The sequence below is a fragment of the Hordeum vulgare genome, chromosome 5H, assembly GCF_904849725.1.
Source record: "Hordeum vulgare subsp. vulgare chromosome 5H, MorexV3_pseudomolecules_assembly, whole genome shotgun sequence".
Lineage (NCBI taxonomy): Eukaryota > Viridiplantae > Streptophyta > Magnoliopsida > Poales > Poaceae > Hordeum > Hordeum vulgare.
The window spans coordinates 397569459-397641547 of record NC_058522.1 but is presented as its reverse complement, the minus strand read 5'-3'; the positions used below and the strand labels follow the sequence as shown (position 1 = coordinate 397641547).

Sequence of the window (72089 nt, the reverse complement as noted above, 5' to 3'; positions counted from 1 at the left end):
TGTACGTGTGCTGAACGCGGAGGTGTCGTCCGTTCTGCACTAGATCGAAACGGATCGTGGGACAGATCGCGGGACGGTTCGTGGGTCGGTTCGAGGGACCTGAAGACTTTCCACTACATAAACCACGTTTCTTAACGCTTCCTGCTGTGCGATCTACAAGGGTACATAGATCTAATCTCTACTCTTAGATGGACATCACCATGATAGGTCTTCGTGTGCGTAGGACTTTTTTTGTTTCCCATGCAACGTTCCCCAACATCGATCCCTCCCCTGCTCCCCTCCCCTCGATCCCTCCCATGCTCCCCTCTTCTCGATCCCTCTTCCAACCCTAACCTACCCGCAGCCGCCGGCCCGCTCCCTCTCCGCTCTCCCTTTCCTCCAATCCAATCGGCCGCCTGGTGATACGTCCCAAACGTATCTATAATTTCTGCTTGTTTCATGATCTTTTGGGTGACATTGTTATATGTTTTGCTATACTTTTATATCAGTTTACACATATTTGGACTAAACTACTAACTCAGTGCACCCAGTGCTAGTTTCTGTGTGCTTATGTCTATTTTGCAGGGGCTTTTACCCAATTTTCTGAAGCCCGAAAAATCCCGAGAAAAATATAAAAAAAATCAGCGTAACGGAAGCTTCCAGAGGGGGGCTAGGGTGTAACTCCCAAGATGTGACCCTATCCTTATTTTTGCACGAGGGCCTCAACAGGGATAGAAGCGAATCTCGTCGTTTTGCAAGAATGGATATCGTTACAAGTACATGTACTGAAGAGAAGAGTAACAAGCTACATCAGAGTCACATTGGTACAATACATAAACATCACGAAGAAGAGCAGGGTGTGACTACGGATGAAAACAAACGAGAAAAGAACGACGTCCACCCTTGCTATCCAAGGTTGTCGGCCTGGAACCCATCCTAGATCGATGATGATGAAGAAGAAACTCCAAATGAACAATCATCGCGCTCACGTCTTAATATTACTTTACGTGTACCTGCAACTGGTGTTGTAGTAATCTGTGAGCCACAGGGGACTCAACAATCTCATTTACAAAGGTATCAAGACTAGCAAAGCTTAATGGGTGAGGTATGGTTAAGTGGTGAGGCTGCATCAAGCAACTAAGCATATATCTAAGTGGCTAACTTACGAGTACAAGAATAAGAGGGGGATGATCTACGCATAGCGGACGTGAACTACTGATGATCAATGAATGCTCCTGAACACCTATTTACGTCAGACATAACCCCACTGTGTCCTCGATCGGAGAAGGAGCTCACGAAAGAGATAGTCACGGTTATGCACTCAGTTGGTATATTTTAATTAAGCTTACTTAAAGTTATCTAGAACCGGATGTTAAACAAAGTTTCCACGTTGCCACATAACCACGGGCACGGCTTTCCGAAAGATTTAACCCTGCAGGGGTGCTCCAACTAGTCCATCACAAACTACCACACGCTGCGACGGAAGGACCTCGATCAGGGATAACCCATGGTATCCTCGGGTTCCTATTGGAAAACCTCAACCTCGAGTTAGCTCAAAGCATCCTCGGAATCCCTCGCACAAGACGCTCAATAAAGGTAAAACAAGTCCAGCAAGGCCGCCCGACGTGCCGACAATCCCGATAGGAGCCGCGTATCTCGTTCTCAGGGCACACCGGATGAGCGATGGTTACCACGCCAAACGCCGAGTTGCCCCGAGTAGCGTTAATAAGCTGCTCTGTTTGGGACCAACACCATCAGCACTGGCCCCCATGTATTATGTTGAACTACTCCTCGGGTAGCGCTAACTCCCTATGTTTTTTAGAATTAACATAACTAATATGTTGGGCAAATATAGAACCAATGTTGGGCCTTGCCAGACGAGCTTTATCCCAAAACGAGAATCTAGGGGGTCCCCATAACAACCCCAAGCATGTTAGGAGCGCTCATTTATGGAACATAACACCGGTATCCGAAACTAAGGCGGCAAAGGTGGAACAAAACACCAGGCTAGAAAGACCGAGCCTTCCACCTTTTACCAGGTATATAGGTGCATTAAATTAATTAACAATAAATATGGTGATATAACAAGGAACCCATGTTATCACATGGAAGCAACTGCACCTGCAACTAGCAACGCTAACACATGGTTAAGCAAGCGGTAACATAGCCAATCAGTGGTTTGCTAGGTTGTGAACAAGTTGAAGGTTTTCATGGCAATGTTGGGAGGCTGATATTTAACAGGTGGTAGGCAGCGAGACATAACAATAGAAACGATAAAACAAGTCTGGCAATGATAGTAATGGTATCTAGGGAAATGGTCATCTTGTCTGAGATCCCGCTTGGAAGAAGAATGACTCGTGAAGCAGACGAACCGACGTATTCGAACGGATCCTCACTTTCCGACACGCTTGCGGAACTCTATCAAGACGAAGGAAACTGGAAACAAGAATCAACACACGATATTCACCACACGATGCACAACACATATGATGCATGAACGGCTAAAATTATGCAGCTTTGGCATGGCAAATCACAACAATCAAGCACTACACATTAAGTGAAGTTCAATATGCAACGAAACTCCACATACGAATTACTTAGGCTGGTTGTAATGGGGAGTATCATATAGTAGTATCATGCATATGATACTAGTGTATGATACTACAACCGTAATGCATAGTATCATATGTTAGTATCATATGATATATGATTTATTGCCATGCATGACACATAGTAGCACAACATTTAATATGATACGGTATCATAATATGGTACTCAACCCTCTCTTTCTTCATTTAATTCTATGACACATCATCAAAATTGCCTAGTTGACATGCATGATACTACCTATGATACTACCATTACGACCAGCCTTAGTTCTATCCCGATTAGGTACATGGCAATATTAAATGTTGGTTAAACATGGCAAGAGGTGAAGCATAATTAAGCTACCTATCTAGGCATTTTAAATGAGGTCGGAAATGACTTATAGCATCTCCGAGATGACCCACACGTTAAATTAGAATTATGTCCAGATCTGAACTAACATGCTTTAATATTTGTTAAACAACAAAATAAATAGGTTCACGTGATTCTACGCGTCGTTACAATCAATTTAGACATAGAGAAGATCTCCAACGGTGCTACGGTTCATAAGATATGATCACCGCAAGATATGATCCATGAACGCAATATTTATGCGAATAACAGCCACAAACATTAGAAACCAAGAAGGCAGCAACATAATATGAAACTACACAATATTCTAAAAAAGTTTCACATAGGACACGATCAAAACGGAGCAACGGTTCAACAAATACAAGCTACACAAGAAATAGCTACAATCTGTCTAAAACAACAACATTGCATTTTCTACGCCCCAAAACAACAAGCTACATAATCCTAAAATTCTCAAACAAGGCATGAGACAGAAGTGGTCAAGATGCACAACAACACCCTACTAAATACAACTAGCATGGAAGCATGGGTCACTAGGAAAAGAACTCAGAAAATGGCATCTCACACACAGTTTCAGACTTGGTGAAAATACCAGTTTTTGGCAGTGCAGTTTTCGACGAGAAGGCATATTGACAACAGCAAAACTATATGCCACAGGGCACCTAATGAGATGAAAATGTACTAAATGCTAGAGAATCTTAAGGACTACAACTAACTCCATTGCACCAACCCCAAAGGAGCTGTAGATCACTAGCAAAACTCATGGAAAGACAACAACAAAACGTAACAGATTTCAGACTTAGAAATATTTCAGCATCTCCAAATCAGCACTATTTTCTAGCATGTTGACAACCAGCAAACAATACCTAAACATGTATTTTTATTGCAACCAAAAAATACCAGGGGTAACATGCATATCCAAGGGCATATCTCTAGTTCACAACTCATGCATATCACGCATGGAATAAGTCTCGCAACATAAACAAGAGGGCAACATGGCAAAATATCATACACACTAATTTGCTAAAAAGACAAAACTAAATGCACAGTTAAATTCTATGGATTTTTCTATCCCGAAAACATGTATAATATGTGGGGTTGCAAAATAAAACTAACGTCACACATATATGCGAGAATATGTCCTAAACACGACATATCATACTACTGACAGCTCCTACATGTAAAAATACAATGAACTACTCTAAAATACATGGAAAAGGGTCCCGAACAACATGAACATTTTACCTACGGGATTTGAAGAATCCGGACACGCACGAAAATAACTACAGGATAGTTAACCTATTAGGACGGCACACAAATCTAGGCAAACGGCGGGTCAAACTACTTAAAATATGCATGCAAGTTGTAAATTATTAATCTACGTGAAAATCTAGCCAAGTTACATATATAATATGTTGCGATCCAATGCACGGTTAATTATGTACGCGCGTTTGGAATATCTATAATTTCCTGAAATTATTAAATTGTAGGAAAATCCTAAATTCTAATCAGGCTCAAACTGGGCATGCGCAGGATAGCTAAGCAACGCCCAGGGCGCGAAATAGAGGGGCAACGGGGGCTCACCTTGGGCCTCTTGGGCCGGCTAGGTGGAGAGGCAGGCCGACTGAAGGGGTTCCTGGGTCCAGCTGGGCCGACGCGGAGGTGGGCCGATCCTGACCCACAAGCTGGGGCGAGCACACACGGGGCTCAAGCGCGAGCTCCTCCCATCGTGCTCCTCGCGCAGGAGAAGACGACGACAGCTCATGGCAAGGGCCGGCACGAGGAGGGGAGGTCGTCGGCACGCCGTCAGAGGCCAGATCCAGGCGCGGCTCGGCGGATCCATCCGGGGCAGCGGCACAAGACGGCGAGGCAGGGCTTGCCGGCGCGGGGCACGGAGGCAGCGGATCTCGGGCATGGCTGGCGGCTCGGCTACTCCTGTGGGGGGCAGGGCAGGCGTTCTCTGACAAAGAGGCGGCGAGGCATCGGTCTGCTCTGCTAGCGGCGGGGCGCGGCTGGCCGGCGCGAGAGGCGGCGGCGTGAGGAGGCGATGCGGGAGCACGGAGGCACGGGGCGCTCGGGGAAGGCAGGGGCGACGATGCGATGGGCTTGGCGGGCCTGCCTCGGGCCTGAGCGGGCCTCGGCAGTGGCTGAGGGAGACAGGGGCGCTAGGAGAGAGGCTGCTAGGGTTAGGGTTTGGCACGGGAAACGAGGAGGATTAGGGCCTGGCTGTCTATTTATAGACACGGGGCTAGGGTTATCCGAATCCGGCTCCGTTTTTTACCACGGGATCGCGATTGGACAGCCACGGGCGCAGAAATGGCTAGGTGGGCCGTGTAGAGTGGCTAGCCGGAGATGAGAGGGAAAACGAGCACCCGACAACGTATTTTTAAACACCGAAAAACGTCCAACGATAACCGAATACGATGCCACTACGGTCAACCGTTCGGGTACCAAACGGACTCCGATTGCGACGAAAATTGGCACGCGGCCTAAGTATATCTAAATTAGACCGCACGCCAAGTTTCAACCCAACGAGAGAAAGTTTTATACACACTTTTAAAAACAAGGTTTTGACGATGCCGCGAGCGCGTGCGAGTGTGGTCGGGCTCAAAACGAGCAACGACGAGAACGGAGAGAACCAACAACTAATAACGGATGCAGGTTTTGAAAACTGGCGGCAACGGAGTGCCGATGCGATGCGGATGATGCGAATGATGCCATGATGAATGCGACATACAACCTATTCACATGACGAGAACAAATTAAGAGGGGAATCTTCTGGAGCGTCGGTCTCGGGCTGTCACACAGGGGCCGTCCAGGCGACCTCTTGGCGCGGCCTACCCCCTAGCCGCGCCCACAAGCCGCCTGGGTGGGTCCCACCTGCTCCGCTGCTATGCTTCGGCCTATATTTACCTCTCCGAGAGGAAACCCTTCCAGAATATCCAGAATCACGAATTTCTCCATTGTTCCGCCGTCGCAGCGCTTTCGAGATCGGGAGCGTCACGAGATCTCTTCCCGACACCCTGTCGGAGGGAGGATTGACCTCCAGGAGCTTCTCCACCGCCATGGACGCTTCCCGGACCTACCGTGAGTAGTACTCCTTGGACCATGAGTCCATGACCAGTAGCTATGTGATGTCTTCTCTCCAATCTTGTGCTTCAAAGGTTAGTCCTTGTGAGCTGCCCTACATGATCAAGGCATCTATGTAATTCTCTTGCTATTGCTATGCTCGGTTTGTTGGGATCCGATGGATTATGAGATTATGTTTAGATTGTTATGAGTTATATATTTGATTATCCTTTTATATAATGTTCCTTAGTGATTCATGCATGTTCTCCGTTGCTATTTATTGCTTTGGCCGAGTAGTAGATTGTAACTCCAAGAGGGAGCGTTATGCATGATTGTGGGTTCATGCCCCTCGATGTCTAGCTTGAGTGATAGAAACATGAGACTAGGGGATGTGTTGTTGCCACCAGGGAGAAAACAACGGCGCTTGTTACCGCGGTTGCAAGGATTGTTTACCTTACGCATAGTTCGTTAATGCACTTGTCCGTTGCTTTGAGTTTACACTTTGGGTGGGGCTCGCAACTTAATACCGGCGAGATGTTGTGGACATATATCTCAAGGTGGATGATTAGTAAGAAGATGTTGATGAATAAGTTGTCTACTTGTCTTGGCGTACTGCCCATTACTATTGAACCTCTAACTATCAAGTAGCATAATTAGCATTGCGGTGCGTTCATAATTCTGTCAATTGCACAACTGTAATTTGTTTACCCAAGCATAGTTGTTTATCGTCTTTTGGGAGAGAGACATCACTAGTGAACATCATGTGACTCCGGTCCATATCACCATCATTTTTTACACCTCCATCATTTACTGCTTTCATTTACTTTTCCGTTGCAATCACTATTACCATTCCCGCTTGTGTTTTGATCCTTTGCAAACTACAAGGTCGGAGAGATTGACAACCTCTTTGTACTCGTTGGGAGCAAAGTTATTTGTTGCATGTGCAGGTCCATGTCTTCTGCTAGCTAGGACAGCAGACACCTAGTTGTTGATCCTAGGAGTCTTCCTGGTTCGATAAACCTTACAATCTCTGAGTAAGGGAAAACTTGCTGCTCACTACATCTTAACCTTCCACTTGGGGTAACCAACGAGGTGCGAGAAGTATATACATCAACTCGTCATCACCTGGAGCTCGACCCTCTCCGACTCTCCTTCCCGCCCCTTTGGCCTCCGGCCTCTGCCAGACCGCTTGCAGGCGACCCGGCGACCCCTGGCCAGTCGCTCCCCTGCTTCCTGCTACCGCTGGCCTGCCTGTCGGTCGCCCTGCTGTCGCTAGCCTACCGGATGTCCGCTCGAGTCCACCACCGCGGCTGCCGCCCTCCACCTCCACGGCTCCATCACCGCTCCACTCCACCTCCGGTCCTCCACCACCTCTGGAGCCATCAAGGTTTTTATTTGACATCTATTTATTTAATAAATCTGAAGATTTCTTATAAACACCATTGCTTATGATTGCTATAAGGAGTAGAAGTCATTCACATTCCCACAGCCATTAATTTCAACTTCATTTATGTGATTTGTGGTGTGGATGAAGAAGAAGGATCTTAGCCTATTTGAATTGTGGGACAAATCTTCAAAGGCAAGGAAAATAATTTGTTGAAAGAGAATTTTTCTATCAAGTGAAGGATAAAGATGTCATCAATCTCTTCCAAAAAGGCGACCGGAGAGTTATATTATATGAAGGATATCATCACTTTATCAATCAAAAGGTACTTATGTATTCATGTCGTTATGGTCAAATACATTGAAGTATTGCTATTACCATTATGCTAGTGTCGTGTTGTTCATATATTGCTAGTATTGTGTTGTTGTATTCATATACTACATTTAGAGTACAAAAAATCGGATGAATATCCAGCCTTCATTTCTTGGGGCCACCACTGTGATATGCCCTCTCATAATCACCTTTTCCTCTTCTAATTTTGGCATAACCGTCCTATAATCTCAGGAGCATACATCGCTGGTTTCTAAGTGTTAGAAGGGAATAGAGGGATTGGTGGAATAATTGTTGTATTGCTTGAGCATAATGGGCATATATATAGGAGTACACGATCATCTTATAGTACAAGTCAAGGCAGGAACAAATCCTAGTCTATCTATGTTTCCTAAACAATCATGTTACTCAACATCCCCCCGCAATCACAACGGTAGCGACGCAGGCGATGAGACTGGAGAAGAATCCGAAGGTAAACCGACGGTCATCCCCCATAGTCGTAACGGTCGATGCATCACAAAAGTTGTGGCTGGAGTGGAAACCGACGAGGTTGCTCAAGCAAGGCGGTAGCCCTTTGTGCGTTTGTCCAGGTACCCGAGAGTGTAGGATGGTGTAGTCGTGGTCGAGGTAGCCGTGCGAAGAATGTCGTGGTCTATGTCGAGTCGGGGTAGCCGGTGTTGAGGAAGTCACCGTGAAGCTGCGAGCGCAAGGAGGCACCGAGTTAGTCAGTGGCGCAGTGGTGTCGAAGTAGTGATGCGCCGAGAAGGAGACATAGTTGATGACGCGTCGTGCCGGGTTTGCCAAGCCCGGGGATGAAGACACGCATCAGTGTTGCCAGCACCAGGCATGCGTAGATGGACGAAGACAATGTTGGCGATGCGTCGCTCCAGGTTTGCCAGGCCCGGGAACACACCAGGGACGAAGGCACGCGACGGTGTTGCCAGCATTGGGCATGCATAGACAGGGACCTGCACACAACTTGTACGCCATGTAAAGGAGGCTAGCAGAGAAGGACTCGACGACGGTTGCATAGCAAATCGGCGGGGCCGATGTAGCCCGCGGTGATCAGAGTAGACGAATGGTCGAGGAAGACAACGACGACGCTGTCGATGAGCTTGGTGTTGGACGAAGATGAAGGAGGTGGACGGGCGGCACAATTCGGGTGAGTGAGTTGCAAGAGCGCCAAAGGAGAGCGGCGGCATCGACCTGAAGGCGGCGGCGGCGGCTGGTTAGGAATGTGCCAGTGATGCTCGAAGTAGGCGAGGAAGAGCCTGATGACTGTGATCTGCGGTGGGTTTTCCGTGAAGAGGAATGGGTTATCTCAGCACAATGCGAGTAAGTATTTCCCTCAGTTATGAAACCAAGGTTTATCAAACCAATAGGAATACCAATCCTCAACTGTCTTCAATGACTGCACACAAAGAAACAAACAACTTGCACCTAGCACGGGCAAGAGGGTTGTCAATCCCCTTGATCTCGTTATTTGCAAACAAATGAGGTGTGTAGATAATTGTAAATTGCAAAATAAAACAAAACACAAATAATGGCAGCATGGTAGTAGTAGCATTTGTAAATATAAGTGAATAGACCCGGGGGTCGTAGTGTTCCCTAATGGCATCTCTCATGGCAAAGGCATATGGTGGGTAAACAAATTAGTGTTGGGCAATTGATAGAACGGTGAATAATTATGCAATTTTTACGACAATGATCATGTGTATATAGGCATCACGCCCATAAGCAAACATGCCGACTCCTTCCTGCATCTATTACTATTACTCCACTTCAAGAGTGCTTCTATGCTTGCACATCTACGTATTAAGTAAAAACAGAGTAATGGTTGGAGAACAATGACATGATGTAGACAAAATAAACTCAATTAATATGAATAAACCCCATCGTTTTATCCTTAGTAGCAGCAACACAGAGACGCGTCTTGCCCCCTTCTGTCACTGGGATATAGAAATTTGCTAGGTTGAACCTACTACAACGCACCACTCCCACTGAAGAAATATTAACCTAGTTGGACAAACTATCTCAATAGATCGGAGAGCATTACGAAGCTATGATGATCATGCAATTAAGAATCATAATAATCAGAGGTGACTCAAATACTTTTCATGACTAATCTGAACATAAACCCACAAGTCATCGGATCCCAACAAACACACCATACATAGTGATTACATCAGATAGATCAAAGCGAAGATGCGATGAACATGGTATTGAAGTGTAACAGCCCAAATGCTTTCTTTCCTCTTTTGTAAGCTTTTCCAACTGTGGCAACCTTGTTGAACCTATGTTATGGAGGTGGTGATGTGGTTATAATTTCATGTGCATCTCATGCATCATGCATAATATCTTGTTCTTGTGGTGGTGCCTACCTTGGTGATGTGATTGCATGTGGCTTGTGTTGTTATTGCGAAGTGTGGTGTGGGTGCAACACGTTCAAAATCTTAGTTGCACCATAGACCAAATAAACCCCCCCCCCTCTCCTTTATATTTTGAGGCAGAATTAAGTTTCTGTTTTGGGCCATTAAAAATGTTCATCTTCTTTGAAAATCCTTTTAAGTATTTGTGGGTGGCAAAACTCACTTATTTGAAGTTATTTTTCCTTTTTGTTTTAATTTAAAACAGGGCAGATTTAATAAAACAAGTAATTTTACTTTGCTCTAAAATGCCTCACCTATTTTTATAAATAGGAGAAGCATTTTAGAAGCTTATTTTTAATTTCAATTTTGTTTCCTTTTCCTCCCTGGCTATATTCCTAACTAGTTTGTTTTTATTTATTTTTAAAGAAACCTGCCTCTGTTTAATTGAGAGGGGGTGAGGGAGCAGCATGGGCCCTGGCCCATTTCCTTCCTCTCGCGAAGGGAGCCCATCCCCTTTCCTTCTTCTTCCTATCCTGATGTCGTTCCCCTCTTCTTATGCTTTCCGTCAGAGGTAGCGAGCGTGTGCGAGAGAGAGCCGTCGTGGACGTGGCACAAACACGGACGTCGTCTAGCATCAGCCCTATTTAGAGCCCCCTCGGCGTGCGTGCCTCTAGGGTTCCCTCTCCCCGCCGCCACCTCTTCTTTTCTCTCCTTTCCTCTCCCCCTCAGGTAAGATTCAGAGAGAGAGAGAGAGGTTCAAATCAGGGTGTCCCGCCGCACCGCGCCGTTCCCCCCTCGTCGCCGATGCTCCTCCGTCGAGTCTAGGAGCGTGGGGAGGATGTTGGATCCTCCCTCGACCCATTCTTGCTGCTAGAGGGGTGGTTCCCCTCCTCTGTGGGCCTCTTCACGTCAGCTTCGTCAAGAGACGGAGGGAGCAGTGGTCATCGCCGTCGCCCTGCCTCTTCTTCCTTCTTCTCGGCGCCGAGCGCATCTCCGAGTCCCCTAGGGTGAGCGCTTCGTCCTCCTCTTCCTTTCCCCGCACTAGGATCCGCAACTATGCCACTTTGTCGCGCCGTCGAGCTCCACTCGGGCCGGAACAGTAGCCCCGTCGCGTCGTCGTTGTGGTTCCCCTCGTGGCGATCCAACCCCGGGAATGGAACCCCGAGTAGTCTCGCGTCCCGCGCTGTAGCTAGCCTTGCCGGAATATCGCCGGAGAGCATGCAGGTGTACAGCCCCTATTTCGATCGCCGGAGAAGCAAGCAGCGCACAGGGGCCTGCTCAGATTCCCCCGCCTAGTCCGACTGGCTCGAGCGTTGCGCATGCACCCCATGCGTCGTGGGTTCGAATCCCCCTAGCGTCTTTTTGTTGGTGCATTTGGTAGTAGTGTTAGCTGGTTTGATACCCCTGTTAGTGCAGCAATGAAGTGCTAGCCCAGTGGTAGCTGGTGAGGTGTGTTTAGCAGGAGGGTGTGGGTTCGATTGCCCCCTGGCACCTTTTATTTTTCTGTGTGCATGTGTGTGTGTTTGTGTATGTATGACAGTGGGTCCTCTGAAACCACTTGTCATCTTGTGAGGGCCACTGCCAGGTGGACCCCTCATTATATTTTTTCCCTATGTGTATTTGCTGTTTGTAGATGATTCCCCACCCTAGTAGATTTTCCCCTAAAAGTTGTAACTTAATATTTTCTTGCCCTGTTTAGAGCCTTGTAGCAAGTAGACTTTGTTCTTTCAGTGTTGATTCAATGGTGGAGAGGGCAGTGGGTGAACCCCTCCACAACTTGGAACGAATATTATGTTCATAGGATTTTGCATGTTCTTATTACACCTTGTCAAAGTGGGCACTTGGCTGAAAATGACAGATTTGTGAAAAACTATGAATTTCACTAAGTCTGGGAATCTGGGGTTATTTTCTTGCCCTGTTGTGTTGTTCATATTTGCTCCTCTGTTGGGAATTAGCCGAAGCAACAAATTAATGTTTGTTTGATGTTATGTTTGTCTAGCTCTCTGTCAAATTTCATGCCCAGATACCTTGTGTATATATCATTTTGGAGGCTGCCAAAATGCTTCAGAGCATATGCAGCTGGTGAAAATCTGTAATTTTCACTAAGTCCCAATCTGTGATATTTTGTCCAAGTTAGGGGTTGTGTATCTGCTGATGTGTGATCCCTTTGCCTTAGCTACTTGTTGAGGTTGTAATGCAGTTGGATGGCTTCAGCTTCATGTCTTGTTTGAATTATTTAGAGGGTTGTAGCTGCTATAGATCTTGTGGTCAAAGTGCTATGTTGCTGTTAAAAACAGATTGTGTGTCAAACTGGTTTTTAAGCTTGTGTGAGCTATGGGTGATGGTTTTGTGTGTTGTCAAACACCATCCCACTTGGATTTTGGTGCTTGATCGTTTGGCAACCTGGTTACACTAGTGAGTTCCCATATAATTGTGTTTGTGGCTGTTTTGAATCTGTAGACCTTCATAACTTGTTTTGTAGTTTCCGGTTGATCCGAGACTCCGTTCATGACGTTCTTTATAGGTTTTTGCATCGTTTTCTTGTGATGCATATGATTATGCCATGTTCATGCATGTCAAGATAATTTAACATGAGGTTCTGTCCAGAATATAAACAACTCAACTAATGCATATGAAAGTGACTAGAATAGTGATGCATGCCCTCTTCATCACACATGCATCATATTGGTTGTTGCATTATGTTTTGCTAGTGTTTATTTGCTGTTATCTTATCTTTGGGTAGCATAGGGAATGGAGAGTGAGTACGTGGATTCTGGAGAGTTCGTGCAGGAAGAACAAGAGCAGTTCCAATCTGAAGAAATCACAGGCAAGATGATCGTGACCTTGACACTGTTTCTAGCTTTGTTATGCTTAGAGTTACGTTTCCTACGTTACATGTCCGCTGCCTACCACATGATACATATGCCATCAAACTTTGCTATGAAACCTCAAACACTTCCCTTCCTAGCAAATATTGTATGGCTAAGTAGGCTTGCTCAACCACTAATGGATAGCATTGCTAGTTGCAGGAGCCACCTAGCCCATGCGATAGCATGGGCAATTTTATATCATCATATTATCTGTTATTTAATTAATGCACCTATATACTTGGTAAATAACGGAAGGCCTAGCCTTTTGCCGGGTGATTTGTTCCGTTGTTGCCGCCTTAGTTTCGGCTACCGGTGTTTTTATTCCATAACTGAGCGCTCCTAACACGGTCGGGGTTGTTATGGGGACCCCTTGATAAATGTATAGTGTTAAGACTTGTCTGGCAGGATCCAACTTTGGTATTATTTTGCTAATAACTTAATAATAAAAATTCATAGGGAATAGCTACCCCGAGGATTTAATCAACAACCCGGGCCAGTGCTCCCCATGAGTGTTGGTCCAACCCAGGGCAGCTTATTAACGCTCCCCAGGGCAACTCGGTGTTTTGGTGTGATAACCATCGCTCATCCGTCGTGTCCCGAGAACGAGATACGCGGATCCTATCGGGATCGTCAACACGTCGGAAGGTTTTGCCAGATTGGTCTTACCTTAGCGATATATCTTGCGCATTGGGATTCCGGTGAGACATTGGGCCTTCTCAGAGTTGAGGTTTTCCTCTAAGGAATCGGACGAGGTCACGAGTTTCGTGGTAGAGAATTACTATGCGGCCTGTGGTAATTTGTGATGGACTAGTTGGAGCACCCCTGCACGGTTTAATCTTTCGGAAAGCCGTGCCCGCGATTATGTGGCAAATATGGATATTTTGTTAACATACGGTTCTAGACAACTTAAAGTAATTATAATAAAACTGCCAACTGAGTGCGTAACCGTGACTGTCTCCTTCACAGCTCCTTCCCTGATCGAGAACACGGTAGGGTTATGATTGATGTAGGAAGGTGTTCAGGATCACTTAGTGATCAAAATAGTCTTTGACCGTCTTACGTAGACCACCATATGTTAACACTGATCATCGTAAGGTAGCCACCATACATGCTTAGGTTGCTGCAAACCCATACACTTAACTTTCCTCACCCATTAACTCAGCTGGATTAGATACCAAGGTCATTCGATTGGTGAGTCCTCGTGGCTCACGGTTTACTAGAAACACCCACAGGTACAGGTACGCCTGACGCGGGAGATCTTGATGACAGCTAGTTGAAGTGGGAGTTCGATGAGGACAGCGGCAGGCTGTACGTGACTTATCCGGAGGACTAGAGGCCGTGGTCATGATCGTTGGGCCAGCATGCGGGATATCATCGCTTTATTTGTTTTCATATTGTCCGTAGCTGGACCATACCTTGTTCTGAATAAGTGTGTCTGTATGACTATATGACTATGTTCTTATCAGATGGCAAGTGTATGCCCTACTTGTCACTCTTTCAGTTATATAATGTTATGATTATCTCGCTTGCGAAACGTGTAGATGCGCCCCTTTCCCTTTTGAGGCCTCGCCCCCAAATAAGAAAAGGGTCGCATCTTAGTCGTTACATGAAGATCATAAGAGAGAGATTGCCATCTAGGTACTGCCTACGGACCCATAGGTTTGTGATGAACTACTCACACATCATGGTGGGGGAAGCAAGGTTGATGTAGAGGCCCTCCGTGATTGATCTCCCCTTCGACAGATCACTGAAACAGAGGTTTAGATGGCCTCCCGTCGGAACAGAGACTTGCCGCGATGAAAAAAGTGTTTCAAGAGTGTTGTTAGGGTTTTCGGGATATTTGTGAATTTATAGGCCACACAGGGACTTCGGGAGGCATCCAGGGGGCCACAAGCCATCAGGGCGCGACCAAGCCCTGGTCCGCGCCCTGTTGGATTGTGCCTCCCTCGTGCGGTTTCTCGTCCACTTCTGATGTTTGCAGGTCTTCATATAGTCCACAAAAAATCATATTAATGTTTCCTGGCATTTGGACTTCGTTTGATAGGGTAAACCTACAAAGCAAAAAAACACGCAGAAAATAGGAACTGGCACTGGTGTGACAGCCCGATGCCGACGTTCCAGAGGATCCCCTTTTTCTTTCCGTTTTCGTCGTGTGTCTATTTTCTTTTGTCGCATCATCATCGCATCATGCGCATCATCTGCATTGTATCAGCTTCTCCGTTGCCGCCAGTTTTCAAACTTGCATCCGTTGTTAGTTGCCGGTTCGCGTCGTAGTCCGTTCTGAGTCCGACCGCACTCGCACGCGCCCGTGGCATCATCAAGACCTTGTTTTTATAACGTGTTTAAAACTTTCTCCGATTGAGCTGGAACTTGGCGTGCAGTCTTAATTTAGTGTAGGTAGGCCGTCTGTCAAATTTCATCGCGATCGGAGCTAGTTTGTTACCCGTGCCGTTTATTATATAGCGGCACTATAGCCGGTCAATTGTGGGACGTTGCGGTATTTCAAACTCTGTCACCGGGTTTCCCGTTTTCCCTCTCATCTTCGCCTAGCCCCTCTGCATAGTGCGTCGACCCTACGCGCAATCCAGTCCGAAAACCTCCCGGAACCCGAGCCCGGCGGTCGTGACCGTTGGATCCAGATCAACCTCGTTTTACCACAAACAGTCATCGGTTTGTCCATTGGACTCCCTAGCCTATTCATTCTCGACCATCTGATTTATATCGGAGGTCCAGTCAGTCCTATCCAAACCCACCTAATTATTTAAGAAAGCAAACCCTAGAACCTAGGACCCCTGTCCCATTCATCAAATCCTCCCAGCGCCGCCGCCACCCCGTGTCTCCCGCCTCGGGGTCATCCCGATCCAAAATCCATGCTCAAGCCCCAATCCCCTCTGCTTCGTCAGCGTCGCGTCTCTGCGTCCTGGATGCGTTCAGCAACCGCAACCACCCGCCTCCTGTGCTCTGTCGCCTCTGGCCCGTCGTCAGATGCCCCAGCCTCGCCCCGTCGCAGCAGGAGCATCTACCAACGCGGGGGAAGGAGCTCCCCTACCGGAGCCGTCGCGCCGCCCTCCTGGCCGATGAGGTCATGTCCCCGCGCCCCGTGCCCCCTTCTTCTTCCCATTCCCTTTCTCATGCTCGTTGCTCCCTCTGTTTCAGACATGGGAGCCCTAGGCAGCCTGGACCTCGCCGCCGTTGGGAACGGGTGGCCGCCCTGGATTAGGCCCCGATCTGGTTCGTCCCCGTCGCCTCCGGCCAGGAGCTTGTCACCCTCGCCGTCCCCATGCAGTATCCGCCGGATCCTGCCATGGACGCCGCCCCATGGAGCTTGCCTATCCAAGCCGCCGGGAGGCCGCGACCCCGACTGGAGCTGGACTCCCTCCCTTGACCTGCTGCGTCGCCACACCCCCATGGCCGAAGCTCCACCCTCAGGACCGGCTTGACCTCCAGCTCGCCCCGACCACGAGCAGCCTGCGTCTCCAGCTCGACTGCAGATCATGGGCTGTTCCAAATGTTCAGTTTCGTCAGACAACGACAGGGTATGGTTCATTTCATGTGAAACCCATTTCATACTGCAATTCCCTCCGTAGTCCAGTGGCTAGCACCTCTCGTTTGCATCCAGGCGGTCTCGGGTTCGAGACCCCAGCGCCCCATTTTTACCTCTGCGATTTTTGTTCTCCTGTGCTAGTTAGCAGAGTCTGCATATGTACATTTATTTCCCTGTTCTAGCAGTAGCACTTCACCATCGTAGTGGCAACCGAGCCACTGCAGCGCCAGTAGGTCGAGGGTTCGAGCCCTCGCGCGCCCCTTTTCAATTGGGTTTTATTTTAACCTGTTGCACTGCGTGCATAGATAGCATAGGTAGTTTACTCCCCCTGTCACGGCAGTGAACCGAGCCTAGCTCAGTGGCGTTTGCCCTAATGTGTTGCAAATAGGTAGTGGGTTCGAGTCCCCTACTCCCAGGTTATTTTTTTCCTTGTGTTTTAGTTGCTTGTTGTAGTGTGCCACTGTCAGTGGGTCCAGAGCCCACATGCCATACTAGGGGCCCTGGTGTGTATGACCAGTGGGACCCCCTGATGATTAAATTAATTTTGTTTGTTTAGTTTTGTGTTGTATATCCAATCTGGAATATTCTAGAAGAGGAATATGCACAATCTGGCATATAAGAACAGCCCCCTGTTCTTGTTAATATCGGAGTTTGATCCTGTGTAGTTTTCCCTTTGCTGTTTGTGGTGTTTTTCTTCATGCATATATAGCACTGTAATATATGGATTTGGGGTAGGAGAACCCAAGGAATCCAATGGAGACACTTGTTTCCACTTCTGAGCAGTTCTGCAGAAGTGTCACTTTGTGATGAGGTGGCACTTGTTTACCGATGCAGGATGGGTTAAGTGCATCAATAGGGGTTGAGCATCCATGCAGCATATTGGGTAGTGCATCCTGTTGTGCATGTCGTGTGGTGAATATTTGTGTTGATGTTTGTTTCCGGTTTGCTCCGTCTCGATAGAGTTCCGTAAGCGTGTCGGAATGTGAGGACCCGTTCGACTACGGTGGTTCGTCGACTTCTTGGAGTTGTTCTTCTTCCAATCGGGAGCTCACGCAAGATGATCATTTCCGCAGATACCATTACTATCATTGCCATGCTAGTTATTTCGATGCTTTCGATTATGTCTCGTTGCCTACCACCTGTTAAATATCAGCCTCTCAACAATGCCATGATTACCTTCAACCTGTTCGACCTAGCAAACCACTGATTGGCTATGTTACCGCTTGCTTATCCATGTTGTTAGCGTTGCTAGTTGCAGGTGCAGTTGCTTCCATGTGATAACATGGGTCCCTTGTCTTATCACCATATTTAATGCTATTTAATTTAATGCACCTATATACTTGGTAAAAGGTGGAAGGCTCGGCCTTTCTAGCCTGGTGTTTTGTTCCACCTTTGCCCCCTTAGTTTCGGCTACCGGTGTTATGTTCCATAAACGAGCGCTCCTAACACGATCGGGGTTGTTATGGGGACCCCCTTGATAATTCGTTTTAGATTAAAGCTGGTCCGGCAAGGCCCAACATTGGTTCTACATTTGCCCAACATAATAATTTTGTTAATATTGAAATGCATAGGGCGTCATGAACGCGAGGAGTACTTTTACATAAACATGAGGGGTCAGTGCTGATGGTGTTGGTCCCAAACGGTCTGCCTGCGGGGCCACCACGGGGAAACTCGAGGTTTGGCACCCGTAGCTAGTTCCATCCGTCGTGTCCTGAGAACGAGATACGCGGCTCCTATCGGGATCGTCGACACACCGGGCGGCCTTGCTGGATTAGTTTTACCTTTGACGAGATATCTTGTGCATCGGGATTCCGGTGATGCTTTGGGTAATCTCAGAGTTGAGGTTTTCCACTAGGGAATCCGACGAGATCGCGAGCTTCGTGATTGAGGATTTCTATGCGGCTTGTGGTAATTTGTGATGGACTAGTTGGAGCACCCCTGCAGGGTTAAATCTTTCGAAAAGCCGTGCCCGCGGTTATGTGGCAACGTGGAAACTTTGTTTAACACTGGTTCTAGATAACTTGAAGTTAAATTAAGTAAAACTTGCCAACTGTGTGCATAACCGTGACTGTCTCTTTCGTGAGTTCCTTCTCGATCGAGGACACGGTGGGGTTATGTCTGACGTAGGTAGGTGTTCAGGATCATTCAGTTGATCATCAGTAGACACGTCCGTTATGTGTAGATCTTCCCCCTCTTATTTCTTGTACTCGTAAGATTAGCCACCAAATATATGCTTAGTCGCTGCTGCAACCTCACCACTTAACCATACCTCACCCATTAGGCTTTGCTAGTCTTGATACCTTTGGAAATGAGATTGTTGAGTCCCCTGTGGCTCACAGATTACTACAACACCAGTTGCAGGTACTTGTTAAGGTTACTTGACGCGAGCGCGTTGATTGTTCATTTGGAGTTGCTTCTTCTTCTTCTTCTTCATTGATCTAGGATGGGTTCCAGGCCAGCAGCCTGGGATAGCAAGGATGGACGTCGTTCTTATTTTCCTCGTTTGTTTTCGTCCGTAGTCGGACCCTGCTCTTACTCTTGATGATTATGTAATGTACTGATGTGACTCTGATGTAGCTTGTGGCGAGTGTAAGCCAATTCTTTATATATATATATATATCTTCTTTTCAGTACATGTACTTGTAACGATATCCATTCTTGCGACACGACGAGATGCGCTTCTATTCCTGACGAGGCCTTCATGCCAAATTGAGGATAGGGTCGCATCTTGGGCGTGACAAGTTGGTATCAGAGCAGTACCGACCTAGGAGCCCCCTTGATTGATCGAACTTGGCCGAGTCGAGGCTAGTGAAAAACTGCTTTGAGTCTAGTTATATACCGGAGAGTAGGATTCTTTTTTCTTCTCTTCTATGCTCTGGTGAGGAACCCTGACGTAATAATTTAAATTCTACTCCTCTTCTCACTCAAAAAAAAATTAGGTTCACGCGGATATTTTTGGAATCTATATGATGCTGATGTGACGGAGTTCTGTCTTGGTGCCTCCTATCTGCTTTGAGTTTGAGGGGAGTTGAGCTCCAGGGGATTCTCGAGCACATCGTTATCATTCAGATTTCTTAGTATCTCAGAACGAAGGATGTTCGCAATTGCTTCAATACTAGTAGTGGCGAGATAACCCCGATGTCCCCAGTGCTGGTGCAGATTGTTCGGGAGTACTGCCATACTTTGTATCGTTGTGATCACGAGGGTCTGTTGTAGATGAAGGTCCGAGATTCTGGTTGTGTGTTGACGGATGTGATACAAGTGACGGGTTAGTATAGGAGTTGTGTGATAATTACTCCTTGTATCCGTGTACCAGATTGCATGACCAGATATTTCGGGAATTCATAGGTGGGAATTCAAGTAGTTACTTATAGGATAATCTTCCAACAAATGCATGATGTTAGGTTGGGGTTCGACATCTAGTGGATTCGTTTGTTCACGGTCGACTTACAGCGGTACACGTGGTGTCTTAAGGAGTCCTTGTAACTTGCTACGACTCGGGTACGCTTCGTATGTCGGGTACACTGCCTTGCACTTGATGACTACTGTAAAATCGAGCCCGTGCGATCCTGTCCACAAAAATATCGGACGAAATCTTTCTCATGAGTTTGTTCTGGCTAATTGCAAGCCGCATCCTTGTTTTGTTGGAATATGGTAATTTAAGTTGCTTCGATGTCAAGTGGTGATTTCAAATCTTTCTAGTGGTGTTCTCATATTTTTATGTGAATGCTAATTCTTTTGCTCAAATCAATTCTCTTGTTATTTCTTATCAACCGGAGTCGTCATATCAATTCCTTTCCAACCGGTGTGCTTCTCTTCAGTAATTCCATCCTCTCCAAAAAAAAATTGCAAGATCATTCTCTCATTTATTCCGGAGTTCATCTCATCTGTCCCAATTTCTCTTTGTTTTTCCCCGCCCTCCCACCCTTTTCTTGAGTGATTGGATTTTTATCCAAGAGTTTTCTTTCTTGTGCTTCTGCTATCTTTTCCTCCGTGTCCTATCCGGTGGTTCATTGTGAAGATTCTCAGGAGATTCATGTTCCTCTTTATTCATTCTTGTTATCTTTTCCGGTGAATTTAATTTAATTATTCGTGTCTTCATATCCTATTCATCCTTGTAATTCTTCCTATGTTGGAGATTCTTATCAGCCTATCCTGTTATTCATTCATCTCCTTTTTATCCGGTGTGTTGAAGATATCTCAGTAGTTTCGTGTTTTCAACTTTTTTTATTATTTCGAGGTGCTAACCTCATCTAGTTTTCTTTGTACCGGTGCAATATCTCTCTTCTAAGCAATCCTTTCGACGGTGGTTTCTTTGAGTGGGCCCATAACCCACAGGTTTTCCCAGGATCTTTCGTGACTCTTTAATCTTTTCCGGAGATCTCTAAATGTTTTCAACTATGATGTAAGTATGATTTCATCAGTCATATCCCTTCTTCAAGATCTATTTGAATTAATTCTAATATTGGCTCAACATTTCATTCTTCTTTATTCCGGAGTGTCTCGTTAATTCTTGGTGGTGTTCTTCTCATCATTCTCTTCTTTCAAGACCGAAGGAGTGTTTCTCTCGAATCTTGGTTCATTCTCTTGCAGATTCATCATTTCAGCTTTGTGGCATTATCTTATTTGTTCCAATCATGAGTAATCCCTTTCGTGCTATCCGGTGTTTCTCTGAGTTGTTTTTATTTCTCGTTCCTCCGAAGGCCATCATTTTAGAAGATTCTTCGTTCTCAGTTTTCAGCTTTCATCCTCAATTCTTCTCAATCATTGTCTCTTCGTTCGTCTCTCGATTATCCGGTGCCTTGTTCAAGTTTTCTCTCAGGTGGCCCATGATCTCTTCATTCTCAGGTGTTTCCATGCATTCTTGTAATCCCCATTCAGTTGTGAATCCTTACCGGTGCGTCCTGCAATCATGCCTCAAGTGGTGCTTATCTCTCTCCTCAATCATTTCTAGAAGAATAAGTTGTATGCTAGATCCGTTGCTTGTCATCAATTTAATTGGATGAAGGCTGAGCATAACATAATTCTTATTCTTGTTCTTCCTTCTTCCAAGAGATTTCAATTCTTCTTCCGGAGTGGCTCTTGATATCAATTCCTTTTCTCTAGTGTTCTTATCTTTCTTTTCCGGAGTTCTAAGTTTTATCAAGTATCTCTTTGTGAAGCTTCATCTAAATCTTTGCAAGGTCATAATCTTATTATTTTCTACCTTCTTATCATTGCATCATTCATTTGTTTACGGTGGTCCTTCATGGTGGTTCATCAAGGTTACAATTCGTTCTCAAGTGTTCTTCAAGATTCTTGTTGGAGAACCTCAAGTATCCTTTCTCTTGCATTTATATGTGCAGTTGTTCTTCCTTTATCTTTTGAGGTGGTATTATAGCATTCTTGTTAGTGTAGGAGCCTCGAAGATAATTCCTTTCAAGAATGAGATAATTAAACCCACCAATTCTATGAACATGAGATATTTTCAACCCATGATTTCTTCATTGAGCTATCTTGGTTTGGACTTCACCTAAAGCTTTCCTATGGATTGTGCTATTATGGTGCTTGTCATTAATCCAAGTTCTCAAGGTATCCTCTTGGTGTAAGAAGTGTTCATATCTTGTTGCTCCCAATCTGTCCTTGTTTCTTTAGTGGGTGGTTGTCACCTCATAAATATGAGATGATTTTCATAAGCCCACTACTATCTTGTTCCTCGATGTTGATTTTCCAACTACTACGTCAATTCTCTGTCTGGAGGCTCTTCAATCCTATGGTGATGATAATTGTCATTCTTTTCTTCATTCTCTTCTTCTGCTTGAGCTAGTTCATATTCTCTTGTTCCGGAGGCATTGTGATGTTGCTCTTTTGGGTCTATTATGTTGTTCTATTAAGATCATGGTGTTCCCTTGTTCTATTTACTTGTTTGTTGTGAATATTGTCTAATTCTCTCTTCGTATCGAATTTTTTGTCCCTTTTTCCTATCGAAGTGCTGTCGAAATTTTCCGTGAATTCTTGCTTCTTTCTCATATCATTCCTCATCTCTTTGCAACCTTCAAGGATCGTTGGTTTCACTCGTTTGTCAAAGAAGCGACTAAGTTTTTACCTCTTGTTCTTTCTCACCCTCTTCCCCTTTCATTCTTGGATCTCGGGGCAAGATCCTCTTGTAGTGTAGGAGAGTTGTGACAGCCCGATGCCTACGTTCCAGAGGATCCCCTTTTTCTTTCCGTTTTCGTCGTGTGTCTATTTTCTTTTGTCGCATCATCATTGCATCATGCGCATCATCTGCATTGCATCGGCTTCTCCGTTGCCGCCAGTTTTCAAACTTGCATCCGTTGTTAGTTGCCAGTTCGCGTCGTAGTCCGTTCTGAGTCCGACTGCACTCGCACGCGCCTGTGGCATCGTCAAGACCTTGTTTTTATAACGTGTTTAAAACATTCTCCGATTGAGCTGGAACTTGGCGTGCAGTCTTAATTTAGTGTAGGTAGGCCGTCTGTCAAATTTCATCACGATCGGAGCTAGTTCGTTACCCGTGCCGTTTATTATATAGCGGCACTATAGCCGGTCAATTGTCGGACGTTGCGGTATTTCAAACTATGTCACCGGGTTGCCCGTTTTCCCTCTCATCTTTGCCTAGCCCCTCTACATAGTGCGTCGACCCTACGCGCAATCCAGTCCGAAAACCTCCCGGAACCCGAGCCCGGCGGTCGTGACCGTTGGATCCGGATCAACCCCGTTTTACCGCAGACAGTCATCGGTTTGTCCATTGGACTCCTAGCCTATTCATTCTCGACCGTCTGATTTATATCGGAGGGTCCAGTCAGTCCTATCCAAACCCACCTAATTATTTAAGCAGGCAAACCCTAGAACCTAGGACCCCTGTCCCATCCATCAAATCCTCCCAGCGCTGCCGCCACCCCGTGTCTCCCACCTCGGGATCGTCCCGATCCAAAATCCATGCTCAAGCCCCAATCCCTTGTGCTTCGTCAGCGTCGCGTCTCTGCGTCCTGGATGCGTTCAGCAACCGCAACCACCCGCCTCCTCTCCTCTGTCGCCTCCGGTCCGTCGTCAGATGCCCCAGCCTCGCCCCGTCGTAGCAGGAGCATCTACCAACGCGGGGGAAGGAGCTCCCCTACCGGAGCCGTCGCGCCGCCCTGCTGGCCGATGAGGTCATGTCCCCACGCCCCGTGCCCCCTTCTTCTTCACATTCCCTTTCTCATGCTCGTTGCTCCCTCTGTTTCAGACATGGGAGCCCCAGGCATCCTCGACCTCGCCGCCGTTGGGAACGGGTGGCCGCCCCGGATTAGGCCCTGATCTGGTTCGTCCCCGTCGCCTCCGGCCAGGACCTTGTCACCCTCGCCGTCCCCGTGCAGTATCCGCCGGATCCTGCCATGGACGCCGCCCCATGGAGCTTGCCTATCCAAGCCGCCGGGAAGCCGCGACCCCGACTGGAGCTGGACTCCCTCCCTTGACCTGCTGCGTCTCCACACCCCCATGGCCGAAGCTCCACCCTCAGGACCGGCTTGACCTCTAGCTCGCCCAGACCACGAGCAGCCTGCGTCTCTAGCTCGACTGCAGAGCATGGGCTGTTCCAAATGTTCAGTTTCGTCAGACAACGACAGGGTATGGTTCATTTCGTGCGAAACCCATTTCATACTGCAATTCCCTCCGTAGTCCTGTGGCTAGCACCTCTCGTTTGCATCCATGCGGTCTCGGGTTCGAGACCCCAGCGCCCCATTTTTACCTCTGCGATTTTTGTTCTCCTGTTCTAGTTAGCAGAGTCTGCATATGTACATTTCTTTCCCTGTTCTAGCAGTAGCACTTCACCATCGTAGTGCCAACCGAGCCACTGCAGCGCCAGTAGGTCGAGGGTTCGAGCCCTCGCGCGCCCCTTTTTAATTGGGTTTTATTTTAACCTGTTGCACTGCGTGCATAGATAGCATAGGTAGTTTACTCCCCCTGTCAGGGCAGTGAACCGAGCCTAGCTCAGTGGCGTTTGCCCTCATGTGTTGCAAATAGGTAGTGGGTTCAAGTCCCCTACTCCCAGGTTATTTTTTTCCTTGTGTTTTAGTTGCTTGCTGTAGTGTGCCACTGTCAGTGGGTCCAGAGCCCACATGCCATACTAGAGGCCCTGGTGTGTATGACCAGTGGGACCCCCTGAGGATTAAATTAATTTTGTTTGTTTAGTTTTGTGTTGTATATCCAATCTGGAATATTCTAGAAGAGGAATATGCACAATCTGGCATATAAGAACAGCCCCCCTGTTCTTGTTAATATCGGAGTTTGATCCTGTGTAGTTTTCCCTTTGCTGTTTGTGGTGTTTTTCTTCATGCATATATAGCACTGTAATATATGGTTTGGGGTAGGAGAACCAAGGAATCCAATGGAGACACTAGTTTCCACTTCTGAGCAGTTCTGCAGAAGTGTCACTTTGTGATGAGGTGGCACTTGTTTACCGATGCAGGATGGGTTAAGTGCATCAATAGGGGTTGAGCATCCATGCAGTATATTGGGTAGTGCATCCTGTTGTGCATGTCGTGTGGTGAATATTTGTGTTGATGTTTGTTTCCGGTTTGCTCCGTCTCGATAGAGTTCCGTAAGCGTGTCAGAATGTGAGGACCCATTCGACTACAATGGTTTGTCGACTTCTTGGAGTTGTTCTTCTTCCAGTCGGGATCTCAGGCAAGATGATCATTTCCCCAGAAACCATTACTATCATTGCCATGCTAGTTATTTCGATGCTTTCGATTATGTCTCGTTGCCTACCACCTGTTAAATATCAGCCTCTCAACAATGCCATGATTACCTTCAACCTGTTCGACCTAGCAAACCACTGATTGGCTATGTTACCGCTTGCTTATCCATGTTGTTAGCGTTGCTAGTTGCAGGTGCAGTTGCTTCCATGTGATAACATGGGTCCCTTGTCTTATCACCATATTTAATGCTATTTAATTTAATGCACCTATATACTTGGTAAAAGGTGGAAGGCTCGGCCTTTCTGGCCTGGTGTTTTGTTCCACCTTTGCCCCCTTAGTTTCGGCTACCGGTGTTATGTTCCATAAACGAGCGCTCCTAACACGATCAGGGTTGTTATGGGGACCCCCTTGATAATTCGTTTTAGATTAAAGCTGGTCTGGCAAGGCCCAACATTGGTTCTACATTTGCCCAACATAATAATTTTGTTAATATTGAAATGCATAGGGCGTCACGAACCCGAGGAGTAATTTTACATAAACATGGGGGGCCAGTGCTGATGGTGTTGGTCCCAAACGGTCTGCCTGCGGGGCCACCACGGGGAAACTCGAGGTTTGGCACCCGTAGCTAGTTCCATCCGGCGTGTCCTGAGAACGAGATACGCGGCTCCTATTGGGATCGTCGACACGCCGGGCGACCTTGCTGGATTAGTTTTACCTTTGACGGGATATCTTGTGCATCGGGATTCCGGTGATGCTTTGGGTAATCTCAGAGTTGAGGTTTTCCACTAGGGAATCCGATGAGATCGTGAGCTTCGTGATTGAGGATTTCTATGCGGCTTGTGGTAATTTGTGATGGACTAGTTGGAGCACCCGTGCAGGGTTAAATCTTTTGGAAAGCCGTGCCCGCGGTTATGTGGCAACGTGGAAACTTTGTTTAACACTGGTTCTAGATAACTTGAAGTTAAATTAATTAAAAATGGCCAACTGTGTGCGTAACCGTGAGTGTCTCTTTCGTGAGTTCCTTCTCCGATCGAGGACACGGTGGGGTTATGTCTGACGTAGGTAGGTGTTCAGGATCATTCAGTTGATCATCAGTAGACACGTCCGTTATGCGTAGATCTTCCCCCTCTTATTTCTTGTACTCGTAAGATTAGCCACCAAATATATGCTTAGTCGCTGCTGCAACCTCACCACTTAACCATACCTCACCCATTAGGCTTTGCTAGTCTTGATACCTTTGGAAATGAGATTGTTGAGTCCCCTGTGGCTCACAGATTACTACAACACCAGTTGCAGGTACAGGTTAAGGTTACTTGACGCGAGCGCGTTGATTGTTCATTTGGAGTTGCTTCTTCTTCTTCTTCTTCTTCATCGATCTAGGATGGGTTCCAGGCCGGCAGCCTGGGATAGCAAGGATGGACGTCGTTCTTATTTTCCTCGTTTGTTTTCGTCCGTAGACGGACCCTGCTCTTACTCTTGATGATTATGTAATGTACTGATGTGACTCTGATGTAGCTTGTGGCGAGTGTAAGCCAATTCTATATATATATCTCTTCTTTTCAGTACATGTACTTGTAACGATATCCATTCTTGCGACACGACGAGATGCGCTTCTATTCCTGACGAGGCCTTCGTGCCAAATTGAGGATAGGGTCGCATCTTGGGCGTGACAACTAGGCACTGGGTCAACAGGTTAGTGCTCAAAAATTTACAAATTGGTATATAAATGCCCGAAAAGTATCCTAAAATGATAATATATCAACATGGAACAATAAAAAATTATAGATACTTTGGAGACGTATCAGAGCCCGATAGCATGACGAAGACCGGCGAGGACAATGGCGTTCCCGCACCGAAGGAGACGACGCGATGCATACCACAGGAAGTCGACGCGCGGGGACGATGGAGTGGACCGCGCACCACGGCGCTACGACCCGAAGGGGCGACGAAGCGACATCGTGCGGGTCAGGGCGGCGGCGGGAAAACCTTGAGGTGGCGGAGTAGATCGCGTGTTGTGATGCTACGGCCCGAAGGGGCGACGCAGCGGCGGTGCGCCGGTCGGTGCAGCCACGAGGATGGCCTCGGGCGGCAGTGGGGACCGCGTGCCGCCGCGCTATAGCCCGAAAGGGCGGACTAGCGGTGGGTCGCGGGTCGGTGTAGACGCGAGGAGAACCACGGGGCGGCGGCACAGCGGCAGTCCGGTGCTCGAACGATGAAGGGGCACTCATTACGCGGGAAAGTCTTCACGGGACCTGGAAAGGCGCACACAACCGATGGGCCAGATTGGTCGCACGGCGTAGCTGAGGTGGATCGCGGACGGGCGGGTGATCAATCTGAGCGCGCGTGAAATCGGGTACGTCGCTCGATGGAGGGCGTGTGGCGGCGTCCGAGATGAAACCATCGATGACGATCGCAGCAGGAGGCGGCAGTCGGCAGAGGCAACTGGCCAGAGGCAGCAGGTGAGGCCGACACTGCTGACCCGAGGGAGCCGACGAGGCCGACGATCAGAGCCGGGAGTCGGCCAACAACCGACGAGGTCGACGCATCCGACAGCAGCCGCGAGGCCAGCACGACACGGCCCACCCAAGGCCGATAAGGCTAGAGCCGACCCAACGCAGCCGTGTGCGAACGTACGAAGCGACGGCAGAGGCGGATGGTGATGAAGCAGTTCCGGTCGGAGAAGACCGACAAAGACCGGTGCAAGAAGACGATGGGAAGACGTGCGGTCGACGGCCAGAAGGGGCCGCCGCATCGCGTGAGGCAGCCGGGTCGGTGTAGAGGCCGGATCGCGTCGATGTTGAAGTAGAAGCGCGGTGGTCGATGGTGGCGGTAAGCGACGCAAATCGATCTTAGATCGGAAAACCAAAAAGAAAAAACGCCGATCAAAAGACTGACAAAAGAGATAAACCCGAATCAAGAGATCGAGAAAAAGACTCTCTAGGGCAGTCGGTCATCAAGACCGGCGGACGAACCCTAGGTACGGGCGGCGCGGCCCCCGGCGGCAGTCATGGAGGCCGACCGCCCCGGTGGTGGCGCACGGTGCAGAAGCGACACACGGCGCCTAGGTCTTGGAACTTGCGGCAGATACCATGTTACAAGGGAATAGAGGGATTGATGGAATAATTGTTGTATTGCTTAAGCCTCATGGGTATATATATAGGAATACATGATTATCTTGAAATATAAGTCAAGGCAGGAACAAATTCTAGTCTATCTATGTTTTCTAAACAATCACGTTACTTAACACTAAGGTAACATTAAGGGATAATTCATGACATACTTTTTCGTCTTTCTCATACAATAAATAGAGGATAGTCGTTGTTTAAAAATCACTATATATGGCCTTATACATGCATCCATCATCCATGCACTTGAAAACCTTAGGCTGCTCATAGTGGGAAGTAACATATAGTAGTATCATGCATATGTTAATATTGTATGATATTATCTTTATAGTGCATAATATCATAAACTAGTATCATAGATGATCTCATTTATTAATATGCATGACACATAGGGGGTGTTTCTTTCGAGGGACTTTTTGATGTAGGGACTAAAAAAGACTTTTTTTAGTCCTATGGGAAAGAAAGAGGAGGGACTTTTAGGGACTAAAATGGGGTATTTAGGACTAAAGGAAGAAGTCCCTATGGGATGGACTTTTTGAGACTTTTTTGACACTTTTTCCAACAGTGTCCCTACTTTTAGCATGTCATTTAATAACTTCTAGTATATTACTAGGGGTAACATGGTCTTTTTGCATGTCATTTAATGACCTCTAGTCCATGTTTAGTCCTTGGAAAGAAACGGATAGGGAGTAGAGACTTTTTAGTTGGGATAAAAAAAGTCCTAAAACTTTTTAAAGAAACAGGATCATAATAGCATAACATTTAACATGATACGGTATCTAACCCTCTCTCTTCTTTAATTACTTGCCACATATCCATGTTTGCTAGTCCCAAGATTATGATACTAACTATGATACCTCCACTATGGCTGTTGAGTCGGTCAACATGGATTTAATTAACATGCTTTGGAAGCATACATAATGCTATAAAATTAAGTGCTCTCCTGAGTGACAGCATGCAAATGATTGGAGACTAATCAGTTTCACATGCCCCGGTGGCCGGTACTGCTGGACTGGATATGCGTGAGTGGTGTCTGGTTGGCAGCCATCTGGGCAAAATGAAAAGAAAAGAGCAGCACATGCCATCTTACACCGGCGATGTCTCTCTGTCCAATCGCTGACGATGGGCCTCGCCGGATCTGATCTGGTGGCAACAATGTCAGCTGGGTGTGTACTATGAGTGTGTTTGTCCATTTGATGTACTATATCTATCTAAAATACTGAAATGTGGATGGATATTCTGATGCGAGACCTGGAACCACGTGTGTGTACATTCTGGCAGAAGCCATTTCTAGAGCCGTCGTGATGCTGGAGCAACTGCCAAGGAAGAAGACACCACTTAACATGTAAGTGTAGCAAGATCCAAAAATTCGAAGGACTTGCTAAGGAAATTTGAAGCATTATAATATAAGGATCTTTTCTTATGTGGTTTGTTTCATTCATACTGTAGATAATTTTTCATTTGCACTAGATTTCAGAGGACATTTTTCATCCACTCTAACCTCTTTGAAAGAATCCTAGGTTTTTTCTATCCACACTCAAACATCCTCACAAATCCTGTAGTATATATATACTACATACTAAAGGGGCAAGCTTTCTCTTTTTCTTTATTTTTTTTTAAAAACAACCTTTTACTATTTATTTTACGTGTCCAACCATGCATAGTAATTACGGGTGAACATTACCCCTACTGTGACAAGCACAGATACTAAAGCTGCAAGCTTTTCTTATACTATATACTAAAGGGGCAAGCTTTCCCTTTTTCTTCTTTTTTTAAATTTTTTTAACCTTGTACTGTTCATTTTACGTGTCCAACCATGCATAGTAATTACGGGTGAACATTACCCCTACTGTGACAAGCATATATACTAAAGCCGCAAGCTTTTCTTTTTCTTTTTTTGACTATTTTCAATCTTTCACTGTTCATTTACTATCCAACAGTTAGTATCAACATGAATAGTATTCCGTGTGAACATTATTCATAAAAATGACTTTCTTTACGTAGTGTATATCATTAGAGATTTTAATATTTTCAAAAAGGAGATCTTCACATATATTTTATTGCCCTTTTACACGTACAAATACATCGATATTATAATTATTGTTATTCCTGCCCAATAAACTGTTTATGGGGTTTTTCTAATACAATTATATCACGCTATCTTTTAGACTGTCATATAGATAATTACCTAAACTAGAAAAACGCACAGATGTAATGGATTACTTAAAAATACAGAGGTAAAAAAGATGAATAAAAACCAATTTGGTTTGATTTGATTTGTATCCATACTATTTGTTAATTAATTATCATTGCTCTTAGAGTAAAAAATATGGGCCTAATAAATGCCAACTTAGTTTGATCTAATTTATATTCATATTATGTAATAATTAATTTTACCTATTGGCATGCTCTTGGTGATAATAAAGTGATCGTCTTTCCACTTCAATTTTACTGCACAGCCAAAATCCGAAGAAAAGATCGCATCCCGGGTGTCAACCTTTTGTTGTTGTTTACAATGATATTGCTCATTTTAGTTTTTTCATAGATTCATTCTTATGTACTGTTGCCCCAGGATTTTATTTTCCTCTAATGGCTTGACTGAAATCTGATTTTAAGAGAACAGTAAACCTAACAAAAACCCGAATAAACCAAAATACTATATACTAAAGGGGCAAGCTTTCCCTTTTTATCCTTTTTTTCAAAAAAATTCAACCTTTTACTGTTCATTTTACGTGTCCAACCATGCATAGTAATTACGGGTGAACATTACCCCTACTGTGACAAGCACACATACTAAAGCTGCAAGCTTATCCTTTTCTTTTTTTGACTTTTTTCAATCCTTCACTGTTCATTTACTATCCAACAGTGAGTAGCAACATGAATAGTATTTTGTATGAACAGTATCCATAAAAATGACTTTCTTTACGTAGTGTATATCATTAGAGGTTTTAATATTTTCAAAAAGGAGATCTTCACGTATATTTTATTGCCCTTTTACACGTACAAATACACCGATATTATAATTATTTTTATTCCTGCCCAATAAACTGTTTATGGGGTTTTTCTAATACAATTATATCATGCTATCTTTTAGACTGTCATATAGATAATTACCTAAACTAGAAAAACGCATAGATCTAACGGATTACTTAAAAATACAAAGGTAAAAAAGATGAATAAATACCAATTTGGTTTGATTTGATTTGTATCCATATTATTTGTTAATTAATTGTCATTGCTCTTAGAATAAAAAATATGGGCCTAATAAATGCCAACTTAGTTTGATCTAATTTATATTCATATTATGTAAAAATTAATTTTACCTATTGGCATGCTCTTGGTGATAATAAAGTGATCGTCTTTCCACTTCAATTTTACTACATAGCCAAAATCCGAAGAAAAGATCGCATCCCGGGTGTCAACCTTTTGTTGTTGTTTACAATGATATTGCTCATTTTAGTTTTTTCATAGATTCATTCTTATGTACCGTTGCCCCGGGATTTTATTTTCCTCTAATGGTTTGACTGAAATATGATTTTAAGAGAACAATAAACCTAACAAAAACCCGAATAAACCAAAACACTATTTTCAGAACGGTAAATTTGTATGCGCGAGTGCTTCGTGTGACCAATGTTTTCACGCCCACTAAATACAAAAATGCCTTTGATGCTACAGATTCCAATATTGCTCGCCTACTAAAACTCCCAGATCGGTAGGATGAACACATGGCAGTCCAGATAGAAACATAGTACATAGAGATGATGGAAGAAGATATCTGTGACACCGAGATAAGAAACAATACAGTTAAGAAATAATATAGCACTGATTTTGCATCTCTTATTGAATGTCATCATGCCTCACATGTTGAAGAAATTCTGCAAGGACAAAAAGGCAAAACACTTATGATTTACCCACAGAAGGACCAAACAAATATTTTGATTTTTTCGAACCGTATTTAGAATGCTTTGTTCTGTACCGCACATGTACTATTTAACTCTTTGGCATAAATAAATCATGATTCATTCAAAACTTCAATACCATAATCCTTAAAACACTTTCGTTCTATTAAAAACATAAAATGGACGCCACAGGAAATGGTATTTGTCTCTCTATACAAAAAACAAGTCAAGCATCTCTACATGCAACAACGAAAAGAGCAAGTACGATGAATATAAATATGTTACAAATAACTTTTATTGCACCAATGAACTGTGCCAAAACGAATCTACACCTCCTTTTCATCTTATAAAACCCATACAAAACAAAACAAATATAACCAGCTAAACATGAAAAAAAAACTACATGAATAAAAATATAAATTGAAGTACATATTTGAAATATAAACGAGGCATTCCACGCCGCGCATCTTCGTCGCTAGTGTAAAACTAGTACTATTGAAGATGACATGTCACTCTATTCGTACGCTCACGTGTTTCAGCGAATCAGAGAGGCCCTAAGTAGGAAGTAGGCATACAAAGATCCAAATGCAAAGACAGGCAGGCAAAAGGAGCGAAGCTGGAGACAGTACTAATTCTGGCAACAAACAAAGTTCTTGTCATTGCCCTATCCTTTGAAGATTAGTGAAAGAGGCACGTCATGAGCTGTGCTGGTGGCACCGCACCACCAGTGCTCATGTGCAGGCCAAAGTATTCTTCAGATGTTGCAAGGCTCTCCGCTGTTTCTTGAGATGTTGGCAATGGTTCTGGTCATCGCTTGTTGTTGTTGTTTCTTCAGATGCAGATGCATGTTGCCGCTTCTCGGTAAAAATTCTGATGACTGAAAATAAAAAATTAAAGTCGCCCACCGTGGGGCTCGAACCCACGACCACAAGGTTAAGAGCCTTGCGCTCTACCAACTGAGCTAGACGGGCAGGGATGGTAATAGAAAAATCTACAGCTTACTTATCTCCATGTATTAAGAGCAGTAAATTCCTTCAAGGGAATGGTTTAGCTTATTAATCATGAACTGAGATACAATCATTATCTTTCTTTAAACCCCTCCCATATATTAATTAATTTAATACATTCAAACAATCATCCATTATAAATTTAGTCACGCAGGACGGGACACTATTAAGAAGCACACCATCTGACTTATTGTCAGAACTGAACTTCGCAATCTCGCCCACGTGGAGGCCCTCCTTGTCATAATCCTACTTAGAAGTTAATGGTTCGGCAACTTGTTTTTTTTTTGGAATAACCCATCATTTTTGTGGTAGTTTTTAAACAATCCAAAAAGTGGTAGTGTCTTGTGGTCAATGCCTCTAATGTGGTAGTTTTTTGCTATATACTCTCCCAAGGAGAACTAGCCTCCTCTAGATTGGTCTAATGCAAAAACACTCTAGGCCACATATATTTTTAGTAGTCAAACTAAAACTTACACAACCCCATGAAAATTCTCATTATAGACGGTATTTAAAAAAGCAGAAAAAGCAAAAGCTTGCCACTTTAGTATTGTTACTGATTTACCATGTCATGTAAAATTAAAGCCAAATTTCACACATAAGTTGGGTTGTTTTGGACTTCCATTTGATCTCCAAAACTCCCTTTTAATCCGATTCGGATTAGAATGTCATTATAAATACAGAAAAGCTATGTATGGTGAAAGCCTTTTCACGAAAAATTTAGGAATACAATATGTACTAAGAAACTATCGAATGCAAATATTTGAAGATTTAGTTATCTTCAAAAATGAAAGGATACACAGAAAAACTTTTCTGGGCAGAAACTATAGGGCTTTATTGCATGGGCTAAAGATACTCCAATGGTTGTAATCTTTTGGTCTTAAGGGTTTGATAGGGTCTACTGCAAGCAGTAAAAATCTCATGGTGATCATGGCACAATAAAGTAGGGTTGTAGTGCAAATCACCAAATTGGACCAGAACACAAAAGAGGATGGTTTGCCCAAAATTTTCAAAAGGCCAAGAATAGTTTTTGCATAAAATTGATCTACAAGCACCACTTGACATCTCCAAATTTTGGTGAAATTTTTAAAATAAAATTTAAAGAGGTTTTAGTGCAATGGAGGCCTTTAGAGAATAAAAAACCATTAAAATAATTAAGTGAGGCAAGTTCAATCATAAAAAATATTTCTCCCTCAAATATTAAAGTGAAAATAAAAACATTTAATTCAAACATCCAAGCCCAATAATAATTTTTTTCCAAAAGTTTCTATTGGAGGGGATTTTAAAAAAATGTTAAGGAAGAATGGTCCTCAAACCAAGAGAAGGTCTAGAAAATAAAAATCTATATTCCTCACAAAATAATTTTATTAATGAAAACATGGTAAAAATTTTGGGGTGTTACAAACTTGTGAGGACCGGTTTACATAATATCGGAAAACAGCCATGAATGTCATTCCAGCGTAGAAAATAATTCACACTAGTAGATCAATCTTGATACAGAAAAAACCAATAGTACTTAATAATATACAGGGCTGAGCGGAGCTCGCTCAATAGTTTATTACGAGCACACACATATTTAAGATAAAGGCAGATATAACACGATGGTCATGGGGGTAGCACTACAGACTCGCATATATAAGTGGATGTGTCACGATGGAGTGAAGTGACATGACTCAATGTACTACAACATGTCCAACGTAAGAGTGAGGCTCAACAATTTATTCATGGTGACAGAAGTGGTGGAATAATACAACAACGGATTCCAAGATCGTAAGATTCACTCGGACTCCTCTAGCCATCATATTCGCCATCGTACTCTCCATTTATGAGGTCTCCTTCATCCAAATCTAGCCAAATCAACAAGCCAGTAAGCACTTTAAAAGTACTCGCAAGACAGTTCGGACATAAGATAAAAATGAATGCAAACAGAATTCACATGCACAGGTTAATTCATATGTCACAATCAGCAAGGTTAATAATTTTAACAGTAAGCTGAAGTAAAAAAATAACGATAGATAAATCGGGCGATAGTCCTTCCGAAATATTCAAGAAAATAAAATAATCCGACCGGGTGTTTGAAGCGACGCCTCAAAAGGTTAACAGTAAAAGTAAACTGCCAGAGTCGGGCGTCTAGACGACACCATGTGAAGGGGTTAATAAAATAAATGACTTGCCACATTCGGACGTCTAGATGACACCACAAACAAGGTGTTATGAAATAAATAACATGCCACAGTCGATCGTAGAGGTGACACCTCATAAAGGGCTTTATGAAATAATAATATGCAACGGTCATGCGTCGAGGCGACACCACATAAAAAGCTTATATAATAGTCAACAAGTCACAGTCGGGTGTCTAAGCGACACCACAGAAAGGACGGTATGACATAAATAACATGCTGAAGTCGGGCATCGATGCGACACTACATGGACTTAATAAAATAAATGGCTTACCACAGTCGGGCGTCCAAACAACACCATGAAAATGGCTTATATTTGAATAGCAACATGCGGGTATCCGGGTGGTACAACCAACCTACATGATACTCAATACAAACAATGTTTCAACATGTTAGCCATAAAGATCACAGCCATACAATCATAAGTCAGAGTTCTCATAAAGAATATTTTCTCTCCAAAGACCGACACGAAGACCGACACTTGACCTGACAACCAGTCGTCCTTGACCGTGGACGCGGTTGCTCGAATAGTTTTGAGTCTACGGAGGGTGCACTCTTTACCCACGACCAATGGGTTCCAATAGTCACAAGGACTAATCCCGTCTATGGTATTTTAGAAGTAAGCACACATAACCATCACACACCCATTTTTACCCAGCAAGGCCCGGAATCAACCGGACAATGCTTCGAGGAAAAACTATAAGATAGGGAGGCCGACACCTCGAATAGCATGGGATCAAATTTGTACCGTGCGCTACTAAGGGGTGACCCCTCTCGGCCCCATGCCAGAAAGACCAATACCCCCTGACCATATGACCGACATTATTCCAGGGCCATAGAACCTTCACCAGACCCCTTTACTTGGTGTGTACATGGAAATAGGATCACAACCTACTAAACTGTATTCCCCTTGGGAAGGCATGTGGCAGCACGAAAAGTAAGGTGACATACTGACAAGACTCGATCTAGGCCGATACTGAAGTTGTTAGGTTTGTTGAAGTACTCGCATGCTCCTACATGACTGATACATCTCCAACATATCTACTTCTCTAAACTATTTTGCCCTTGTTTGGGACTCTAATTTTCATGATTTGAAGGGAACTAACCCGGACTGACGCTGTTTTCAACAGAATTGCCTTGGTGTTATTTTGTGGAGAAATAAAATTTCTCAGATTGACCTGAAAATTTACGGAGAAAGTTTCTGGAATTAATAAAAAATATTGGCGAAATAATCAACTGAAGTGGGGCCACCACCAGGCCACAAGCCTGCAAGGCGCGACCCATGGCTTGTGGGCCCCTTGTAGCTCCACCGACCTTGTTTACGCTCCTATATATTCCTATCTAGGGAGAAAAAAATCAGGGAGAAGAGTTCATCGTGTTTTACGATACGGAGCCATCACCTCATGTTTTTCCTCGGAAGGGCAGATATGGAGTCTGATTTGGGCTCCGGAGAGGGAAAATTGACGCTGTCGCCATCACCAACCATCCTTCGTCAGCAATTTCATGATGTTCTCCATTGTTCTTGAGTAATTTCATCATAGGCTTGCTGGAAGATGATGGGTTGGTTGAGATCTATCATGTAATCGAGTTAGTTTTGTTAGGGTTTGATCCCTAGTATACACTATGTTCTAAGATTGATGTTGCTATGACTTTGCTATGCTTAATGCTTGTCACTAGGGCCCGAGTGCCATGATTTCAGATCTAAACCTCTTATGTTTTCATGAATATATATATGTGTTCTTGATCCTATCTTGCAAGTTATAGACACCTATTACGAGTTATGATCTGCATCCCCCAGGGTGACAATAACTGGGATTCTTTCCGGTGATTACCGTAGTTTGAGGAGATCATGTATTCACTAAGTGCTAATGCTTTGGTCCGGTTCTCTATTAAAAGGAGGCCTTAATATCCCTTAGTTTCCATTAGGACCCCACTGCCACGGGAGGGTAGCACAAAAGATGGCATGCAAGTTCTTTTTCATAAGCACGTATGACTATACATGGAATGCATGCTTACATTACATTAATGAATTGGAGCTAGTTCTGTATCACCCTATGTTATGACCCATGCATGATGAATGCCATCCGATATAATTATCCATCACTGATCCATTGCCTACGAACTTTACACATATTGGTCTTTGCTAAGTTGCTTTTCCGTTGCTATTGTTACGATAACTACAAAACTGCTACTGTTACGTTTGCCACCGTTACCGTTCCTTCCATACTACTTTCCTACTAAATACTTTGTTGCAAATATTAAGTCTTTTAGGTGTGGTTGAATTGACAACTCAGCTGCTAATACTCGAGAATATTCTTTGGCTCCCCTTGAGTCGAATCAATAAATTTGGGTTGAATATTCTACCCTCGAAAATTGTTGCTATCCCCTATACTTGTGGGTTATCAAGACCTTTTTTGGCGTCGTTGCCGGGGAGCATAGCTTTATTCTCTGAGTCACTTGAAATTTATATCTGATGATCACTATGAAAAATCTGAAAGATGTCAAAACCAAGATCTACCCCTCAACTACGAGGGTAGGTAAGGAACTGCCATCTAGCTGTGCACTTGATTCACCGTTTGTTATGAGTAAATTTGTGACACCACCACCTACTAGTGAATCTGAAATGTCGCAAGTAATTGGTGATGCTAATTCTACTATGCATGATTCTTATGATGATGCTTTGCTTGATACTATTGTGCCACTTGGTGAATTTCTTGATGAACAAATTGCTAGAGTGAATGCTAAAACTGATAATATTTCTGAATCTGATGAAATTATTGAAAGTGAACATCATGATGCACCACTAGACCTAGCTCTCCTAGATATGAATTGCCTAATATACCTAAGGGTTATGTTATGGAAGGAGAAGTAGCTAGGGACTTTCTTGCTTGTAAGGATAGAGATGATCTTAAGAAATTGCTACGCAAATGGAAGGAAAAATCTTTGAATGCTAGAATGCAATATGATCCCAAGTTTGCTACTTCACCTATTTGTGTTACTGATAAGGATTATGAATTCTCCGTCGATCCTGAGTTAATTACTTTGGTAGAATCTGATCCTTTCCATGGTTAGGAATCTAAAACTGTTGTGGCACACCTTACTAAATTGAATGATATAGCCACCCTATTTACTCATGAGGAAAAAAATCATTATTACTATATTCTCAAGTTGTTTCCGTTCTCATTAAAGGGTGATGCTAAGATATGGTTTAATTCTCTTGCTCCTAGTTGTGTGCGTAGTCCCCAGGATATGATTTACTACTTCTCTGAAAAAATATTTTCCTGCCCATAAGAAAGAAGTTGCCTTGCAAGAAATATTTAACTTTGTGCAAATTGAAGAAGAGAGTCTCCCACAAGCTTGGGGGAGGCTTCTCCAATTACTTAATGCTTTGCCTGGTCACCCTCTCAAGAAAAATGAAATACTTGATATCTTTTATAATGGACTAACCGATGCTTCTAGGGACCACCTAGATAGTTGTGGTGGTTGTGTTTTCAGGGAACGAACTATTGAACAAGCTAAAATACTATTGAATAATATATTGAGCAATGATAATGATTGAACTATTCCCGAACCACCTCCAAAACCAACTCTGAAGAAAAGAGGTATTCTATTCCTCAGTCCTGAAGATATGCAAGAGGCAAAGAAATCTATGAAAGAAAAAGGTATTAAAGTTGAAGATGTTAAGAATCTACCACCTATTGAAGAAATACATGGTCTTGATAACCCGACACAGGTAGTAGAGGTAAATTCTCTTCGTAGATTTGATGAAGGTGACATTCCTTATAATAAGTCTGCTAGCCAATGCTTAGATGAATTTGATAACTTTGTTGTTAAACAAGAAAAATTCAATGCTTATGTTAGTAGACAATTGAAGCATAATGCTTACATGCTTGATCGCTTGGGTGATTATATGAGTAGAACTTTTAATGACCTTAGGCTTATTAGTAAACATGCTTCCATGGTAACTACTCAAGTAGAACAGGTACTTAAGGCACAAAATGATTTGCTCAATGAGATGATTAGTAAGAACAATGATCATTCTGTTAGAGTTGTGACTAGAGGTGGTAGAATGACTCAGGAACCTTTGTATCCTAAGGGCCATCCTAAGAGAGTTGAGCAAGAGTCTCAGAGAGTTAATATTGACGTACCTGGTCCTTCTAATAAAAAGAAAAAGAATGATGATAGGACTTTGCATGATGCTAGTGAACGTGTTATGGAGTCACATGAAAACCCAAATGATATCTCTATTTCTGATGTTGAGACACAATCTGGTAATGAACATGAACCTAATGATAATATTAATGATGATGTTCATGTCGATGCTCAACCTAGTAATGACAATGATGTGGAGATTGAACCTGCTGTTGATTTTGATAACCCACAACCTAAGAATAAGAGATATGATAAAAGAGATTTTATTGCTAGGAAGCATGGTAGAGAAAGAGAACCATGGGTTCAGAAACCCATGCCCTTTCCTCCTAAACCATCCAAGAAAAAGGATGATGAGGATTTTGAGCGCTTTGCTGAAATGCTGAGACTTGTTTTCTTACGTATGCGCTTAACTGATATTCTGAAAATGTCTCCTTATGCTAAGTACATAAAATATATTGTTACTAATAAAAGAGATTTCCACTATGCTTGCTAACTGCACTTTTAAGGATGGAATACCAAAGAAATTAAGAGATCCCGGAGTACCCACTATACCATGCTCCATTAAATAAAATTATGTTATAACTGCTTTATGTGACCTTGGAGCTGATGTTAGTGTTATGTCGTTCTCTTTATATCGTAGACTTGACTTGAATAAGCTGACACTTACTGAAATCTCTCTTCAAACGGCTGATAAATCAACTGTTTTACCTATTGGTATTTGTGAGGATGTGCCTGTTGTGGTTGCCAACGTTACTATCTTAATGGACTTTGTTATTCTTGATATTCCCGAGGACAACAGTTTGTCGATCATCCTTGGTAGACCCTTTCTGAATACTGTAGGGGCTGTTATTGATTGCAACAAAGGCAATGTCACTTTTCATGTTAATGGTAAATACCGTACCCATAGAAAAGTTGTCCAAAATATTTTTAATTAAATATCATAAAAACCTAGATGTAAAAATGAGGAAATGAGAAAATGTGGCAAGGGTCTGTAGGTTGCACATGGGCCACACGGAGCTTGCACACGCAATGGACGGCGTCGTTCAGCTGGTCCTGCTCACTAGCATCAACAGCGGGCCTCATAGTGTCGTTGGGAAGGCTCGCGTCGGCGAGCCATCTCACCATCGACGCTCAGGTGCGGCCAAACGACCGTGCGACACATGGATAGGCTCGGGGAACAGGGAGCAAGCGTCAACGCTCAGCACTAGTGAGATTGTGGTTGGATTTGACGAGTCACTCACCGAGTGCACGCCAGGTGCTCCAGAGAATGCGAACGGCATGAGGAAACGAGTTTTGAGCTGAAACTTGGAGGGAAGGCTTCTCATTGCTTGTAGAGGCTGCCTGAATTAATTCACAATGTGTGCGACTGAAAAAGGTGTGTTTTCAACAAAAAGATCAAATCTGGTTCAAATTTCAGTGAAACGGAATTTGAATAATTCGAACTACAAAATAAAAGGTTTTTGGATAAATAGGTTGAGGGTGCCTACGACTATCATGGATAGCTTACTTGGGGACAGTAGCTAAAGAAAACTATGGGGTCCTTTTCAATTTTTTGGGGTCAAAAAATGATTATAGAAAAAGCCTCGAGTGAGATAAAAATAATAAACAGATTCAAAACTTTGTGAAACTGTTTTAGATGATGTATTGAGGAGCGAAGAGGATCATTGGAATGAAAACCTTGAATTTAGGAGAGGAGAGAAATGAGTGAGAATTTTAGAGGGAAATTTTTAAGCATAAACCAATTTGTGACTTTAAAAAATAAGAAATGAAATTTCTGTCATGTAAGAATCAGATAGAAACTCTTGGCAAACCAGAGTTATTTCAAGAAATCTCATAAGAGTTTTACTCCAGAATAAAGTTTCCCAAGAGATTCCAAAAGAGGTTTTTATAAAAATTCCAATAACTCTCTTTAAAAAATAATACAAACTTAAAAATTCTAAATTAAAAATTTGTGGGTGTTACAACCAGATAGTACTACATATTATGGTGAAAGCAGTTTCTATGACAATTTAGGAATAAAATTTGCATGAAGAAACTAGTCGGATGTGTAAAAAAAATTCACTGATTTAGTTTTTCTTTTAAAAAATAAATGGCACACCTAAACCAGATAGTAGTATATATTATGTGAAGCAGTTCGCATGACAAATTTTGAAATGTGATTTCCATGAAGAAATTATCTAATGTAAATATTTTTTATGTTTTCTTAGAAAATAAATGACATACCTAAACCAGATAGTTGTACATATCATAGTGAAAGCAGTTTGCACGACAAGTACATAAATGTGATTTCCATGAAGAATTTATGTAATGTAAATAATTACGACGATTTAGTTTCTTTTTTTCAAAAAAATGACATACATAAACCAGATAGTTGTACATAGCATGGTCAAAGCAGTTTGCATTGCAAGTTTAGACATGTGATTTCTATGAAGAATTTACGTAATGTAAATATTTACGACAATTTAGTTTCTTTTTATTAAAATTAAATGACACGTAAAACAAATAGTTGTACATAGCATGGTGAAAGAAGTTTGCATTACAAGTTTAGGCATGTGATTTCCATGAAGAATTTGTGTAATGTAAATATTTATGATGATTTAGTTTTTTTTAAATGACACGTAAACCAAATAGTTGTACATATCATGGTGAGTTTGCACGATAAATTTAGAAATGTGACTTCCATGAAGGATTATCTAATATATTCCTTCAAAGAAAAAAGAATTATCTAGTTTAAATATTTTAGTTTCTTTCAAAATAAAAAGTAGAAATTAAGTGCCACATAAACCAGATAGTTGTACATAGCATGGTCAAAGCAGTTTGCATTGCAAGTTTAGACATGTGATTTCCATGAAGAATTTACGTAATGTAAATATTTACGACGATTTAGTTTCTTTTTATTAAAATTAAATGACACGTAAAACAGATAGTTGTACATAGCATGGTGAAAGAAGTTTGCATTACAAGTTTAGACATGTGATTTCCATGAAAATTTGTGTAATGTAAATATTTTATGATGATTTAGTTTTTTTTTCAAAATGACACGTAAACCAAATAATTGTACATATCATGGTGAGTTTGCACGATAAATTTAGAAATGTGACTTCCATGAAGAATTATCTAATATATTCCTTCAAAGAAAAAAGAATTATCTAGTTTAAATATTTTAGTTTCTTTCAAAATAAAAAGTAGAAATTAAGTGCCACATAAACCAGATAGTTGTACATAGCATGGTCAAAGCAGTTTGCATTGCAAGTTTAGACATGTGATTTCCATGAAGAATTTACGTAATGTAAATATTTACGATGATTTAGTTTCTTTTTATTAAAATTAAATGACACGTAAAACAGATAGTTGTACATAGCATGGTGAAAGAAGTTTGCATTACAAGTTTAGACATGTGATTTCCATGAAAATTTGTGTAATGTAAATATTTTATGATGATTTAGTTTGTTTTTTTCAAAATGACACGTAAACCATATAGTTGTACATATCATGGTGAGTTTGCACGATAAATTTAGAAATGTGACTTCCATGAAGAATTATCTAATATATTCCTTCAAAGAAAAAAGAATTATCTAGTTTAAATATTTTAGTTTCTTTCAAAATAAAAAGTAGAAATTAAGTGCCATGTTCACTATACGCCCACCGTGGGGCTCGAACCCACGACCACAAGGTTAAGAGCCTTGCGCTCTACCAACTGAGCTAGACGGGCTGTGTGAATGAATCCATATTTAGTCCTTTATATCCACCGAGAAAAGGGTGCATTTCGCAGAATATTACAGTAATGTATTATTTCGGCTCAAAGAGCAGAGCATGCGACCAAATCAGCGGCTATAATCAGCAAGCAGGAACTGTATGTCTATCGATACTGAACGCTCAAAACCAGGCGTGCAATAGCAGAAGCAAATCGCCAAGAGGTTCAGAACGGCAAACACTGACATAATGACATGGTAATCTGCTCCCAACACATCAGTTAAAATCCGGCTCTCTGCCCGCTTTGGCACCAACTTTCTCGTCTGTGTGCACAAAAATTGGCTATCATGGAGCCTACTCATAGCCGTTACAGCAGCTATGTGCCAAAGAGGGGGCTTAACAACTACTCTCCCGGTTGTTTTACTAGACACATTACAACAACAAGAACAAACGATCAGAGTGCGGCGGTCTCAACCAGATTCGAGGGCTCCCATTAGGACGACACAAGCTCGGATAGCAGCCAGAAGCAGATCCACGGTAGCATAAGCCATCAAAGGTATCTTGGTCGCCGGGAGATCCTCTTGAGGTTCACCATCTCCTGGAAAAGAAAATCAGGAACTTTCTTAAGATCTGGCAAGATTTAAGTCTATAAGTGCAAGCATTGAAATTTATGACTCAGGAGAGAAGAGCAATATAAACACCAAGAATGACAAAACGATTGAAGTTTTTATGGCTTGGTACGAGATATTCTGAAACAAACAGTGACTGGGCTAGTTGAACATACCTGGCTTTGATCATGATCATATTCAACGGTGAAGAGGCATCTGCATCCCCTTATATCATGTTGTTTCCACTGGACATCCACAATGTGCGCATCGAAATGCAGTGCTTCATCATTGCTCTCCTGATGTAAAAATTGCGACAAGAACATAAATAACTCGAGACCTCTGCTTAACAGTAGGAAGCCGCGGCAGGATAGAACAAAACCCAACGTTATCAGGTCCTATGAAATGATGCTCGACGTTAATCATTAGCCACTACCTTGAAACACAGGACAAGATCTCCTTTGACAATGCTTCGGCATTCTGAGGATTCCAATGGAATGGATTGCTGGCGGACAGCCTTCCTGACATTCACCCACTCATCTTCTTCAGCCCCATATCCGACGAACCTCACCCGGACTTCCTAGAAAAGCAATGCGGAGAAGGTAAAACTGATGAATGAAATCACAAAACGAAATAAAAGAAGATTCTCTACTCAGCAGTTAAATAAATCACGGGAAAAACATATAAAAATGTTCTTATACAACGAGATCAGTTATTCTACTTACAACTTCTCCCAAACTTGTCTTCCTGTGTGCCAAGAAAAGGGCAACGTCGTACCTGTGTATCACAATTGAATATGAAATTTTAGTGTTGCTGCTAAATTTAAGGGGAAAAAGGAAGATGAAAACTTGTACTCCCTCCGTTCCTAAATACTACCTCCGTAAACTAATATAAGAGCGTTTGGATCACTTCTTTAGTGATCCAAACGCTCTTATATTAGAAGTGATCCAAACGCTCTTATATTAGTTTACAGAGGGAGTATAAGTCTTTCTAGAGATTCCACTACGAACTATATACGGATGTATATAGACATACTTTAGTTTGTAGATTCATCCATGTTGCTCCGTATGTAGTCTATAGTGAAATCTCTACAAAGACTTGTATTTAGGAACGGAGGGAGTAGATAGACATACCCAACCAAAGCATGCTATCACATTTTTTTCTGGCTACATGCACAGCGATTAAGATTTCTGCTCCAAGGTACTATATAACACTAACAAACATTACAGAAGTCCAAGCTATCCTAATCAGACAGCTAGAAGAAAGGTATAACATCCAGGTTTACTATTGCCAATGATGTCCTGGATCACTACATTATTACGAGCAACATTAGGAGAGGTGGAAATAAACTGTTATGATAAAAACTTCTCGTGCTCATTAGCTAGAAATCGATAAAAAAGTAGATACTATGCAGACTTGATAAACATAAATTCACCACTACAGTCATGCTGAATGGCATACTCCTAATAAAAGAAACTGAGGTACAACAGGAGTTAAGTGCCTTGCTTTCTTCTTGTGGTCACTTGATTACTCAGAAGACGATGGAATGTGGCAAAGTAAACAAGAATGAAATTGTTGCAAACAAAAGCGAGAAAGGGGAAAGGGAAAGAGGTGAGGAAATGGCTCTTGAAAGTAAAAGAGTATTCACCATGCAGAATCCTTTGATGACTTAGCCTCAAACTGCAAGTCTTCAAATTCAGGAACCTTATCTGTAGTCTCTAAAAAGAAGCCAGCACATAAGAAATTTAGTACATGGTTCAAGCACCAAGCATAAAGTTTAATGGACAAGTACTAACGACTACCTTTAGGTAAATCCGGAGAAAGTGCATCCTCGTTGTTTGAAATACTTGTATCAAGAGCTATTTTTTTTTCTTCAGAAGCTGAAGCCTTTATCTCAGAAACTAACGCATCTGGTTCTGAGGCTAAAGGCTTTTCTTCAGAAGTAGCAGGCAAACAAGCAGGTTTAGGAGTTGATGCAGGGAGCTTATCAAGGAACCATCCTTGAACCTATTGAAAGAGATGTCATACAAACACACTCGGTGAAACATGGACAATGTAAGAAAGACATTATCACCTGTGTAGCCTGTAGAGCTCTACTTCCGACTCGAGCTGCAGAACGACTACACAGAGGAGCAGAAAATGAGACCAAACATCATTAAGTGTCACTTACACTATTATAAATACAGTCAAGCAACATCATATGATTGAGACGTATGCTTAAAAGATAACATAATATACTTCAGTCCTCCAAAAAAGTTCTCTTAGGAATTGTGATCGATGTATATGTTCCCTAGGTTAAGGCACTCACTTAAATTCTTCTACAAGCTTCTGGCAGAAACTATCAACCAAGACTTCCCCTTTTTTGTCTGAAACCAACTTCTCCATCCTTGCAATCTGTAGCAGGAAGTACTTCTAATTAGCACTAGCTAGCATGGCAAAAACAAGTAAAAGGACATAGGTATGAGGCATGACATGGTATGCAACTGGCCATTCAGCAGTTCCCAAGAATACCAACACGCTGATGCGGCTATATATGTTTGCACATGAAGTCATCAAAAGTATAGTTAAAAAAGGTGCTTAAGCACACCTAGGCTCTAGGTGACAGCAAAACACTTAGCTCTTAATTACGCTTAATGTGCACATAATTGTGCTTAAGCATGCGCTTTGGTCAGAAAAGCTCAAGGCGGTGGCAAAACACACAATTAACGCTTTGCATTTTTTTGAACTTTTCAAAACTAGACTCGTAAAAGTAAAATAGGAACGAGTGACATCCAAGTAGTAGCATCAAGTTACATAACGAACTAAATAATACAATAATGCTCCGACATGTACCAAAGCCATTCCAATTCTCAAAACAGCATTCAGCATGAAGTCATGAGCGCAGCGCCTGAGTGAAAGATATACGCAACATAGCACAACAATAACACCATCCATAGTAATAATTATATTGTTTAGATGATCCATATCAAACTCTGAAACTAGGTGAACCGATCTATGAAGCACTTCATCCATACCAATATAAACAGACCCTAAGGAGCAGATCCAACTAATCTCGGTCATCAAACCAGGTCAATCCAATAACCTAGACTGCTCCAATGACGAGCGCTCAACATGTTTAGCGTGCAATTAATATCATAACAAATATAGCGCTAATCATATAATTAACACACAAATACTATCCTACCAAATGTCCACGTGCAACTAATATACTGCCTAATATAAACGTGCATTGCACGTACAGATCTACTAGTGATTGTTTTACCCCACCCTCGCTCCAAAATGGATAAGCAAGTACAAAACAATAATGCATAGACATTGTTTGCCCGCCTTGTGTCCATTGACTTGAAATTCTTTCAGAGGAAGCTATTAAGGAACAGATTGAGTGGTTTTCCATCAGGAGTAAACATAATATTTTCATGCCTAATGCTCTTATACTAGAAGATGAGTGTTCAGAAATATTTTTCAATCAAAATCGAGCTGCAACTGATTGTTTTCACTGGTCACATCTAGGGGGCAAACGGAAAACAATAAGCTTTGGTGTCCATTTACAAATAGGCGCAGCTTAACGCATATGCTACATATTGCATACTAACAAACCCTTTAGACTGGAATAACCTCTAACCATTTTAAATTACCACGACGACAAAGATTAGGCCTCAAATGCTATCTACAAACCATGGTTTTCAAGTCGGCGTGACTAGTTGACGAGTCGCACTGCCAGGTCTGACGATTCGATTTGCCAGGCTCAACTCATCACGAGTCGCTACCCCAGAACGACTCATCGACTCAAAAACCATGGTACAAACTGAATAATACAATGCGATGCTCCAATAATTCTACCCCCTACAGTTGCTTGGACTGATCATCCAACTGGCATTTGGTCCAACCGTTTGGGAATCAGCCCCAACAAACAAAACCCTAGCGATTTCCCCCCATCAGATACCATTATTACACACTAGCACAGAACAATGTGGCACGGAAGTGCACGTCGTATTGCAACCAGAGCAGGAAAATCACAATATGTACAACAATCAAAATTCGCATGCAAGGGGAAAAAAATGGTCAGTACCCACAACAGCAGCAAATACGGAAAAAGTATTTCATTAAAATAAGGGCATTAGAGCAACAAAAATCCAATAAAATCTCCCCCGTCCAAGAGGAGACCTTCCCCTTCATCAAGAGCACCCCCGGGCCGGACGAAACCTAATAAAACGAGGGCAAAGGACAGAATCCGCAGCAAAAACCACCGCGAACTCTGAAACGCAATGGGGCGGCATCGAAGCGACTGGATCGCGTCCGACTGCGAGCGTCCTCTTCCCATCGAATCGGAGGGGAAGATCCTAGCGCCTCCGACGCCGCAGATAGGACGAACACCGGGGAGGGGTGGCGCCGATGAAGCACCGAGGAGCAGCGCCCGGGTGCATCGGGGCAGCGAGGATGGGGGGGGAAGGAGAGGGGAGGTAGCGAATGGCGCTGTACCTCGGAGGGCGAGAAGCGGGTGCTGGATCGTCGCTCCATCGCTGGCCGGCGGCGAGGTCGAGGGGGGAGGGGGAGGCGGCTGCCAGTCCAACCACCAGTGGCACAGGCAATTATGAGGGGTGCTGTCTCCGGATGCGCCGAGCGTGGAAAAAAAAGAGAGGAAGGAATAAACCCAAGTGAGAGAGAGGAGGGGAAGCAGGAATCCCGGAAAGTGGGGTGCACCCCACCGGAAACAGCGTGGACCCCAATGGACAGTAGGGGTGGAAAGTTTGGGGTCGGCTAAGAGCAAGTACAGTAAGGTACAGTCAGCAGGCTGTAAAGATTAAAATAATACTCCCTCTGTTCCTAAATATAAGTCTTTTAAGATATTTCATTATGAGTCTACATACGGAACAAAATGAATGAATCTATACTCTAAAGTATGTCTATATACATCCGTATGTAGTTCACTAATGAAAACTCTTTAAAGACTTATATTTAGGAACGTAGGAAGTATATTTTTGCTGAGTTGGATGAGAGAGAAGAGGAGAGAGAAGGGAAGCGGGCTTTTCGTGAAGAGTCAGCTCTAGCACGTGCTCCTAGGTGCTTTGTGAGAATGAAAGGTGGACCATATATGATAAAAGTAGTACTATTTTATAGCTAACTATTGTACAAGCTAACTATAAGACGGGCTATAAGACTGCTTATAGCCAGCAGTTGGCTATGCTATTAACCATGCTCTAAGAGCAAGTATAATAGGATGACGTTGGCAGGCTGCAAGACTTAAAATACTATATTTATGATGAGTTGGAGGAGAGAGAAGGGAAGTGGGTTACAAACTAATGGTGGGCTTTGTATCAATAAAGTAGTACTTATTTACATCTACCTATTGTACTTGCGGGCTATAAGCTTGGCTAACTAATGGTGGGCTTTGTATCAATAAAGTAGTACTTATTTACATCTACCTATTGTACTTGCGGGCTATAAGCTTGGCTATAGATGACGTGTCAACATCATATAGCCAGCAGCTGGCTGTACTATTAACCATGCTCTAAGAGCAACTCTAGTAGATCCTGCATCCCGTCGGCCCGTAAAACGCGTTTGCAGTTCGCGCAAAACAACTTTTTTACGGATCAACTTTGCGGGGTCTGCTCTTTGCGCCGCTGCATCCCGCATATCATCAGCCCCCAAATATCAAATACAACATAATTCAACAATCGAAAACAAACTGAATTATTCGAAACAAACATAATACGATAATCGTCCGCATTACAAATAATTATTCAAATAATCGTAGCAAACTTAAATAGTGCAATACAAAACTTGCCATTAATACAAATACAAATGAATACAAAAATAAGTCACTGTCCAGCCCTTTGCCAATGGTGCTCAATGAGATCTTCCTGAAGTTGAAAGTGGGTGGCTGCATTTTCAATCCCCTTGTATGTCTGAAGAAAAGCTCTAATGCGGATTGGGTCTCTATCTGGTTTGACACGGCTACCCACATTGTCGTAAAAGAATTCTAAGTTCAATCATTTCTCATCTTCAAGAATCATATTGTGCAGGATAACACAACATGTCATGATGTTCTTCAAGGTTTTCTTATCCCAAAAATGAGGAGGACCACGAACAATGGCAAACATAGATTGCAAAACACCGAATGTTCTTTCAATGTCTTTGTGGGCTGCCTCTTCACCCTTGCAAATTCACATTGTTTTTTTGTTTTGGGTTATTTGATGCTCTTGACAAATGTGCATCAAGGAGGGTATATACCATCTGCAAGATAGTACCCCTTTGTGTATTCATGTCCATTGATAGTGTAGTTGCAAGCAGGATCATCACCACTAGCAAGCCTAGCAAACAAATGAGTCAGTTGTAACACATTGATATCATTGAGAGTGCCCCGGTATACCAAAAAGCAATGTCAAATCCATAAATCCTCGGATGCTACGGCCTCTAGCACAATTGTTGCATCACGAGACTTGCCACAATACATTCTTTGCCAAGCCTTGGGGCACAATTTTCAATTCCAATGCATACAGTCAATGCTACCTTAGCATGCCAGGCCAACCTCTCCTCTCATTAGACGCCATCAATTTCTTTGTGTCATCTTCATTGGATGCCCGAAGATACTCAGGACCGAAGACACAGATGATCACTTTCGCAAATCTACGCACAGACTCAATTGTGGTATCTTCACCAATGCGAAGATACTCATCGACATAGTCAGTCGGAACGCCATATGCAATCACCCGCATGACTGCGGATATTTTTTTATATGCACTAAATCCCTTTAAGCCCGCGGCATTCCTTCTTTGAGTAAAATACCGGCAATTTTCCTCGCAAGCTTGAACAAGTTTCACAAAGAGGGATCGGCGCATTCAGTACCTTCTCCGGAAGAGGTGCGGAGGATATGTAGGATTCTCCGCGAAATAGTCTTGCATCAACATCTCGTTCCCAAGATGGCGATTTCGAGGAATGCACAAACGCCCGACAGTCGATCCTCGCCTCCTTTTCCGGTTCTCGTCTTCATGCTCCTTCACGGCAAGCCCCATGACTAATGTTTGCTGCCGAAAGTTCGCAAGCATGGTCTCAACATCCGAGCCGTCTGAATCGGACGAATCAGATAGTAAGAACTTCTCGCACGGGGTCAACTCCATCCTCTCGCACAACTCGCAAAAATCACAAAAAAGGGACTAACCGGTGACGGGTGATCCCGGGCGGCGACGAGGGGGTGCGCTCGACGGTGGTCGATCCCCGGAAGCGGCGGCGGGGGGGGGGTTCTTCTCGTCGGATCCGGAGGGGCGGTGCAGCGACTCGCATGCAGATATGGCTGGAATCGTCGGCGACGGGCGGGCGGAAGCAAGGGCAGGGTGGCGGAAGGAAGGAGGGGAAAAGAGCACGGGATGAAATGTCCCTCTCGCCAACTGCTTCTCTGTGATGCAGGGCATCGCAGCCGCGAGGGGGAAACCCGCGTTTTCCCAGGTTGGGGTCGGGAATTTGCCGCGCCCCCCAAAATTTTTTGCGGGCCGGGGCGGGATGCGGGATCTGGTCGGGCAAGCTTTCCGACCCGTACCCACATTTTGACGGTTATTTTACGGATCGGGGCGGATGCTGGGTCTGCTAGAGTTGCTCTAATAAGGGCATGTAGGAGTATAATGCATAAGGGAAAAGTTTCAATACGGCGCGTCGACGGAACCAACGCGCCGGTCGCTCGCTCACTCGCGCAGGGCCATGCAACATTTTTCGCACGCGCGCGCTTCGCTGGTCAGTGGATGCAATTTTTATACCGTGTAAATTTGCTCCAACTACTGTTTAATTCCGCTACTAGCATTTTTCATTTGTTACATCTGTTCGCTAAAAAAGGTGCATCCACGGTTGGTTGCAACTCGAGTTCCTTGGATTTTTTGCTACAACCAGCGTTTTGATTTTGCTACAACCGTGTTAAATTTTTGCTACAACCGACATCATTTTTTGCTGTATCCGTTCACTAAAAAAGTTGCATACACGTTCACGTAAATTTTTGCTACAACCGACGTTTGACTTTTGCTACCACGCATCATCAGCTTCGTTTTTTTGCTACGATCACGTAGATATTTTTTTTGCTACAATTTTTTTTGTTGCAACCGTTGACGAAAATTGCTGCATCGCGTTGAAATTTTGCTGCATGGGAGAAAAAGTGTTGCATAGAGATCTAACGATGCGGACGCGCGGCGGTTGACGGATCGTGCGGCCGGCGCGGGGACGCAGAGCACTAGCCTAACTTTAACATGTTGTTTTGTATGTTATGTAGGATCGTATGTTAGAAAAAATGGTTCGGATAAGAAAGTAAGATCCTTTACATGAGACAGGTGTTTGAAGAAAAAAGGTGTGGTCCGATAGATCAAGATGCGGCTCCGTCCCTGTTGGACGTGACAATTTGCGTGAAACAAAACGAGATCAGAAGCAAATTTGACGTGGCTACCGACGGCCTAAAGAGCGATGGTGCCTTTGTTGATTCTCCAAACCAAATCGCTGGTGCTCGCTCTTTCTTTCTAGTGCTGGTGCTCAAACACAGTAGCCGCTTCTGTTCTGGTAGGACTGGGGGAGGGGGAGGGTTGGCCGCCGACACGGTCCAACGGTACGGAAGGGGCGAACTTGATTTTTATAATTTTTGCGTAGCCCGAACTTAATTATTCATGTGTTAAATAATATAAAAAGGAAGAGAAGAAAATCTCACATAGCGGGGATAGCTCAGTTGGGAGAGCGTCAGACTGAAGATCTGAAGGTCGCGTGTTCGATCCACGCTCACCGCAAGTTTCTTTTTATTGTTTTGCTTAGGGCGTAATTAAACCGGCTTTTTCTCAAGATTTCGACATGATAATGCGCAGCAATAGTATGCTTTTATGTTGTAAAAAATGTGTTGCAAGATGATCTACGGTCAAACTCAAACCTCAATCTGCTAGTATGTTTTTACCTAGCAAACCAATTTAACAGCGCCATAACTTTTGCTTCGGATAATGTTAACGACCAACATAATACACACAGGGGGCATGAGCCTCTTTCTGAATGATACACACAGGGAGTACTATCTTTCTTGCCTGTTCTCTTTCAGGCAAACAGTGTTTCAGGTTCGCAAGCCAATACGCATATTCCGGCTGAAGAACTGAGATACGGGGTCACCGTTGATCCTTCCGTTTGGATTCGACCCCGGCTAAAGCATGCAGCAGGGACCTCCGCATGGTTTGCATCCCCCTCCCCTGCAACCGTGGCACAGTCAGATGAGATCCCTCCGCTAGGTGGTACTGGCCAATTTGCGCAGAATTATAAGATTATGCAATAGTGATTGGGATCCTACTGTAGAGAAAGTTGAGAAGAAAGTAAGTCCTTGGAAAAGTAAATTCCATTCATATGGAGGCAGGTTAACTTTACTTAGGTCTTGTTTGATCAATATTCCTTTTTTTTATAATGTCTATGTCTGAAAAGGACCAAAGAACAGTACGGATATATATATAGGACAATATCTTTTCTGGCAAGAAGATGAAGATACTAAGAAATTTCATTTTGTTAATTGGGAAACTGTTTGCTTACCTAAAGATATGGGAGGCCTGAGTGTAGTAGATCTTACTATCATGAATATTTGTTTAATGTCTAAGTGGCTTTGGAAATTAGAGAATGAAAAAGGAGTGTGGCAACATTTACTAGGAAGAATTATTTAGGTAAATCTACTCTGTTCATGTGTAAAGCTAGACCTGGACAATCACACTTCTGGCAAGGTTTGATGAAAGTGAAACCTATTTTCTTTAAGTATTCTAGAAAAATTGTGGGAAACGGCAAGAGAACCCGGTTTTGGCAAGGTCTTTGGTTAGGAGATAAGCCTTCATGCATTAAATTCCCTAGATTGTACTTGCTTACTTTCAGTGCTAATCTCTCAGTAGAAAAAGTAATCAAGACTGAGCAGAATATTCATTTCTGAGCCAAGGCTCATCTGTACTCGGTCAAGAAACAATTCACGAAAAATATAAATAAAATTCCATTTTTTTGCACGGTAGACAATTTGCTGTGCGATATGCACTCCGAATTTCAGATCATTTGTACATATGAGTAACTCTCAGCAAAAAAGCAAATTGGATCAGAACAGTACATTTTTATTACAAATCCCAAATTTGTCTTTTTTGGGGTCATCACGCCACCGCTTCAGAATGAAGTGCATCTCTCAGGTGCACAGATTTTCCCGCTCCAGCAGCAACAAAATTGCTAGCCTGGTCGCGAATCACGCACACTCATCTGCCAGTATTTGAGCCTTTCACTAAAAGCCCCGTTAAAGTTTATTTTCACATGATCATCAGGAGGCTCTGACCACTTGTGCAAATCCGCCTGCTTTGGTGGCTTCTCCGTTGGGACTGAATGCATTAATTCCACCACAACCTTCTCCACCCGATGGCAAACATTCCGAAGACTAGAAACCGGCTCCCCTGCGTTGGGCTTTGTTCCTGGGGACATCACACCACTACCACATCAAGACAAGAGCCCTCAGCTGGGAGGTACTAGTATAAGTTTTCCACAATTCACCAAGCATCTCATGGGCGGAGTTGTGCTGCAACAAGATTTCCCTAAGATCACCGAACGCCAGCCTGCTACAACGTTCTTTTACCTTCTTACATTTAAGGAAAATGTGGCCGCCGTCTTCACGCAACCGTTGACACACCGGGCAGGCTCCCAACCTCTGAATCTTCATCCTGTTTGCCAACCTGTTGTGAGCAAGCCGCCACACAAACATTTTGAACGTATTCAAACCCCGCAACTTCCAAATTTGCTTCCGGTTGAAATTTTCAGTGCTGCTCCCATTCATTTCAGCGGAGTTAGCCGTTGATCCTATATACAGGGTAAAACTTACTTCCCAGTCTTGATCTCTGGAGTTATAAGTGCGAATATTTTGCTAGCTTTTTGTGGGAAAAGTGTGAATACCTTGAATGAGGGCAAAGTTGGATTTCCTGGACGAAATGATGGGACTAATGTAAATTTCAGATAGTGATGTTGAAATCAGTAGATGAGGACAGACTGGTTTCACATGGTGGTTGTTTTGGTTTAGGCCATGGTTTCTGCTCTTATTTGGACCAGCACATGCCGAAGGAAGTGTCATCTTCTAATGGAAGCAAATGTCTTCTTTAAATACTAGTGTATGTGAGTGAGTACTAAATGGATTTGAAATGTGACTATTGTTCTTAAGGGACTGATGGATTCTATTCTCTTCTTCGGCAACTTGGGTGAAGCTGACCATACCATTCGTGAAAAAGCTGTGGCATTCTTTGTGGACTTAACTCTTAAGAGATTCTGGTACATTTGTAGATGAATTCCGGTACTAGGTTCTCGTTTGGAGTATTACCTTTTGTCGGCTTTGTAAGAGGGTCACCTCATCATCTTATATTATTCGGCCGTATACTTCTTCTGATGTTGCTTTATATGTAAAACGGGACGAAAGCCTGTTTTGAGCTTAAAATGATCTTACTACTTCATGGCCATCAAACTAACTTTTAATTTCAAGAATCAGCGCCGACGGGAGTACACAGGCTTCTCGCAACATGTCCAGATGGATAAAATGAGATGCTACTAAGAGCGCGGCGATGATAATCTTGTCCCGAGCATTCAGAGAGGGAGTGTCCCTGGAAGATCAAATACAGTAGGCTACCAAGAATTGGGAACACGATATGATTCGTTTTGATGCTTTATTGGCAAGTGACATATCTTAGTTTTAGGACTGGAATAGAACTGTCTAATACTCTAATTGTCTCATTTGGGTGTGCAGGGATAGGCCCATTTCTTGGGGATTCAATCTATCGTGAAAAAGAAGGTAGCAACAGTTTCTACTTCCTTCTTTTCGGTTTATAGGGCTTATCTCAAAATTTTAGTTTTTCCATTTTACAAGTCTCAATTTGATCGTTCCCCATCACATGTTCAGATTTCCAGGTGCATTAAATCGTTGCATGCAAAGATTAAGAGAACATTGACCAATGCATGTTAAAGTTCTTGTTCATGCATGCATGCATTGCAATGCATTGGTAAACACAACCTTTTGAGTAAAACAAGCACATTAATTGTGTATTTTTGCAAACTACAAAAACTATTCCATCAATCATCATCGACATTGGTTAGTGAGATTGAGCCCTATAAACTGGAAGGAAGGTGGTACATCGTGGTACCAAAAGTCTCTCAAGTCCATCTTCTACCCATGAAGAAAATCGTAAAACTTACCGATCCAGTAACCATCATCAGGACTGAGCAGTTGCAAAGGCCGAAACTTCAGCAATACAAACACCAACTACATGAACCACAGTAGAAACATGCTGCAAGAAGCGGGACAGAACGCACACTTGAGCAATGTCAGGCAGGGCCTGTGAACAAGCTATTGAAGATCTGCCACGGAACCACCAAACACACATTTGAGGCTTGACGAAAAGAGGAGGCACTACGGCGCCACCTTAACGCTCGCCCAAATTCAACACTATGCTTAATTTTCCTTTTAAAAAACTATGCTTGATTATTCTGGTCTGCCGCCATAGGCACCATTGTGTTACCCAATATATCCGGCTGCCCCACAGGACCACGCCATCAGCCTACCACCAGTGCAAACTCTGTTGGGGCTTATGACATTGCTGCGATATCATCGCCACCTCAACATCGTCATTGGGACACATGAACAAAGACCTACACAACAAGAGAGTACAAACCTGATGAAGAACGCAGTCCCCCTGTGCCTCCACACGCCTAGATGACGTCCTGAGCAGATCAAAACGACGGTCGAGAAACCCTAGCCGCCTTCGTGTGGCGAGAAGAGAAAGAATGAATTGGATTTTCAGTTAGCCCCATAAAGAACCAAGACATTCTGGTGATGGATTCTAATGGCATAAGTTTGATCATCTTTTGTCAGAAATGGCACAGTTGAGTTAGTTTTGTTAGGTCCAGTCCAGAGCGTTTAGTTGACGCTGTGACCACTGGAAATGAGTGGTCTGCGTCTTGCCCCATATCTACCAAATGCCAAATGTGATTTACTTCTTCATGACCAAAAAATTGACTTTTCATCTAAAAAATCAGTATGCTAAAAGAATTTATGCAGGCTTCTCGCAACCAGTTAAGATGGACAAAGAGATACTACTATGGCTCAATGAGCGCACGCTCATAAACGGTGTACTGATCATTCATGCTGCCCTGAAAGGCTGGAAGATCAAAGACAGTGAGTTAGCAAGGATGGGGATTCGTTTTGGTGCTGTTATGGGATTGTCCAGTAAATATTTCTTTGCTTCAGAACTGGCAATAGACCGCAAAAAAGGAAAGAACTGGCAATAGAACTGGGATTGTCCAATTTGAGTGTAGGATTCAGAACTGGGAATCTATCTATCTGGAAAAAAAGGCAGCACAACAGGAATGGTTAAAAGGGCAGCCCAATGCACGTAGCTCCCGCTTGCGCAGGGTAAAATTTGTGATGGAAAAGCTACAGCTAGAACTCATGTACCCAGTACAGGTTCGGTTCTGAAAATAAAACTAACAGCAGAATACAACTCTTTGAGTCTGGCACACAAGAAAAAAAGAAAGAGTTAATGCAGCTCTTTAAAAAGCAGTACTAATTCAACGCTAGGGTACCAAGAAAAACAACATCACAAGTCATCGACAACTGCAAGGTGGCCGGGAGAGTAAAACCAAGGAGCACTGCGCTGACAGGACTGCACTCCGCTGAATAATGAACATTACCATCACCAGTCACCAATACCTTAGTAAAGTCTGAGGCGGCACTTCGACGAACCACAAAAGCATTTCTTCTCCTTCACCTTGCCATTCTTACGCACATTACCTATGTTATAATTATAATCGTAAGTAAGCTCTTGTAGCGGACGGATATTCTTTTCAGCAAAAAGCATAACATGCGGCATCTTCTTGTCATCATGGTCCCACAGAACATCCTGTGCATGCATGTTTGGAGAGCAGCTATGGTTGATGAATCTTCCAACATTACCGCACTTTGCAGCATCTATTGTATAGCCCAAGCCCTCCGCCGTCATCTCGGATTTAGAAGATTGTGAACATTCTTCATCATCATCATCGTCACCGTCATCATCATCGTCACGACCAATATCAAAAAGGTACTCATCATTTTCTGTTCTCTCAGCTTCTTTCTCTAGCAATACCTCACCTACATACTCACACACAAAACTACCTGAAGGGATAAAACTGAGGGATCTTACGCCCCAACCTGTCTTCCCCGTCTTGAATATTTCCAGTGGAACTTTGGGGCCGTGCTGGCTCACCCTATTGTGGCATGATGGCGGGCACCTGCATGCAGTTTTGACAATTTGGTTAGCTCCCCATTTCAATTTAACCTAAATTGTCTAATGTGAACAATTTTTTTTTTTTTGTCAAAACCAACTTCAGGTAAGTAGGTTTCAGCTGTATGAGACAGTTTCCCATATTTCACTGCCATCAGGATTTACCAATCTAAACTTACCATGCCAGAACTAGTATAACATTGGGCTGGCAATAAGAACATGTTGTCGGACATTAAAAATAAAAATATTAATGGGTTATTCTTGCCAAGCTAGGTTATGCTATTTTGTTATGTAAGTTACTGAACACCCTACCTGCACGATGGGCCACACTCATATATGAGAGGCTTTGTATAAACAATTGCGCTATTCAAATTGAATGGGATCTCCCCTCCATTTTTCACAGCACAAGCACATTCATTAGAGTCCGAGCAACCGTTAGTGCAGTCACAGCCTATTGAAGGTGCTTTTGCATATGAGGGTGGATATATGACTTTGGTGATGTACTTAAATGGCGTTGGCAGCATGCCATCAATTGTGTTGATCACACATATGGGAATGCTCTCTTTTCCTTGAGATATGTCAGGCAAACAAAGGCCTTCACGAATGGTAAGAGATTTATTATTCCTACAAGTGAGAGACTGGGAAACACCAGCAATAGGCCTCTTCCCTTCTGTCCATGGGCACTTTTCAGGAGCCATCAATGCTAATACAGTCATCCTGTTGGTAACAAGGCCCACATTATCATTCTCTTTAATTTGATTGGTCGGAAGATGATCCACACACTTAGACACCTTCGTGAACCTATTCCTGGAGTCATTGCCGATGCCATCGCGCTTTAACTTCTGAGCAAGCATGCCTTTCTTCATGTTTTTAATATTTGAGGAGCGCGCCACTCCTCTCCGAGTTCTTGAAATCTGGTTTCTCATCTTGCCCTTTGTCTTCACATTAACAAGAGCTCTCACATTCACCTTGACATTATTTGGCCTCTTGCCCTTTGTCTTCACATTAACAAGAGCTCTCACATGTGTCCTTGGAGTACCTTCTTGCAAGCTTCCTACACATCTGTTTTTTACATCACCAACCACCGCTACAAGTGGTACATCCTTTGGATCGCGCAATCGACTTCTCTCATCAATCTTCGTAACTTTGCTTCGGGTATCAACACTCACGTCATCGGAAGGACCGCACTGAGGGATGCTGATGCATGATTTATTATTTCTTTCATGCGCAAGTAGTGCCAAAGATTTCTCATCATCTTTTGAGGAGGAATCTTCTCCGTCCATTCTTGCCTTGCGTCTAGAATATGTAGAAGTGGTAACTTTCGAGCGCACTTCTTTCCTTGGAGTAGCAACCTTTTTCTTCAAATTGTTCCTAGGAGCAAGCGGTTTAGGAACAATAGCAATAGATTTCCTTTGTTGCGTCCAAGGGCATCTGTCTGGAGCCATCAATGCTTGTATAATTACCCTGTTAGTATTAAGGCCCACATCATCCTTATCTTCAATTTGATCGGTCCCAACATGGTCTCCACACTTGGATGCCGAGCGCACCACGTCAAGGACCCCTACATCATCTACCAATGTCACATTGATATTGACAATCTCTGCACTCTTGCCCTTTCTCTTCATATTAAGAGGGCCTCCCGATTGAGTCCTTGGAGTGCCTTCATGCAAGCATACTTTGTGTTTGCTTCTAATCTCAGCGTTCCCTACTACTAGCGGTGCGCGCTTCCTTTCACGTAATAGTCTTCTATCATTCATCTGCTCCGAAAAACCATGTATTGGCGAGTCGTTTGAAACATCATTTCGTGGATTATTGTGGCCGTGTTGGCCTCCTGCAAAACCATCTTGAACAATAACATCGACAACTTGAGATTCTTGGATCTTCTGATTGTGTGCCTCGGTAGCTCCTCCAATCTCTTCTATTTTGCCTTCCATTTCTGCATCAGAGTCATCTCGCCTCAAAATCGGAGAAGCACCATGACCTGAAATTGTAGTTGTGAGCAAGACATCCACTACATAGGCACACCCACTAGCAAAAAATGATTGGTGATGTCTTCATACCAACAGAATTTTGTGGACAGTGCGCAAAATCATCTGGAGCGACACAATTGACGACTTGAGATTCTTGCATATGATTGTGTGCGTCGGTGGCACCTCTAACCTCTTCTCTTTTGCTTTCCGTTTCGTGATAAGAATCATCTTGCCTCAAAATCCGAGAAGCACCATGACCTGAAATTGTAGTCGTGAGCAAGGCATCCACTAGCAAAAAATAATTGGTGATGTCTTCATACCAACAGAATTTTGTGGACAGTGCGCAAAATCATCTGGAGCGACACAAGTGACGACTTGAGATTCTTGCATATGATTGTGTGCCTCGGTGGCACCTTTGACCTCTTCTCTTTTGCTTTCCGTTTCGTGATAAGAATCATCTCGCCTCAAAATCAGAGAAGCACAATGACCTGAAATTGTAGTCGTGAGCAAGGCACCCACTACAAAGGCACACCAACTAGGAAAAAATGATTGGCGTGTCTTCGTACCAACATGATTTCGTTGACGGTCTGCAAAATCATCTGGAGCAACACAGTTGACGACTTGAGATTCTTGCATATGATTGTGTGCCTCGGTGGCACCTTTGACCTCTTCTCTTTTGCTTTCCGTTTCGTGATAAGAATCATCTCGCCTCAAAATCGGAGAAGCACCACGACCTGAAATTGTAGTCGTGAGCAAGGCACCCACTACAAAGGCACACCAACTAGGAAAAAATGATTGGCGTGTCTTCGTACCAACATGATTTCGTTGACGGTCTGCAAAATCATCTGGAGCAACACAGTTGACGACTTGAGATTCTTGCATACGATTGTGTGCCTCGGTGGCACCTCCGACCTCTTCTCTTTTGCCTTTGGTTTCGTGATTAGAATCATTTCTCCTCAACATCGGAGAAGCACCACGACCTGAAATTGGAATGGTGAGCAAGGCATTCACTGCAAAGGCACACCGGCTGGTGAAAAATGATTGGTGCGTCTCAATACCAGCACCTCCTTACCTCCGATGCCGATGCCAGTAACAGCAACACTCCCACAGCCAGGCGGAAATTTGCGCTTGGCTGAGACCGCTCTCCTCTTGGGAGGCGGATTCATGACAGATACCAACCACCTCTTCTTTCTGCTCTCGTCCCCCTCCCTCTCCAATTCACCATTGTCCACTCTGCTTCCCACAACACTGGCATCTCCAATGCCAATAACAACAACCCCATCTCTGACCAATTGCCCTTCCACATTCAATGAATCGGCCATATGACCTCCATCTTGGATGGAACCGTTAGCAGGAGCAACGGCACATCCCTGTGGGGCAGCGAAGGCCAGCGGCATCACATCGAGTGCCTTGGCCTCTGCCTGGCCATCCGAGGGGCGCGCACCCCCGTCCCCTGGCGGCTGCGGCTGAAGAGGGTCGCGCGGGAGGCTGCCGTTGCACGCCGCAGAGGAAACGCCCGCGTGGCCGGCCGCCTCGTCCGCCGTGCCGTGGACGTCGCCCTTCTCGCCGTCTCCGTTCTCGGGGACGCGGCCGCAGCTCGGCGGCCAGGAGCGCTGGGCGGAGACACCTCCGCGAGGCGGCAGCACCTCCACCCCCGCCGTCGGGGCGCAGACCCTGCGCACAAAATCCAGATCGACACCTCATCAACTAGTCTATAAAAAGAGGATGCGCCAAACCATGGAAAGATATTCAGCGCACGCGCGCGAGACGGGCCGGGTGGCATCGCCGGACGGGCACTCACATTCCGCAGACGGGCGGCGGCGGCACGCGGCGGAGGTGGCGGCGGCAGGTGACTGGAGAGGAGCAAAAGGTTTCCCAATTCCCACGAGGGGCATCGGGACGGATGGACGGGTGGGGGTTGGAGCGGTCTCCTCTCCCCCCTATGTTTGGGAAGGGAGATACGCATGCGTTGTTTCGTACAGTGCTGCTCCCGCGATTTTGTTTTTGTTGCTCCGTCGTCGTGACGATCATCTTTTTCGTCATGATGCCGTTATTTCGTCGGTACTGTGGAAAGATCGGCCTCACCCAACCAGATCGTACGGGCTCTAGAATCTTCCGAAATGACAAGGTTCACTATGGCTGGCTTGGATTATTTGATTTGCACAAACAAAAGCTTCACCTGTTGTCAAATCAGCCAAGGGTGTAAAAAGAATGTTGTACTTTACAGCGAAAGATTCTCAACTGATACTCCGTCCGTTTTCTTTTACTTCACAGAAAAAATATATTCACATTCATAGTACTGAATCAAGCGGGGCAGGTTTTCTTTTTTCAGCTCTTCTTCCGATCCCATCAACTTCTTTTTTTTTTCTCCGATGCACCTGTTTCCATAAAGATCTCCCCCACACCATCAATCCCACAACCACCCTAGATCCCCCACCCCGTAATCCCTGTCATCTTCTTCCTCCCTACCCAATAGCCTCCATTGGCATAAAAACAAGATCTGAAGGGGGGGGGGGGGGGGGGGTGGGGGAGACAACGGGGGAAACAACACAAGCAACAAAAAAGATGACATCTCGAGTGATTCAAGTTATAAACTAACAGAAATAAAAAATAACAGGTACGCAAGTACCCCGTCTCAGGTCCCTTGCAAGAAACATGAATCTACTTACAAATTACTATCCCTCAATTTTTGCATAAAGAAAATCCTACAGAAAAATCTCTTGTTTCTCCCCCAAAACAGCACCTCTCTTTTATGCCCCTCAGATCTGCACCTCTCTTTCTCCCTCCGGATCTGCACCTCTCTTAGACACATGTGTGAGGACAAAAACAACATGTTTTTTCTTCACCATCTGATTTGCTTTCCAATTCCTGCCAAAACAAAAAAATCGAAAAAAATAGAAGTTAGCTGATATATTGTCTCCATCTCACACAAAACATGCAAGGAGGAAAGACTTCCCAAGAAACAACAAGGAACACGCCACATAAAAGATGGATTCTCACTTTCTGGCTGCTCATGACACATGTTTGTCCCCCCTCCCACTTCCTACAGTTTCCAATTTATTTGTACCACCACCACCATCCTTACACAAGAAGCCTATTTCTAGTTGTGTTTTTGCTGCTACCGTAATTCCAAAAAAGGCCTTCAAGCCTAATCACTAACATAACAAGTCTTTTTGTGTTCTCTGCTATTTCACACCTAGTTGCCGCATAGAAAATGCAGTAGTTGTGAGTATAATTGTGCCTAGTTTCTATGAAAACAAAATGTCAGTTTCTTTTGCTGGTTGTTGAATAACTCCATGCACCTAGTTGTCAGAAAAAATGTGCCTAGTTACCATGAAAAAATGGCAGTTCCTTTCTTTCTACTTAAAATGTTGGTTTCATGTAGAATATCATGTAAAATACACAAAATGGCAGTACCAAAGGTTGTGAATACACAAAATCTTTTATAGTTTGCCATGAAAAAAGCTGGATTATTTCAGAATACTTTGTTCCTAATAGCTGTGCAAAAATACATATTTCACATGCTCCCCTATTTTGAAAAAGATGTACCTGATTACCAGTTCTGAAGAAAAAGATGACAACTGTGATTTTCTAAAAAAATGTTGCTAAATTGGTTCTGTGTGTTATGCAGATCGTGAGACTGTCAGTGCATCACACACTGTGTTACAACAACCGGCAAACACATACCAGACGCTGGATGCATCATCTAATCGCACACCAAATGATGACAATGCAAATTAGGATGAAGGCATGCCGGAGGTGATGTCCATGCCACAACAACCCACAACCACGATGAGGTTTGACACTCTTGAGGATGCTGGGAAAACACTACAAAATATATGCGAGGCAGAAAGGGTTTGGAGTGAGGTACTATTTCGAAAAAAAAAAGTCAGAGGCCAGTGGTGAACTAATAAGAGCATCTCTTGTGTGCCATAGAGTTGGGCTGAAGATCAAGAAGAAAGTAGACACCCAAAAGCCGCAACCTATTGCCCCTCAGAGGTGGAGGAATACAACTGAAAGAACAAACTGCCCAGTCCGTATGTTTGTCAAGCGAAGAGATAATTCCTGGGTTGTTACAAAAATAAATGACGACCATAACGACCCTCTCATCAAGAAGTGGTCGCTGACAGGGTACCGACGATCACATAGACATATCCCTGAAGAAGAAGAACAATTTGTGAAGTTGCTTCATTCGTGCAATCTGGAACCTTCTAGACACATGCAATTGTTGACAGAGTTGCATGGCCAACGTAAAGCAATTGGTTACACTGACAAAGACTTGGCAAACTTGTTGTCAAAGTTCTGGGCTGAGCACAAATACAATGATATGCATGACACAATTGAGTACTTTAAGAGCAAGCAACAACTTGACAAAGACTTCTTTTACAATGATGATGATGATAAGGTCCAATGCATTTATTGGATTGATAGTTCAGCGAGAAGGGCTTACAAGTTTTTCAATGATTGTGTCTCTTTTGACACACCATATTTGACAAATATATACAAGATGCCTTGTGCCCCGTTTATTGGTATAAACAACCATGGACAATCAATTCAGTTTGGCTGTGGTTTTGTTAGGAATGAGCTATCGACAAGCTTCGTTTGGCTATTTGAGACATTCCTAGAGGCAATGGGTGGTTTGGCTCCAACCAATATCATAACAGACCAAGATTTTGCCATGAGGTCTGCTATTCATGATGTTTTTCCCAATACAACGCACCGAAACTGTCGTTGGCATATAATGCAAAATGCTACTGAGAAGCTTGGTCCGTTCCTAGCGAAACACCCAGAGTTGCAAACCGAGTTCAATGACTGTGTCAATGACAGCTACACTCCCGAGGAGTTTGAAGCAAGGTGAATTGCAATGGTTCAACAACATGGGGTTGCAAAACACCCATGCTTTGTTTATTTGTATGAGAAACGAACATGTTGGGTGCCTGCATACTTTATGCACAAGTTATACCCCTTTCTCCAGACCACACAAAGGAGTGAAGGCTTCAATGCTATGCTCAAAAAGTATGTCAACCCGCAAAACTCAGTCATGGAATTTATTCACCAATATGCTGCCATACAAGAGAAGATAATGTGTGCTGAGAACAATCGGGATGCAGACACAACAATCACAACAGCTAGGAAGTGGAGCTACAACCCAATTGAGCTCCAAATGTCAACTATCTATACGCGCAATATTTTTGTTAGGTTCCACGGGGAGATGCAGTAACTGTTGTTGTACAGCTGTAAGCAGACAGGTGCCCAAGAATACATGGTTGAGTGTATTGCCCCTCAGATCTCGAGTGATTCAAGTTATAAACTAACAGAAATAAAAAATAACAGGTACGCAAGTGCCCCGTCTCAGGTCCCTTGCAAGAAACATGAATCTACTTACAAATTACTATCCCTCAATTTTTGCATAAAGAAAATCCTACAGAAAAATCTCTTGTTTCTCCCCCAAAACAGCACCTCTCTTTTATGCCCCTCAGATCTGCACCTCTCTTTCTCCCTCCGGATCTGCACCTCTCTTAGACACATGTGTGAGGACAAAAACAACATGTTTTTTCTTCACCATCTGATTTGCTTTCCAATTCCTGCCAAAACAAAAAAATCGAAAAAAATAGAAGTTAGCTGATATATTGTCTCCATCTCACACAAAACATGCAAGGAGGAAAGACTTCCCAAGAAACAACAAGGAACACGCCACATAAAAGATGGATTCTCACTTTCTGGCTGCTCATGACACATGTTTGTCCCCCCTCCCACTTCCTACAGTTTCCAATTTATTTGTACCACCACCACCATCCTTACACAAGAAGCCTATTTCTAGTTGTGTTTTTGCTGCTACCGTAATTCCAAAAAAGGCCTTCAAGCCTAATCACTAACATAACAAGTCTTTTTGTGTTCTCTGCTATTTCACACCTAGTTGCCGCATAGAAAATGCAGTAGTTGTGAGTATAATTGTGCCTAGTTTCTATGAAAACAAAATGTCAGTTTCTTTTGCTGGTTGTTGAATAACTCCATGCACCTAGTTGTCAGAAAAAATGTGCCTAGTTACCATGAAAAAATGGCAGTTCCTTTCTTTCTACTTAAAATGTTGGTTTCATGTAGAATATCATGTAAAATACACAAAATGGCAGTACCAAAGGTTGTGAATACACAAAATCTTTTATAGTTTGCCATGAAAAAAGCTGGATTATTTCAGAATACTTTGTTCCTAATAGCTGTGCAAAAATACATATTTCACATGCTCCCCTATTTTGAAAAAGATGTACCTGATTACCAGTTCTGAAGAAAAAGATGACAACTGTGATTTTCTAAAAAAATGTTGCTAAATTGGTTCTGTGTGTTATGCAGATCGTGAGACTGTCAGTGCATCACACACTGTGTTACAACAACCGGCAAACACATACCAGACGCTGGATGCATCATCTAATCGCACACCAAATGATGACAATGCAAATTAGGATGAAGGCATGCCGGAGGTGATGTCCATGCCACAACAACCCACAACCACGATGAGGTTTGACACTCTTGAGGATGCTGGGAAAACACTACAAAATATATGCGAGGCAGAAAGGGTTTGGAGTGAGGTACTATTTCGAAAAAAAAAAGTCAGAGGCCAGTGGTGAACTAATAAGAGCATCTCTTGTGTGCCATAGAGTTGGGCTGAAGATCAAGAAGAAAGTAGACACCCAAAAGCCGCAACCTATTGCCCCTCAGAGGTGGAGGAATACAACTGAAAGAACAAACTGCCCAGTCCGTATGTTTGTCAAGCGAAGAGATAATTCCTGGGTTGTTACAAAAATAAATGACGACCATAACGACCCTCTCATCAAGAAGTGGTCGCTGACAGGGTACCGACGATCACATAGACATATCCCTGAAGAAGAAGAACAATTTGTGAAGTTGCTTCATTCGTGCAATCTGGAACCTTCTAGACACATGCAATTGTTGACAGAGTTGCATGGCCAACGTAAAGCAATTGGTTACACTGACAAAGACTTGGCAAACTTGTTGTCAAAGTTCTGGGCTGAGCACAAATACAATGATATGCATGACACAATTGAGTACTTTAAGAGCAAGCAACAACTTGACAAAGACTTCTTTTACAATGATGATGATGATAAGGTGCAATGCATTTATTGGACTGATAGTTCAGCGAGAAGGGCTTACAAGTTTTTCAATGATTGTGTCTCTTTTGACACACCATATTTGACAAATATATACAAGATGCCTTGTGCCCCGTTTATTGGTATAAACAACCATGGACAGTCAATTCAGTTTGGCTGTGGTTTTGTTAGGAATGAGCTATCGACAAGCTTCGTTTGGCTATTTGAGACATTCCTAGAGGCAATGGGTGGTTTGGCTCCAACCAATATCATAACAGACCAAGATTTTGCCATGAGGTCTGCTATTCATGATGTTTTTCCCAATACAACGCACCGAAACTGTCGTTGGCATATAATGCAAAATGCTACCGAGAAGCTTGGTCCGTTCCTAGCGAAACACCCAGAGTTGCAAACCGAGTTCAATGACTGTGTCAATGACAGCTACACTCCCGAGGAGTTTGAAGCAAGGTGAATCGCAATGGTTCAACAACATGGGGTTGCAAAACACCCATGCTTTGTTTATTTGTATGAGAAACGAACATGTTGGGTGCCTGCATACTTTATGCACAAGTTATACCCCTTTCTCCAGACCACACAAAGGAGTGAAGGCTTCAATGCTATGCTCAAAAAGTATGTCAACCCGCAAAACTCAGTCATGGAATTTATTCACCAATATGCTGCCATACAAGAGAAGATAATGTGTGCTGAGAACAATCGGGATGCAGACACAACAATCACAACAGCTAGGAAGTGGAGCTACAACCCAATTGAGCTCCAAATGTCAACTATCTATGCGCGCAATATTTTTGTTAGGTTCCACGGGGAGATGCAGTAACTGTTGTTGTACAGCTGTAAGCAGACAGGTGCCCAAGAATACATGGTTGAGTGTATTGCTAAGTTTGTCCCGGGGTACGACGACAAGTCCTTTAAGGTTCATGCGAATGTTGAAGAAGGGGTGTATATGTGTGAATGCTGCAAGTATGAGCGTGATGGGATCGTCTGTTGCCATATACTAAGGGTAAAACACACAAATTATACGCACATTTCCATATTCCTATTTTGGGGACTTGTTGGCTTTTGTATTCATAATTTTCATGTTCTCCACTTCTTTTCCTACTTGGCAGATTTTGGGGGTTGCTGGGTTCTCCAAATGCATAATTGAATGACTCAAAAAATATGCTTTTTTCTTTCCATGACCAATGTATTATTTCCTTGTACGATGCAGATCATGGTCCAGCTTGGTGTTACCACGTTGCCAGCAACGTACTGTTGGAAAACGTTGCATGGGAAAGAAAAAATTTCCTCCGCACACGAAGACCTATCATGGTGATGTCCATCTACGAGAGGAGATTTGGATCTATGTACCCTTGTAGATCGCACAGCAGGAAGTGTTAAGAAACGCGGTTGATGTAGTGGAACGTCTTCACGTCCCTCGAGCCGTCCCACGAACCGTCCCGCGATCCTTCCCATGATCCGTTCCAATCTAGCGCCGAACGGACGACACCTCCGTGTTCAGCACACGTACAACTCGACGATGATCTCGGCCTTCTTGATCCAACAAGCAAGACGGAGAAGTAGATGAGTTCTCCGGCAGCGTGACGGCGCTCCGGTGGTGGTGATGATTGCTACCTCTTGAGCTTGCGTTGGTTTTTCCCTTGAAGAGGAAAGGGTGATGCAGCACAGTAGTAGTAAGTATTTCCCTCAGTTTGAGAACCAATATATCAATCCAGTAGGAGTATCAAGCCAAGTCTCTAAAGTACTTGCGCAAAAACAACAAACTTGCACCCAACGCTACAAAGGGGTTGCCAATCCCTTCACGATTGATTGCAAGGTGAGATCTGAAGGCGAAAGTGCAACAAAGTAAAAGTGTAGGGCTGAAAATATGATGTGAAGTAGACCCGAGGGCCATAGTGTTCACTAGAGGCTTCTCTCATGATAGCAAATATTATGGTGGGTGAACGAATTATTGTCGAGCAATTGATAGAACCGCGCAAAGTCATGACGGTATCTAAGGCAATGATCATACATATAGGCATCACGCCCGAGACAAGTAGACCGATACTTTCTGCATCTACTACTATTAGTCCACACATCGACCGCTATCCAGCATGCAACTAGTGTATTGAGTTCATGACAAACAGAGTAACGCCTTAAGCAAGATGGCATGATGTAGAGGGATAAATTCATGCAATAGATATAAACCCCATCCTTTTATCCTTGATGGCAACAACATGATGCGTGCCTCGCTAACCCTTCTGTCACTGGGTGAGGTCACCACACGGTATGAACCCAAAACCAAGCACTTCTCCCATTGCAAGAATCATAGATCAAGTTGGCCAAACAAATCCCACAACTCGAAGGGAATTACAAGGATATGAAATCATGCATATAAGAGACCAGAAGAAACTCAAATAAGAATCATAGATAATCTGATCATAAATCCACAATTCATCGGATCTCGACAAACACATCGCAAAAGAAGATTACATCGGATAAATCTCCATGAAGATCATGAAGAACTTTGTATTGAAGATCCAAGAGAGAGAAGAAGCCATCTAGCTACTAGCTATGGACCCGAAGGTCTATGGTGAACTACTCACGCATCATCGGAGAGGCAATGGTGTTGATGAAGAAGCCCTCCGTATCCGAATCCCCCCTCCGACAGGGCACCAGAACGTGCCCCAGATGGGATTTTGCTGAGAGAGAAGCTTGCGGCGGCGGAAAAGTATTTTCGTGGCTCTCTCCCGTGGTTTCGGATTTTTCAAGGATTTATAGGCGAAAGAAGTAGGGCAGAGGAGCCACAGTGGGGCCACATGTTGGGGAACGTCGCATGGGAAACAAAAAATTTCCTACGCGCAAGAAGACCTACCATGGTGATGTCCATCTACGAGAGGGGATGTGTGATCTACGTACCCTTGTAGACCGTACATCAGAAGCGTTAGTGAACGCGGTTGATGTAGTGGAACGTCCTCACGTCCCTCGATCCGCCCCGCGAACCATCCCACGATCAGTCCCACGATCTAGTGCCGAACGGACGGCACCTCCGCGTTCAGCACACGTACAGCTCGACGATGATCTCGGCCTTCTTGATCCAGCAAGAGAGACGGAGAGGTAGAAGAGTTCTCCGGCAGCGTGACGGCGCTCCGGAGGTTGGTGGCGATCTTATCTCAGCAGGGCTCCGCCCGAGCTCCGCAGAAACGCGATCTAGAGGAAAAACCGTGGAGGTATGTGGTCGGGCTGTCGTGAAAAAGTCGTCTCAAATCTGCCCTAAAACCCCACTATATATAGGAGGAGGAGGGGGGAGCCTTGCCTTGGGGTCCAAGGACTCCCAAGGGGGTCAGCCGAACCTAAGGGGAAGGTCTCCCCTTCCCAAACCGAGTCCTACTTGGTTTGGAAGGTGGAGTCCTTCTTCCCTTTCCCACCTCCTTCTTTTTTTTCTTTTCTCTTTGATTTTTCTTCCAATGCGCATAGGGCTCTTTTGGGCTGTCCCACCAGCCCACTAAGGGCTGGTGCTCCACCCTCAATGCCTATGGGCTTCCCCGGGGTGGGTTGCCCCCCCGATGAACTCCCGGAACCCATTCGTCATTCCCGGTAACTCCGAAAACCTTCCGGTAATAAAATGAGGTCATCCTATATATAAATCTTCGTTTCCGGACCATTCCGGAAACCCTCCTGACGTCCGTGATCTCATTCGGGACTTCGAACAACATTCGGTAACCAACCATATAACTCAAATACGCATAAAACAACGTCAAACCTTAAGTGTGCAGACCCTGCGGGTTCGAGATCTATGTAGACATGCCCCGAGAGACTCCTCGGTCAATATCCAATAGCAGGACCTGGATGCCCATATTGGATCCTACATATTCTACGAAGATCTTATCGTTTGAACCTCAGTGCCAAGGATTCATATAATCCCGTATGTCATTCCCTCTGTCCTTCGGTATGTTACTTGCCCGAGATTCGATCGTCAGTATCCGCATACCTATTTCAATCTCGTTTACCGGCAAGTCTCTTTACTCATTCCGTAATACAAGATCCCACAACTTACACTAAGTCACATTGCTTGCAAGGCTTGTGTGTGATGTTGTATTACCGAGTGGGCCCCGAGATACCTCTCCGTCACACGGAGTGACAAATCCCAGTCTCGATCCATACTAACTCAACTAACACCTTCGGAGATACCTGTAGAGCATCTTTATAGTCACCCAGTTACGTTGCGACGTTTGATACACACAAAGTATTCCTCCGGTGTAAATGAGTGATATGATCTCATGGTCATAGGAACAAATACTTGACACGCAGAAAACAGTAGCAACAAAATGACACGATCAACATGCTACGTCTATTAGTTTGGGTCTAGTCCATCACATGATTCTCCTAATGATGTGATCCCGTTATCAAGTAACAACACTTGCCTATGGCCAGGAAACCTTGGCCATCTTTGATCAACGAGCTAGTCAACTAGAGGCTTACTAGGGACAGTGTTTTGTCTATGTATCCATACAAGTATTGTGTTTCCAATCAATACAATTATAGCATGGATAATAAACGATTATCATGAACAAAGAAATATAATAATAACTAATTTACTATTGCCTCTAGGGCATATTTCCAACAGTCTCCCACTTGCACTAGAGTCAATAATCTAGTTCACATCACCATGTGATTCCAATGAATCCAACACCTATATAGTTATGGGGTCTGATCACGTCTTGCTCATGAGAGAGGTTTTAGTCAACGGTTCTGAAATTTTCAGATCCGTGTGTTCTTTACAAATCTTTATGTCATCTTATAGATCCTGCTACTATGTGCTATTCGTAAATACTCCAAATATCTACTCTACTATATGAATCCGTTTCACTACTCATAGTTATTCGGACTAGTGTCAAAGCTTACATCGACGTAACCCTTTACGACGAACT

At 43.6% G+C, this 72089-nt stretch overlaps 2 protein-coding genes and 3 non-coding genes across 6 annotated transcripts; 1 reads left to right on the top strand and 4 right to left on the bottom strand.

Annotated features, from left to right (window-relative positions):
- Window positions 1-33100: 33100 nt before the first annotated feature.
- TRNAK-CUU lies at window positions 33101-33173 on the bottom strand. The gene has a single exon. It is a non-coding gene; the product is annotated as a tRNA-Lys (tRNA).
- A 10004-nt stretch (window positions 33174-43177) lies between these two features.
- On the bottom strand, window positions 43178-43250 carry TRNAK-CUU. The gene has a single exon. It is a non-coding gene; the product is annotated as a tRNA-Lys (tRNA).
- Window positions 43251-43454: 204 nt separating this feature from the next.
- LOC123452649 (protein SAWADEE HOMEODOMAIN HOMOLOG 2-like) lies at window positions 43455-48463 on the bottom strand. Of its 2 annotated transcripts, none has more exons than XM_045129350.1 (9): window positions 48316-48463; window positions 46145-46230; window positions 45911-45956; window positions 45639-45843; window positions 45485-45545; window positions 44562-44613; window positions 44273-44416; window positions 44016-44135; window positions 43455-43829 (listed from the first exon to the last, which is right to left on the bottom strand). In XM_045129350.1, exons 1-9 carry the CDS (start codon window positions 48352-48354, stop codon window positions 43782-43784), a joined length of 801 nt encoding a protein of 266 aa, XP_044985285.1. In that variant the 5' UTR covers window positions 48355-48463; the 3' UTR covers window positions 43455-43781. The 2 variants fall into 2 exon arrangements, with proteins under 2 accessions (XP_044985285.1, XP_044985284.1); XM_045129349.1 differs by having other exon boundaries at window positions 45485-45554; window positions 48316-48462.
- A 4053-nt stretch (window positions 48464-52516) lies between these two features.
- Window positions 52517-52589, top strand: TRNAF-GAA. Its single transcript has one exon. It is a non-coding gene; the product is annotated as a tRNA-Phe (tRNA).
- Window positions 52590-57196: 4607 nt separating this feature from the next.
- Window positions 57197-62104, bottom strand: LOC123396766. The gene is made up of 8 exons (XM_045091601.1): window positions 61863-62104; window positions 61134-61735; window positions 60874-61041; window positions 60628-60795; window positions 60382-60549; window positions 60152-60319; window positions 58404-60072; window positions 57197-58098 (listed from the first exon to the last, which is right to left on the bottom strand). Exons 1-8 carry the CDS (start codon window positions 62102-62104, stop codon window positions 57540-57542), a joined length of 3744 nt encoding a protein of 1247 aa, XP_044947536.1. The 3' UTR covers window positions 57197-57539.
- Between the last annotated feature and the right edge of the window lie 9985 nt (window positions 62105-72089).

Excerpts from the sequence above, each read along its gene's own strand:
- LOC123452649 (XM_045129349.1), bottom strand. The coding sequence starts at position 48,354 with ATGGAGCGACGATCCAGCACCCGCTTCTCGCCCTCCGAG. Across the intron at positions 45,844-45,910 it reads GAGCTCTACAGGCTACACAG|GTTCAAGGATGGTTCCTTGA; the intron begins GTGATAATGTCT and ends CTCTTTCAATAG. Across the intron at positions 43,830-44,015 it reads ATGATCATGATCAAAGCCAG|GAGATGGTGAACCTCAAGAG; the intron begins GTATGTTCAACT and ends TTTCTTTTCCAG.
- LOC123396766 (XM_045091601.1), bottom strand. The coding sequence starts at position 62,104 with ATGACGAAAAAGATGATCGTCACGACGACGGAGCAACAAAAACAAAAT. Across the intron at positions 61,042-61,133 it reads TACTGGCATCGGCATCGGAG|GTCGTGGTGCTTCTCCGATG; the intron begins GTAAGGAGGTGC and ends TTCCAATTTCAG. Across the intron at positions 60,796-60,873 it reads CCGTCAACGAAATCATGTTG|GTCGTGGTGCTTCTCCGATT; the intron begins GTACGAAGACAC and ends CTACAATTTCAG.